The sequence below is a fragment of the Pelodiscus sinensis genome, chromosome 4 (assembly GCF_052426305.1).
Source record: "Pelodiscus sinensis isolate ZL-2025 chromosome 4, ASM5242630v1, whole genome shotgun sequence".
Lineage (NCBI taxonomy): Eukaryota > Metazoa > Chordata > Testudines > Trionychidae > Pelodiscus > Pelodiscus sinensis.
In genome coordinates, this window is record NC_143055.1 from 12,881,484 (window position 1) to 12,953,572 (window position 72,089).

Consider the following 72,089-nt stretch of genomic DNA (forward strand, 5'->3'; position numbering starts at 1 on the left):
CTTCTCCCGCCCTTCCCTGGGTCCTTCTGCAAACAGCCCTCCCATGCTGGGATGTAGTTTCTCTGTGCAGGCGGGAGCATTTCATTACCGGCACATACTAAATGAGACTCTATCACTCCATAGAAGCACAAAGCAACCAATGACAGTGTTTTATATCAACACCGCATTGTCCAGACAAACCTTCCCATGCCCCTTAATGATAACCTCTGAGGCAGATATTACACAGCTGGCAGTGGCAATACGCCAATTTACACCAGCTAGGGATCTGGCCCTTTATTGTGCAATCATAAGGGACCACAAAGGCCACTATGCATCCAACTCGCTTCACCAACTCCACACACTGAGCCTCTGCTTTAGGAGTCTAAACTCGATGCTTTGATCTCACTGGCCTCTCCCTGCTACTTTGAGCAGCCATCCCCGATTCCGTTTCCAGACTAAGGCGATTTTGTTGAAGGGTTTGTTTCCACATGGAGCAGGCCAGATGCTGGAACTGGTAAATAGGAATCAGTGCAGCTGCACCTGGTGTAGACGAGGATGGGCAGCAATGGAAAAGGTACAGCTAATTGGATTCACCCCTGCTCATTCAGGATCATCTCTGCTTGAAGATCCCCTCATCCGCCAGTATAGTTGCTCTGTCAAAGAGAGCTCGAACCATTTGTATTGCTGTAATGAGATCTCCAATGTAACAGTGATACTAGCCAGTATCACAGCATTGAAACACTGAGAAATTGTATTCCCAGTCATCCTGGACAACAGTCACTTTACATGCAGGTTGGCGTCTGCACGGCTGCCTAGCTGCACTTGCTTAACCCACGAGTCTGTAAACTAGGCACAGTGTGTCCTATCTGAGCCCAATTTGCATATGTCACACCCAAGCAACTATCCTCTGCATCTCTGAGCAGTTATAAATGTTCCATCACACAGCATCAGACCAGTCAGACGTAGAAAGATGAACTCCCAGGCTCAGCTCATTTGGCTGCTCGTGCTCTGGATCCAAGGTAAGAATCAATTTAAGGTTTGAGTTGGATCACTTAACTTACAATGAGCCATGGAAAAAGATGAGCTCATCATTGGCATAGAAAGACACATGGAAATATTTAAACACACAATATAGTGTGTATTTTGGTTCGCTCTAGTATAAATTATCAATATTTATACTATATGTATTTGAGAGAGAGATTATACCTGAATCTATTAATTTAATGTTCTGTTTGTTAATTCAGGCTCCAGAGGGCAGATTGTGCTGACTCAGACTCCAGAATCCCTGGCAGTGTCTCCTGGAGACACAGTCACTATCCGCTGCAAAGCCAGTTCCAGCCTCACCACTGGTGCCGATAACCGCCTAGCCTGGTACCAACAGAAATCAGGACAAGCGCCAAAGCGCCTTATCTATCTTGCTTCTACCCTGCAATCCAGGGTCCCAGCCCGGTTCCGTGGCAGTGGCTCTGGCACCGATTACACACTCACCATCAGCAGGATTGAATCTGAAGATGCTGGAGATTATTACTGTCAGCAGTATCACAACTCGCCTCTCACAGTGATACAGACCCATACGAAAACTTCCCCATTCTGTTCCTTTCAGTGTAGCAGCTGCTGCCTATACACAGTGGAACTGCTACGCTGGATTTCAGACAATTTCGATCATACATTCAACATTAGGCAGAGTCCCCTGCTCTCACTTCTGACCTTTCCATAAGACTGTTGTGTTGCCTCTGTCAAAACCAGAGTCCCACTGCCAAGCAGCAGCAGATATCCAGGCTGTGTCAAATCACTGCAACTGAGCTCTCCCCGATCTGCTCTGGGCTGTGTCCCCAACTCTGCGCATTCCTTGGGGAATCCAGAGCTTCTGGCCCAGTAGCACAACGTGGTGGGTTGCCCCAGAGAGCAGGTAGATGGGGTCATTGATATGATCAGCCCATCAAGACAGGGAACCCCTCACAGTGATTTTTTTGGCCAACATAACTAAATGCAGTTCCTAACTGTCAGGGTGGTTAAACACTGAAATAAATTGCCCAGGGTGGTTGTGGAATCTCCATCTCTGGAGATACTTAAGAGTAGGTTAGATAAATGTCTATCAGGGATGGTCTAGACAGTACTGGGTCCTGCCATGAGGGCAGGGGACTGGACTCAATGACCTGTCAAGGTCCCTTCCAGTCCTAGTATTCTATGATTACAGATCCCATTTCCACTAACATTGCAATACAAGTCCAACATAGCAGCTGACAAATGGCAACTGCTGTAGAAAGCCTCTAGAAATAACTCGTAGAAATAGAACCAGCTGACTGGCTGCCTCCCTCCTCACACAAGTGTCAAGACAGTGGGACCCCTTTTAGCACAATATGGTGGATATCCTTAAACCTGTTCCCAGAAGAGAGACAGAGAAAGATTCACAGCACTGCTTTTCCGGAATCACTGCAGACATGTTTGTTTCTACATATGAGTAACCTACAGATCCTGGTTCACATTTCAGATAATCTCAAATAAGAGAGGAAAAGAGCTGCCCCCAATTTTTAGCTAGGAGCCCTATGGCACCTTCTTTTCCATTCACTCAGCCATGGGCAGCAGCACATCTCCTGTGCTGTGCACTGGGTTGTCAAAACATCCATATTAGAAGGGACGTCCCTTGTTACTTCAATTCTGTACAGTTTAAGTTCAGAGTTATGAAGGGGGAGGGGAGACAACAACTATTCATCTCTCTCTCTCACTGATAAGAGGACCAGACATCTTATGAGCTTGTTCTGTATAAAACTGTCATGCAGCGCAAGAGGGATTAATCGAGGTTTCTAGTCCCACTGGGGCTGTGATGCTGGGTGCTGGGCCAAGTCCCTGTAAATGGGCCCTCCTAGGGCTGAGCTGCTCTCAGTGTCTGTGTTGCTCTGCTGTGGGCTGTGACCCACAACTCTGGACGCTGCTGAGAGAAACCAGAGCATCTGGTAGCACAAGATGGTTGGGAAGCACAGAAGACAGATGGATGGGCTCAGTGATATGATCAGCACATCCACACCCACTCACAGCTGGATCTCTGTGACTGAACCTGTCACGGTGATTTTTTCACCAATAGAACTAGATGCAATGACGCAGCCATGAAATTGCTTCTGCCACCTGAGAATGTGTCTCTCTGGGAACTGGTGTAAACTGGGCTGGCAAAAACACTTCAATACGGCAGCTGCACTAGGATCGTTTGCTGGTCCAGTCAATTGTTATAACTCTGCCAGCAAAACTTCTCACATTGACAAGGCCCAACACACTGTGGAGAAGAGACTATGCACACACACAGGTGTCTGATGTACAATGTTATTATAGACGTTGGTAAGCAGAGCTGTATGCTAGGGAAGGCTGGGGATGACAACCAAAAAGAACATCTGCCTCTACAATGACCAGAGTTGGGGTCACGGCCCACAGCAGAACAACAGACCTGCGAACCTCAGTCAGCTGGCACAGTCCAGCCGCAGTTGCTGTGTAGTCACAATCTGAGAGACAGCAGGGTCACAGCACAGATACCAGAGCTAGCCTGGTTGGTGAGGCAAGCACTGATGGGCTCTTGTAAGATGATGGTTTCCTTCTGGCAGCAGGATGTAGGGCTATTGAAAGTTACCTTTATAGTAACATATTGTTTAACCTGGTTAAACAGAAGTCTGGGGGTATTTCAAACCCAGCCGTCCTGAACAGATCTGCACCATCCTTGAAACAGAGTCAGGAAAGTGATTAGGCCCAGTCGGGATTCACAGGCAAGCATCCAGAGAGGAAGATCGGGGGTAGAATGGCTGTCCTGGCAACTCAGACAACAGTGCTGAATACGGATGTATGTGACTAGTCGACTAGGGACTCGACTAGTTGCTTTCTCCCCAAATTGCTGCCTCTATTACAGAGAGGGAGCAGGGGGGGGGGGGGCAGGAGCCAGTGTTGAGTGGACATGCTTAAAAGCCGGTTCCCCCCTGTATCGACTCCTTGGCGGGGGCAGGGTGGTGACGGGTACAGTGGGGAACTGGTGGTGCTTCCGCCTTTGAAATGTAGCAGAGCAGAAGTGTCAGGGGAGCAGTGTGCAAGGGGGGGAAGGGACTCAAGTATCCCCCCATTGGCTCTACGCTCCCAGCTTTAAATATTTCAAAAGCAGGAACGTGCTCCTCACAAACGCATTGCCCAGAAGGGGCTCTTGTACATCTCAAAAGCTGGGAGCATGGGGCCAGTAAGAGACTGCTTGAGTCCCCCACTTGCCCATTGCTCCCCACAGCACATCCGCCTTCGAAACACAGCAAGAGTGGACGGCCTTCAGTTTCTGTTCCTCATTCTAACAGCTGTTTTCCTGCAGCCAGTCAAAGTTTCACACCAACTGCTCTGGTCTCAGACTGATGGAGTGTCTGTCAATTTCAGGCACCTCATCCCATTGTCCTCTCCTTTTGGTTATGTCTTATGCACCCTTGCTGAAGACACGCCAGAGGGGACTGGAACTTGTGGTACCAGCAGGGACTGGCCCACAAACCATTGACACCAATGGAAAGATTCCTACTGATGTCAGTGAAGTTTAGATCAAGATGCAAGAATTCTTCCTTGCAGCCCCCTCTGAGCATTCCTGAGTTAAAACAGCAATAGTCCTACCAGGGCTTTATTGGCAGCACTGCCTTTTGCAGGGACTGGACCTGAACTCCAGAGCAGTACTGGGTTTACAATGGAATCATGGGGCCCGGCTCAGATTCTGCATGAGGCTTGACCCAACCTGCTGCACTGGTTCTGCATCTCGAGGTCCCACTAGTCTGCTGTCTGCCTCTAGTCCCTCCCCATCCTTTGCTCCCTCCCTTCTATCATCTCACAGGCCTGCTGATGACTCTTCTCTGCCCCCCTGGACCTGTCCATTGGCTCCTCTCTATCCTCTGGCTAGACCTCACTACTGTTCCAGATCTGAGTGGTCTCTGATTCCCATCATCTGTTGGAGGCCCTTCCTCCAACCCTCGAGCTGAGCCTCTGGAACTAGTCTCCATCCATGTCAAGGGCAGGAGGATGCAGCAATTGGCGGCTAACAGGTACAAAGCTAGCAGAGTCTAGAAGGTTTAAAGGGGCATCAAACTCACCGTTGAAATGAAGGAAGAGCTCATGTTACTCTCCAGCAACCCACAATGGTGGACACGTGAAATAACCCAGATGGGTGCTATTGGCCGTGTCCAGCCTCCCTCTGGCAGGGGAAAAGTCACAGCGACTCGGGACCTCAGAGGAGGCAATGGGGCAGGTGTCAGGTTCACAAGTGGACTCTGAAGGCAAAAAACACCCCCCCACACACATTTCCTCCATTCTGTGAGGGCTTTTGATATGTTGAGGGATGGGGCAGAGGTTGGGGGTTAAGGATTTAGTTTGCTTTGAGCCAAACGGGTATGGCCTATTGGAGGTGCTGTTTGGCTGGAATTCCTTCCATTGAGCTCCACCCCATTACAATGTGCCCAGTTAAGGATGGTTCCCCACTTATGTTCAGAACTTAAGAATTGAACCTTCGGGAGCATCACCATGCATCTGACTGTGCAGTGCTGATCAACTAACCACAAAGAGTCCAACACTACACTTATGAGACATTCAGAGCAACAGGTTGGCCACTTAAATGTATGCAAAGCATTTTCTCTGAAGTTCTTAGCTATACACTCAGCCTGTAGAAACACAGGGACATATACTACCATGACAAAAATAACAAGCATTTCAAAGACTCAGGAACTAGTTCAAACCATGATTCAGTTCTTTGAAGTCAGTGGAGAGAAGCACAAGAAAGATTAGAATCCGGCCAATGTAACCTGTGGAAGAGAGCTGTGAATATCATATTGATTAATTGTATTATTTTAGAATATGTGCCGTGATTTTTATTGTTCTAACAACTTTACATGAATGAGGGACCCATAATTTCAGAGGCCCAATGTATAGGCAAGGTGCTGCCATCTGGTGGCCATTTTATCAAGGTTTATTTTCATTTGCTGAATGACCAGATACAAAAGCTGTGGGGAGAAAATGGAGGAGGTGAGGAGACAGTCCCCAGTGTTGGGTGTCTCTGTCCCCATAACTGGGAGGTGGCTGACCACAGGAACAAACTGGATTCCTCATGCAGGCCAGCTGCTCTTGTACAGGCCCACTGGTGTAAAGCAGCACTGAGCACCTGAAACAAAACCCAGTGAAGCCGAAGGAAAGACTCCTGACTTCAAGCCTTAATCTGTTCCAAGTTCACCCATGTACTGAGTGCTGGCCAGACTTGCGCACAGCTACACACACTTCTCCTCCACTCCATGCACACAGGGAACACACTGTCCCATTGTTGCGAGGAGGTTTCTAGCACAAGAGGGCTACTCGCTGCAACCTCAACAAAAATCATGATCTGCAAACACGTATTCCCAGGCAACCTGACATGTGTCATTTCAATCCCTACTGAGGGAGCTGTACACCAGGGTCCCCCTTCTCTTTTTGTGCATGTCCTTAAGTCTCTTCCTAGAAGGGACCAAAAGAAAGATTCGCTGCACTGCTTTTCCTGAATCACTGTAGACAAGTTTGTTTCTACATTCCAGATTCTAATTCACATTTGCAGAGGAAAACCAATTCTTAGCTGGCAGCACAATTGCACCTTATTTTGTATTCACTCAGCCTTGTGCGGCAGCACTTCTCCTGTCCTGTGCATTGTTTTGCCAAAACATCCTTATTAGAGGGGACATCCCTTGTTACTCCGTTTCTTTACAAGTTGAACCTCTCTAGTTTGGCACCCTCGCAAGCTGACCTGTGCTAAGCCATAAACTTTGCTGGACCATGGGAGGTCAATATTGTCTAACAGCATTACCAGCACTGCCACTGTTCATAGAGCTCTTAGAACACATCTCATGGTAAATTAGAGCTAAACAACAGAGAACACTGATAGCCAGGACTGGTGGCTGTAAACAACCTTTTTGGGACTGTGGGAAACTTGGCTATGCCCATTCTAAGTGGACTTCTAGCTTACTATAGTCATGCTGGGCCATGGAAGTTGCTGGTTCAGAGAGTGCCGGATTAGAGAGGTTCAACTTGTACAAGAATATCAGTAATAGCTGAGTGCTGCAAAAAGCAGCAAGAAATACTCCTGCTGAACATAGGTGGGTTCTGCTTATTTTTATTGATGATAACAATGATCTCAGGAGGAGGAGGAAGAGTGGGGTACAGGGGTACTAAAAATACTCCCTTATTTTTACAGTGTTGCTAACTCAGGATGTTACTGTTCGGTGCAGGTCTTTAATTGTCAAGTCAGTTTCTTCATAAAAATGACTGCAGCCTCCATTGCCCATGTGTATCCCCACTGAAGGCACAAGAGAGAGGACTGGAACTTGTTCTAAAAGCGAATCATCACACTTCTCCCACCCTTTCCTGGGTCCTTTTGCAAACAGCCCTCACATGCTGGGACATAGATTCCCTGTGCAGGTGGGAGCATTTCATTACCTGCTCTTGTTAAGTTTCACTGTATCACTCCACAGTGAAAGCAACCAATGACAGTGTTTTATTTAGACGCAGCACTGCTCAGACAAACCTTCCCAGGGCCCTTCCTGGTTTTGGGCTAGCATCCCATTCTATAGGAACAACTGGGGGAAAGGAAGAAACTCCTGTCTTGATCAATGCCTCATGGGAATCAGTGGAACAGGTTGGATAAGAATTCTGACCTCCAGCTGTCCAACCTTGTGCCTATGCTTCAACATCCACCATGCGGGGCTAGACTCTCCCAGGGATTTGAATCTCAGGGTACATCTACACTAGCTTGCTCATTCGAGCTAGGTAGGATAATGAGGGCAAGCGGAATTGCAAATGAAGCCCGAGATTTATATATCCCAGGGTTCATTTGCATGTTCCCGGGCGCCGCCATTTTTAATCCCCCTTAGTCTGAACTCCGGTGCCGCGTGTAGCCGCAGGCACGAATAGGTAGTTCGAATTAAAGATCCTAATTCGAACTACCATTACTCCTCGTGGAATGAGGAGTAACGGTAGTTCGAATTAGGATCTTTAATTCGAATAACCTATTCCATGCTGCGTGTAGCTCCGGGCACGGAGTTCAGACTACGGGAGATTTAAAAATGACGGCGCCCGGGAACATGCAAATGAAGCCCGGGATATTTAAAAGCCTTTCATTTACACCAATTTATAGATGTAAGTAACCAACTACTGTACAAGCCACAACAATGGGCCATGAAAGGCACTGGTAAGCTGTGGAGACAATGGTGGGGGGTGGGGGATGTCCCTACTAAGGATATTTATAGTGACTGAAGGAAAAAAAACTGAAAAATCCTTTAAAAACTGGCAGGGTTTGAAGTGAAAGGCAACAGTAACTAGCAAACAGTTCTCAAAGTGTGGTCAGTGGCCCACTACTGGGCCGTGGCTGCCTGGCAGATGGGCCATGGCTTGAGTCCTAGCCCTGCCATCCCCTGCAGCAGGGAGTCCATGTAGGTGCTCCAGCCCCACGGCCACCCCTACCAGGTTGCCAGCTTCCCACTGGGTGGGGACCCAAGTCTTGCAAACTGGATCTGACCGACAAGGGCAGCAAGTTCCTGCAGACTGCCAGCGATGACACAGGTACAGCTAATCGGATTCACCCCTGCTCATTCAGGATCATCTCTGCTTGAAGATCCCCTCATCCGCCAGTATAGTTCTGTCAGAGAGCTCCAACCATTTATATCTCTGCAATAAGGTCTCCAGTGAAACAGTAACACTAACCAGCACCAGAGCAATAATGCACACATCGACAGTAACTTCACAAACAGGCTACACTGACTAACATTTTCTTGCCTAGAATTTTTACATCAGCTAAACAACGTGATTTCCCTACTACTTTAAATTATTGCACTCCCTCCTTCAGCCTCCCAACATCACTCTTACTGGCGCCTCAGATTGCGTCTGCGTACTTCAAGATGGACTCATTTGTCAGTGGCAGAGCTGCCATGTTGGAGGAGCAGCGCTGGTATCCTGAGGGCTGGGCAGGCTGGAGAGGGAACAGGGCTGAACCCTGGAGGGAAGGACTCACTTCACTCTACAGCAGCGCTCAGGCTGGTGCACACGGCATGACAACAGTGGCAGGCTGCATGAGAAGTTGTGTCCTTCCTGCTAGTGGGGAGTTAGCAACTACATGGGGCATTAAGTTGAGGGCTACAGCAGACTGCAGAGAGTTACAAAGTGGGGGAGACCAGCTGTTCATCCCCCTCTTTCATTGATAAAAGGAGTAAATCACTTACGCGCTTCCTGTTTATTAATCTTTTATGCAGAATAAAATGGATTAATCTGGAGTTTTGGATGCACTGAGGCTGTGAACCTGGGTGCTGTGTCAAGTCCCTGTGACTGGCCTTCCCAGGTGTGTGGTCGACTGCTCAGTTCATGACTCCGGTGTTTGTAACTCTGAGGTTCTACTGTACCACTGATACCCACAGAAGACTCACAAAGTACAATATAATTCAAAGGAAGCTTCTCAGATTCTGGCTCAGAGTAACCAGTGATGCAGACATCCACACTGGTCATTGCATTAAAGCCTGTATTGATAACAGGAGCCATATCTAGCTCCATGCAGACAATACCCAGTTCCATCCATAGGAGCTGTATTCTCAGACCAAAGTCTATATGCGGCCCTTTCTCTGTACTCTCAGCAAGGGGGCACAGCAAATGCACATTTACATGGAGAAGCTGCTTTGCATATTTCTGCCTAAGCATCATTTCCTTGCAATGCACAGCAGCTATAAAGTTTATTTCTTCGACGCTATACCTTAGATTCTCAGTGTCTGTCAGACTAGAGAGACAATTATGATTTCACAGAATCATCTGATCTGGCTCCTTGTTCTCTGCATTCAGGGTAAGATCATCATCAGAGGAGATTAACACGATCTCTCACTCATGATTTAATCATCATAAATTTCTGCAAATCCACATTACTTCTTCCTTCCATAAACTCACAGCGAGATAACGTTCCATTTGGAACAGGCCTGAATGTAACTAGGTTGTCTCCACGAAGTTTAGTTACTAGAGATTTGCAGATTCCATTTTGTTGTCCTTGTTAATTGTTGTTAATTTGAAATTCCTCTTATCCAGATGCCAAAGGACAGGTTGTGATGACTCAGACTCCAGAATTCCTGGCAGTGTCTCCTGGAGACACAGTCACTATCCGCTGCAAAGCCAGTTCCAGTGTTGGCAGCTGGATGGCCTGGTACCAACAGAAACCAGGACAAGCTCCTAAACTCCTCATCCACAGCGCCTCCACCCGTCCCTCTGGGATCCCAGACCGGTTCAGCGGCAGTGGATCTGGCACTGACTTCACATTCACCATCAGCCGGGTAGAACCTGATGATGCTGCCAATTATTATTGCCAACAAGGCAATAACTTACCTCTCACAGTGATACAGACCAGTACAAAAACCTCCCTGATGCCTTCTGTTTCTGTTCCTCTTAGTAACAGCTGTTTTCCTGCAGCCAGGCAAAGTATCACACCAACAGCTGTAGTCTCAGAGTGGTGAAGTGTCTCTCACTTTCAGGCGCCTCACCCCATTGTCTTCTACTCCTTGTGGTCATTTCTACAGGTCCCTCAAAATAGCAACAACCAGCCAGAATTTACAAGGTGCTCTATTAACACATGCTCAACAGCTTCCTTTAAAATACAGAATTGTATTTGCTCTTACAGTCTGGTTCCAATCTCCCACTAACATTGCAATACAAGTCCAACACAGCAGCTGAGAAATGGCAACTGCCATAGAAAGTCTCTAGAAATTACTCGTGGAAGCAGAACCAGCAGACTGCCTTCTCCCTCCCACCCTCCTCCATACAAGCATCAAAGCAGTGAGATCCCTTTCCACACTATGTGGTGCATGTCCTTAAGCCTGTTCCCAGAAGCAATTTGCCCCCCACGAGAATGTCTGAAGTCTGAGGTCTGAGAATTTTTTTTATGGAAGGGGCCCCTGAAATTAATTTGTCTCAGGCACCCTGAATCCTCTGGGCAGCACTGGCTCTTAGAAGACATTAAGGGATAAATTAGAGTTAAACAGCATCATAGAACACAGAGTCAGGCCTGGTGGCTGAAACACACTTTATGGGACCATGGGAAAGTTGGCTATGCCCATTCTAAGTGGACTTCCAGTTAACTACAATCATGCCGGGCCACAGGTGTTACTGGACCAGAGAGTGCCAGATTAGAGCGTTTCAACCTGTACAACAAGATCAAGTTGCAGGGTGCTGCAGAAAGCAGCAAGAAATACTCCTGGTGAACATAGGTGGGTTCTGCTTTATCATTAATAATGATTACAACAATAAGAGGAGGAGTGGGGCAGAAGGGTGCTAAAAATGGTCCCTTACATTTCCCGTGTTGCCAACTCAGCCGGCTACTGTTCTGTGTGGGTGTTTAACTACTGCAGCCTCCATTGCCCTTACGCATATCCGCTGAAAGCACAGCCGAGAGGACTGGACCTTGTGGTTAGAGCAAATCATCACACTTCTCCTGCCCTTCCCTGGGTCCTTCTGCAAACACCCCCCACATGCTGGGACATAGATTCCCTGTGCAGGTGGGAGCATTTCATTACGCGCTCATGCTAAATTGGATGGTATCACTCCATAGAAGCACAAAGCAACCAATGACAATGTTTTACATAATACCTCACTGTCCAGACAAACCTTCCCCTGCCCTTTAATGTTGACTTATGAGGCGGATATTACGCAGCTGGCAGTAGCAATACGACAATTTACACCAGCTAGGGATCTGGCCCTTTATTGTGAACTCGTAAGGGGCCACAAAGGCCACTAGGCATCCAACTCGCTTCTCCAACTCCATGTACTAAGCCTCTGCTTTAGGAGTCCAAACTCGATGCTTTGATCTCACGGGCCTCTCCTTGCTACTTTGAGCAGCCACCCCCGATTCCGTTTCCAGACTAAGGCATTTGTGTGAAGGGTTTGTTTCCACACGGAGAAGGCCAGATTCAGGAACTGGCGAACAGGAATCAGTGCAGCTGCACCACTGTTGCTGTCCTGGTGTAGACCAGCAAGTGCAGCGATGGCACAAATACAGCTAATCAGGACTTACCCCTTCTCATTCAAGATCTCTGCCTGAAGATCCCCTCACCCGCCAGTATGGTTGCTCTGTCAGAGAGAGCGCCGACCGTTCGTATTGCTGTAAGGAGATCCCCAGTGTAACTGTGATACTAGCCAGTATCACAGCATTGAAACACTGAGAAATTTTATTCCCAGTCATCCTGGACAACAGGCTGTTGTCTGCAAAGCTGTCTTGATGCACTTGCTCAACTCACAGCCCCATTTCTTCTCTCTAAGCGCAAGTCTGTAAACCAGGCAATTTGCATATTTCACACCCAAGCAACTATCCTCTGCGGCTCTGAGCCGTTATAAATATTCCATCACACGCGTTGCAGGTTGTTGATCAGCATCAGACCAGTCAGACGTAGCAAGATGACCTCCCAGGCTCAGCTCATTTGGCTGCTCGTGCTCTGGATCCAGGGTAAGAATCAATTTGTTTGAATTGGATCACTTAAGTTACAATGAGCCATGGAAAAAGATGAGTTATATCACTGGCATAGAAAGACACAGGAATATTTAAACACACAAAATAGTGTGCATTTTGGTTAACTGTATTATCAATTATCAATATTTATACTACATGTATTTGAGAGAGAGAGATTATACCTGAATCTACTAATTTAATGTTCTGTTTGTTAATTCAGGCTCCAGAGGGCAGATTGTGCTGACTCAGACTCCAGAATCCCTGGCAGTGTCTCCTGGAGACACAGTCACTATCCGCTGTAAAGCCAGTTCCAGCCTCACCACTGGTGCCGATAACCGCCTAGCCTGGTACCAACAGAAATCAGGACAAACGCCTTATATATCTTGCTTCTACCCTGCAATCCAGGGTCCCAGCCCTGTTCAGTGGCAGTGGCTCTGGCACTGATTACACCCTCACCATCAGCAGGATTGAATCTGAAGATGCTGGAGATTATTACTGTCAGCAGTATCACAACTCGCCTCTCGCAGTGATACAGACCCGTACGAAAACTTCCCCACTCAGTTCCTTTCAGGGTAGCAGCTGCTCCCTATACACAGTGGAACTGCTACCCTAGATTTCAAACAGCATTTTGATCCTACATTCAACATCAGGCAGAGTCTCCTGTTCCCACTTCTGTCTTTTTCATAAGACTGTTGTGTTTTCTCTATCAAAACCAGTGTCCCACTGCCAAGCAGCAGCAGATATCCAGGAATGATAGGAAAACATCTCAGTACAGGAGAAATCAGTGATGCAGAGTCTAAGAATACTACAAATAACTGGTTTTCTTTACAGATCGACACCAGTCCTGAAACAGGTGACCACAAACAGGAGGCAAGCAAACCCCGTTCAGCATTCTCATCTTAATACCAATGCCCTTATCCTAGGAAGCAAGTCTGCCTGGAGAATTTACCCTAATGAGAGGCCAACACAAAGAACAAACTTTCTGCTATTCTCACAGTTTCTTTTCCTCAAAAGTTACCTCAGGGTGCATCACTCCATGTCTTCCCAAATCTGAACAGCTGTGCAACAGCACTACCCCGTGCCATCACTACAGTGAAGTACGCTGTCCTCTCTGAAAGTTTGCTGCTAGAGACAGTTTATTCAACAGACTTCCTCTCCATCCCGTTCCACCCCTCTTCTCCCCACCCTCTTCCAGCAGCGGCAGATTTGGGGGTGTTTCTTCCTGAATAAATAATTGTGCTCCGCAATTCTCCAAAATTATTCCTATTTGTCCCAACTCTGAGTCTTTCAGGATTCAAGTGGGTACAGTCCTCCCAGCGCTTTGTTGGAGAGGCTGGACCACATTCTAGAATTCTAGAGCTAGCAGAGCCTAGACTAGTGGAAGGGGCATTAAGCTCACCTTTGGGAACAAAGGAACAACTTGTGCTACTCTCTTGTGCCCCCCCAGTCTGCTAGAGACATGGAACAACACAGACGGGGGCCACTGGCTGTGTCTAGTTTTCCTCAGACAGCGGGACAGTTGCAGCAACATGGAGCCTTTGAGGGAGCAACTGGACAGTCACCAGGTTTACAAGTGGGCACAGATGGGAAAATGCAAACACACATTTTCTCCTTTGTCTCAGGGCAGATGGGAGCAGAGCCTGAGAGCAGTGGATTCATTTGCTTTTACCCAAGCTCATGGTGACTATTGGAGGCCCTGGTTGCTTGGCTGGGGTCTCTTTCCACTGAGCTCCGCACAACTGTGCTGTCAGCATCCACATCCCTGTAGAGAGCAGTCAAGCACTGAGATCTTACAAGCTAAAGGTACAGCCTAAGGAAGCAGGAACAAAGACAAAGCTTATAAGACAGCAATAAAGAGGATGCTAAGGGCTAGAATTCCTTTGGGTTTGCACAGCCTGTTTCCCCTAAAGAGCTGGATTAACCCATAGACTAACAAGGCTACAAGGGACACAGCCAAGGCCAGGTGAAGGGGAGCGAGTTTACTCACACCGTCCGACTGGAGCATTCTTGCTTGCATTTTTCTCTATAAATGGGGGGAAACATTCAGCAATGTGGAGTCTTAGGAGACTAAACAATGTCTTTTATTCGCATGTAAATCCCACAGCTGGAACAGAGATGACCAAAGAGAGCATGCAGTCTAATCCTTCTTTCAGGAATCTCATCCCAAGAAAAATACCCGTATCCCAGAAAGCAAACCCACCTTAAGAATTTACTCAAATCAGATGAGACAAAGCACATTCTTCTACTGCTCTCAGGACCTTTCCTCAGAACTCTACATCACCAAAGCAGTCATACAGCAGATCTTCCTAAAACTGAATATTTGCTCTCACGAAGGAAAAAACAAAAAACACTTGAAAGATTCTATGTAACAATGCCACCTAGTAACACCTGCCCTGACAATACAAATACAGAAGCTTCGGGGGGAAGCCAAATCCCCGATGGATCGTATGGTGTGTTCTGGATAGTAGTGGGAGGCATGTAGGTAACTGTATGAGTCAGTGGGTTTTCTGTAGAGAGTGGTATCTAATTTACCATTGGTGATTTGTACTGTGGTGTCCAGGAAATGGATCTCTTGTATAGAATGGTCCAGGCTGAGATTGATGGTGAGGTGTAGGTTGTTAAAGTCTCTGTGGAATGTCTCCAGTGTTTCTTGGCCATGGGTCCAGATCATAAAGATGATACACTGACTCATACAGTTACCTACATACCTCCAGCTCCCATCCAGAATGTACCATACAATCCATTGTCTATAGCCAAGCCCTTTGATACAACCGCATCTGCTCTAATCCCACTGACAGAGACCAGAAACTTCAGCATCTCTACCAAGCATTTATAAACCTTAATTACCCACCCAGAGAAATAAAAAAACAAATTCAAAGAGCCAGACGAATACCCAGAAACCATCTACTTCAAGACAGACCCAAGAAAACCAACAATAAAACACCACTTGTCATCACCTATAGCCCAACTTAAAACCCTCCAACACATTATCAATAAACTACAACCTATACTGGAACAGGATACTACTCTCCAAGAGGCTCTGGGAGACAGACCCATAGTCTCCTATAGACAACCACCTAACCTCAGGATGATTCTTACCAACAACCAGAAGACATACCACACTAATACCAACCCTCGAAGTCTCGCTTGCAACAAACCCCGTTGCCAGCTTTGTCCACATATTCACTCTGCTGACGCCATCATTGGACCTAACCATTTCAGTTATAAGATCAAGAACACATATTTCTGCTCATCCAGAAATATAATTTATGCCAACATGTGCCAACAGAGTCCATCTGCTACGTATATTGCACAAACGTCAGACACTTCGCCAAAGAATCAATTCACATAAAACAGACATCAGACAGTTTCACAAAGAAAAAACAGTTTCTTGCCATTTCAACCAGACTGGGCATTGTCTCAAAGACCTAACTACCTGCATGCTGCTTCAAAGAGACATTAATACAAGACTTCAGAGAGAAGCCTCTGAACTGTCATTTATGCTAAAATTTGACACTTTTCGAATGGGTCTTAACAAAGATGCTCCCAAGCCCCAGAAGATGGAGAACCACGGGGCTATTTTGACAGAAGGGGTCCTTCTAGCCACTCACCTAGCAAGGTGTAAATGCTATTTTTCCAGCTTGGGATTCGGGGAACAGTCTGATGTTTTCCTTAAACTCCCTCCCATCTGTCAAAGGGCACTTACTGCTGCATCCTTCTCTCTGGCAAGAGGAGTGAATAGTTAGCTCCTTGTACAGGCTGTAACTCCCTAAACCAGGGCTCTCTGGTCCAGCAAGATCTGAAGTACAGCAGGACCATGGATATTCCAGGACCAGAGAGCCCAGGGGCAGGCAGCCCAGTAGTGACTTGAGAGGCTTGGGATGGAGGAGGGGGGCTGGTTAGGTGGCATAGGAAGCCCCACGGCAGGGGCTCAGGCTGTGTGAGGAACTCTGTGGCAGAGCACAGGTAGCACAGGGAGACCAACAGCGGGGCCAGGAGCCTAGTGGCAACGGTCTAGCCAGCTTGGGCAAGGGGGTCTAGCAGCACAGCCGGCTAAAGGTAGAGAAGGTGGACAGGGGTCGGAAGCAGAGATGGTGGGTGCCTAGGACATCTGTGGCAGGAGACCTCCCTAGTCTGGCAAATTCCCTCCTTTCAGGACTGGTCGGGTCCCCAGGGTGCTGGACTACAGAGGTGCATCTTGTGCAGCTTGACCTCTTCATGACACTAGTCCACCACAGTAGGCCACTACTTTCTTTTCTAGGAGCTGAACTCAGCCAGTACGGCTCTTCTAGGTCCTGGCGGCAACTGCAGAACTCAGGCCTAGGACTGACTGACAAAAGAGGCTTTGTTTCTGTGAAACATTTAGAAAATGAAAAGAGTCTGATTTTTCTTCTCCCAAAGACCTAATTTATTTTAGACATGTTCAGTGCTGTTGCAGAGAACAGTTATCCACATTTCTCTAGAGCCACAAAGGGTAGGACAAGAATATAATGGGTTTAATCTACAGCAAGAGAGAGTAAGAAGAAAACCTAATAAGGAGACACAAGCAACAGAGCAGCTTTTGAAGAACAGGTTCGCCAAATGCCTTTCAGAATGTTCTAGATTTAACCTACCGACCGCTATACTTACCTGCATGCCTCCAGTTTCCATCCCGGACACACCACACGATCCATTGTTTACAGCCAAGCACTGAGGTACAACCGCATATGCTCCAACCCCTCAGACAGAGACCTACACCTACAAGACCTTCAACAAGCATTCTGTAAACTGCGATACCCACACGAGGAAGTGAGGAGACAGATTGACAGAGCCAGACGTGTACCCAGAAGCCTCCTGCTACGGGACAAGCCCAAGAAAGAAACCAACAGAACACCACTGGCCATCACCTATAGTCCCCAGCTAAAACCTCTCCAACGCATCATTAGTGATCTTAAGCCCATCCTGGACAATGATCCCTCGCTCTCACAGGCCTTGGGAGGTAGGCCGGTCCTTGCCCACAGACAACCCGCCAACCTGAAGCATATTCTCACCAGCAACTACACACCGCACCATAATAACTCGAACTCAGGAACCAATCCTTGCAACAAACCTCGGTGCCAACTCTGCCCACATATATACACCAGCAACACCATCACAGGACCTAACCAGATCAGCCATACTGTCACTGGTACATTCTCCTGCACATCCACCAACGTAATATATGCCATCATGTGCCAACAATGCCCCACTGCTATATACATCGGCCAAACAGGACAGTCCCTACGTAAAAGAATCAATGGACACAAATCTGATATTAGGAATGGCAACATACAAAAACCTGTAGGGGAACACTTCAATCTTCCTGGACACACAATTGCAGATCTAAAAGTAGCCATCCTGCAGCAAAAAAACTTCAGGACCAGACTTCAAAGAGAAACTGCTGAGCTACAGTTCATCTTTAAGTTTGACACAATCAACTCTGGATTAAACAAAGACTGTGAATGGCTTGCTAACTACAAAAGCAGCTTCTATTCTCTTGGAATTCACACCTCCAGATCAGCTGCTAGAAGTGGGCCTCATCCTCCTTGATTGGATCCACCTGGTCATCTCCAGCCTGATCCTGGCCTGCATATTTATTCCTGCTTCTGGAAATTTCCACTACATGCATCTGACGAAGTGGGTCTTTGCCCACGAAAGCTTATGCTCCTACACTTCAGTTAGTCTATAAGGTGCCACAGGACTCCTCGTCGCTTTTGCTAGATTTACTGGGACCTTGGGCCTGTCTCAGCACAGACGGCTGCAGTAGGTGGCCTTTCGAGATCCCTTCGTGCCCTATGAACATTCAGAGAAAGAATTCTGTGGAGGAAAATAGAGCAAAATAAAAAAGGGACATGAAAATGTTGGCTTGGTTGAAAGAGACACTGCTCATTAAAAATGGAGAAGCTTTGAATCAGTCCTTAGTTCTTCTTCCTCACGTGGTCATGCTGCCTATACATTCCCAGGACGTTTTAGTTCTGAAATGCTCACTCTCCCAAGCTTCATTTAGCACAGGCAGTATCATTGGAAAGAACTGTTTGTATCCTCCTCTCCCTACTTTCAATTTGGGGTTTCTGTCCTTTTTGCTCCACTCATCTGAAGACATGGGCTTTGCCCACAAGAGCTCACGATGCTATGTATTTATTGTTTTAGCCTCTAAGGTGCCACAGGAATACTCCTTTTGTTTCTTTTAGGTGACCTACTAATATGGCTACCCCTTAGACTGTCTCCGGAGGATGAGGGGGGCTGTTTGGGGAAATCCCTTGCTTTGTACCTGAGGACAAAGCTGTAGCTGCAGGAAGGCCGATCAAACCTCACATTAGCCATTCCAGTGAGATGGTGACTGGAGAGGAAGCAGCCGTGACACTGAACTGCACAGCACAGGGAGGTTTTTGTACTGGTCTGTATCACTGTGAGAGGAGAGCTTTTGCCTTGTTGACAATAATAATTTCCAGCATCATTTGCTTCCACCCTGCTGATAGTGAGGGCATAATCGCTTCCTGATCTGCTGCCACTGAACCGGGCTGGGACCCCAGAGGGCAGGGTAGTGGCATAATTACTAAGGAGTTTAGGAGCTTGTCCTGATTTCTGCTGATACCAGGAGACACTGCCAGGGATTCTGATATCTGGTAGGTCACATGAGACTGGATTGTGTGTTTTCCTTAGTGAGGCCTGGCTATTGTGCGAATGGTCAGCTTTAGGCAGGTGTATCAAAGACCCTTCCACCTCAGTTCGTTTGTTCTCTCTTTCTCTCTTTCTCTCAGTGGACCCTCACAGTGGACCTGTTGGTTTAATCCTTACCCAGGACCCAGAGCTCCAAGAGCCAGATGAGCTGAATCTGAGAGATCATCTTGACACGTCTGACTGGCCAGACACTGGTCAACAAGGTGTAACGAGTCACAGACAACTTTTAAACAGCCTCAGAGCGGCGGGGGGTGGGGAGGAAGAGGTGCGGGGGTGGGAGTAACTTAGATGTGAAATATGCAGATGTAGTCTAGGTATGAAAATCCCTATCCCATCCAAAATCTTCATCAACAGGGATGAGGCACTAACGTAATACACGAGGGCAACTTGTGGCAACTCCCTCACTTTTATGTTGAAATGGGACTCACCACTGTTATCGCTGACTGCTTCTATAGCCGTTGAGTCCACATTGCTAAGTGACAGTCAGATTCCTCCCTGTCATGGCAGATGTTGTACACAACTGGTTCAGGCTCCTGATGTTTACCTTGTGTTGAAATTGGATTGTTTAGGGTGGGAGGAGTATTAATGATCTCAACATCCACCTACCAGCAAGGGATGGGAGTCCCCACCCTGACTTCAATAGCAACCAGACACCTTCTCTGGTTCCCTCCCTCCCTGTGCGCACGCACACACATACAGAGCCAATTCAGTATCTTACAATTTCTCATATGGAAAGTAATCACAGCAGCTACAGGTTGTACAACCCTGATCCAGCACCCTCAGGACCTGACTGGTCCCACCAAACTGATTGGGCAACAAAACAGCAAGTGAAATTTAATATTGATAAATATAAAGTAATGCACACTGGAAAAATAATCCCAACTATACATACAATATGATGGGAACTAATTTAGCTACAACTACGAGAGAGAGAGAGAGAGAGAGAGAGAGAGAGAGAGAGATCTTGGAGTCATTGTGGATAGTTCTCTGAAAACATCCACTCAATGTACAGCAGCAGTCAAAAAAGCCAACAGAATGTTAAGAATCATTAACAAAGGGACAGAGGTTAAGACAGAGACTATCTTCTTGCCTAATTAAACCATGGGACACCCACATCTTGAATATTGCATACAAATGTGGTCGCCTCATCTCAAAAGAGACATTGACTCTGGAAAAGGTTCAGAAAAGGGCAACCAAAATTATTAGGAGTTTGAGAACAGGTGCCATATGAAAAGAGATTAAAAACTGGGACTTTTCATCTTAGAACAGAGGAGAATAAGGAGAGATATGATAGAGGTCTTATAAAATCATGACTGGTGTGGAATAAGCGAAAGTTATTTACTTGTTCCCATAACATAAGAACTAGGGTTCACCAAATGGAATTAATAGCGAACACTTGTAAAAACAAACAAAAGGAAGTATTTCTTCATTCAGTGCAGAGTCAACCTCTGGATCTCCTCTCCAAAGGAGATGGCGAAGACCACGACTTTAACAGTCTTCAAGAAAGACCTAGATACATTCCTGGAGAGTAGGTCCATCAGTGGCTATTAGCCAGGATGGGTAGGAACGGTGTCCTTAGACTATGTTCGTGAGAGGCTAGAAACGGATGACAGGAGAGGGATCACTTGATGATTACCTGTTGTGTTCACTCCCTCTGGAACACATGGGCATGTCATCCTTTGGCACGCCATTGGCCTCACGTGTCAGTTTGCACAGAACAGGTGCGTTGCATTTGCTATCCCCGCCGCATGGGATTTCTCTGCTCTATTTCAACCCCCAGACTCCGCTCAGCAGTCAGACAGTGAAAGGAGCAGTAGGATGAGCACACGGGCCCTTCTCACCTTGCTGGCTGCACTCTGCATCGCAGGTAAGCCTAACGAAAGAGAAATAATCCAAAATGAAGCCAAGAGGACGGATAAGGAGGATTAAAACTGCAGCTGGTCTGAATCAATGTCAGTGGCACTTGGCCAGTCTCCCCTACCAGGGATGTGGCTCGTTATGCTTTGCTTCCTCAGATCATTTGCACTCCTCTGGCGTTACCTAGACACAGGGGATTGTCATGGGCTGGTTCTTTTTACTGAAATTAAATGAACACATGGTAAGATCAGGTCACTATTTATAAGGGCCAGCACAGCTGAGATTCTTTGCGTACAAATATGTTAATGATTTTGTGGATCTGTCTCAGTCTGTTTCTCCAAGAACATCTCCTAAATGGTAAAATCGAAGGCCACCAAATTTCGTGCGTGGCTGCCTCCTAGCCTAACGTAGAGCCGAGTCTGGGTTTGGGCGTGCCAGGAAAATGGGATGTGCTTGGAATGGATTGTTTTTCCTAATGTGGAAAGGGAGGGGGCTGGTCGGAGAAATGCTTTACAGCAGGATGACCACAGAGCCCAGCCATGTTATACTGCAGAGAGACATCAGCAGGTGACTGGCCAGCCGCAGATGGGGCTACACGTGGCTGGTCACTAGCCCCCCTAGGCCGAACAGTGCCAGACAGGCAGGGAGCCCTCACTCCACAGTTGCCCTGGACCCCAGGACCAACCTTGGGGGTTGGAAAGAATACCCTAGTGCCCCCCGGAGTCTCACCTCCCCTGGACCAGTTGAAGGCCGGATTGGGGGGATGCTGGAGACTTCACCCCACCCTAAGAGCAGCTGCAGGCTGGAATGGGACTGCTGGAGTCCTTCCTCCCAACCACTCTGCCCTCCTAACCAGATGCAGGGGAAGATCCTGAAGGCCTTGCCCTTGTTCCAGACCGGGAGCAAGCCAGGGGCACAGCTGGAGGCCTCACCATCCCCCCTGCACTAGCTGCACTCTGAGACAGGGCCACCATGTCGAGGGAGGGGGAAGAAAGGGAAGAAGGGGAGTTGCAGCCACAACTTACCCCAGTCACTGAAGGTTTTTTCTTTTTGACAACTAGGGAGTGAGGCAAAGTTCACAGCCTGCTCTGGCTGCCAGCTGCCACCGGGAGGGTGGGCACAGGCTGTGATCTCTCCCTCGCTTCCTCCTCAGCAAGCAGAAAAATGCAGCTGTAGCCCCTCTCTTACACCTGAAATGTCATCGCCGACCCACCCCGTCGCCTGCCCTGAGCCTCCTCCTCATATACTCCCACCTTGACTTTTACATCCCCAGAACTCCTGCACCCACCCCCTGCCTGAGCATCTCCAATATCCCAACCTTGACTCTTGCATTCCTGTCCCCAGCCCTAACTCCTGCACCCTCCGCACATCCTCACTCTCTGCCCTTAGACTCCATGCACCTCCCCACGCTTAAGTTTCTCACAGCTACTTCTGTACGGCCAACTCCCCTTCCCTAGCCCCCCACGGGCCTGGGCTGTAACTTAGAGGGTCAAACGAAGAATACTGAGGAGATTCGCTTTGATTTGTGCCCCATTATTTCCTCTGACTGACGCCATGTTCTTTGTGTTTCTCTTGTCCCACCCACGCAGGCAGCAGGGGGCAGACTGTGATGATTCAGACGCCAGAATACTTGGCAGTGTCTCCTGGGGACAGTGTCACCATCATCTGCACAGCTGGCTTCAGTGCAGACGGACGGATCGCCTGGTACCAACAGAAACCAGGGGAAGCACCGAAACTCCTGATCTATGCGTCTCACACCCGCGTCTCTGGGGTCCCAGACCGGTTCAGTGGCAGGAAGTTGGGCATTAACTACACACTCAGTATCTCCAATACCCGAGGCGAAGATGAGGCAAGCTATTACTGTCAAGAGTATAAGATTTACCCCTTCATTTTCGGCGGAGGAACGCTCCTAAAAATCATACCTAAGTACCTTTTCTCAATGTTCTTCAGTATTTCTGTGTCACCTTTGTCCATTTTCATGGAATTTTTGTGTTGGGGTAATTGATGTTATGATTATCTCATAGTGATAAAAAATGCTGCTAGCCAGATCTCCGGCTGATGTATATCAAAATAGCATTGCCCTTCTCAAAGACTGTGACTCCTCTAGAGTTATGCTGATACACACTAGCAAAGGGTCTGGATCATATCTCAAATACATAAAATGTCGCTGATGCAGTTAATGGCCTCAATTGGGAGGAACTGAAGTTCTTGTAGAGGGAACAGGTAGCAAAGAAGCCCTCTGTGATACAGACCCAGACAAAAACTTCCCCACTCTGTTCCTTTCAGTGGAACAGCTGCTGCCTATACACAGTGGAACTGCTACCTTCGATTTCAGGCAGTATTTTGATCATACAGTCAACATGAGGCAGAGTCCCCTGCTCCCACTTCTGACTTTTTTATAAGCCTGTTGTGTTGTCTCTGTCAAAACCAGTGTCCCACTGCCAAGCAGCAGCAGATATCCAGGAATGATAGGAAAACTTCTCAGTACAGGAGAAATCAGTGATGCAGAGTCTCAGAATACTACAAATAACTTGTTTTCTTTACAGATCGACGCCAGTCCTGAAACAGGTGACCTCAAACAGGAGGCAAGCAAACCCCCTTTCAGCATTCTCATTTTAATACTAATGCCCTTATCCTAGGAAGCAAGTTTGCCTGGAGAATTTATTCTAATGAGAGGCCAAGAGAAAGAACAAACCATTCTGCTATTCTCACAGCTTCTTGTCCTCACAGGTTACCCCAGGAAGCATCGCTCCATGTCTTCCCAAAACTGAACAGTTGCTTGAAGAGCTATGCAACAGCACCACCCGGTGCCATCACTACAGTGAAGTATGCTGTCCTGCCAGAAAGTTTGCTCCTAGAGACAGTTTGTCCAACAGACATCTCCCCGTCCCCACCGCAGTAGCTGATTTGGGGGCATGTTTGCCTGAATAAATAATTGTGCTCTGCAATGCTCCAAAATTATTCGTATGTGTCCCAACTCTGAGCCATTCAGGATCCAAGCTGGCACAGTCCTCCCAGCGCTTTGTGGGCAGGGCTGCCCAGCGGAGAGGCTGGACCAAATTCTAGAATTCTAGAGCTAGCAGAGCCTGGACTAGTGGAAGGGGCATTAAGCTCACCTTTGGGAACGAAGGAACAACTCGTGCTACTCTCTAGTGTCCCATTCTACTAGATACGTGGAGCAGCACAGATGGGGGCCATTGGCTGCATCCAGTCTTACTCACACAGAGGGACGGTTGCAGCAACATGGAGCCTTTGAGGGAGCAACCCTTTTCTTAGGGCATATGACATTTCCAGTGGTGGGAGCAGAGGCCGGGAGGGGATGATTTATTTGCTTTTACCCAAGCTCATAGTGACTAGTGGAGGCGCTGGTTGCTTGGCTGAGGTTTCTTTCAATTGATCTCCACCCAACTGCGCTGTCAGCATCCACATCCCTGTAGAGAGCAGTCAAGAACTGAGATCTTCCAAGCTAAAGTAAGGCCTAAGGAAGCAGTAACAAAGACAAAGCTTATATGACAGCAATAAAGGGGATGCTAAGGGCTAGAATTCCTTTGGGTTTGCACAGGCGGATTCCCCTAAAGTTTGCTGCTATAGACATTTAAGTAGAGGTTTATATTGGTAGCATCTGAATTGGGGGGCTTTTGCAGAAAAAGATATTGCTCCCAATTCACCAAAATAATTTTTACTCTTGCCCTGTCCAAGCATTTCAAATGTGAGACAGAGCCTCTTGGTGCATTATGGGCAATGCTAGTGTGTGGACAAGCTGGACCTATGTCCAGAACTGAAGAGCTAGCAGACCTGAAGAGGAACCAAGTCACCTCCTGGAACTACTCCGGCTTCCATGCTAGCAGCTACTTGGAATGACAAACTGGAGCTACGAGCTGGTAGAAAGAAAATTGCAACCACATGGGATCTTGGAGGGGAAAATACAAGTTTCAGGTCCACAAGGATAATTGCCATTTTTAAGGGCTGAGGCAGAGGTTCAAGCTTAAGAATGTATTTAGATTTATAAAAATATTTAGGCTATATCTACATTGCGCTGGTTTTGCACAAGAAATATGCAAATGAGGCTAAGTGTGGAATATTGCCGTGCCTCATTTGCATACCTGATGAGCCGCCATTTTTGTGAAGAGGCTTGTGCACAAGAAGGAGCTGACTACACTGCTCCTTCTTGCACAAAAAGACCCTCTTGCGCAAAGCCGTTCTGCCGTTTATTTTCAGGAAGAACAGCTTTGCACAAGAGGGGTTTTCTGCACAAGAAGGAGCAGTGTAGACAGCTCCTTCTTACGCAAAAACCACTTCCGCAAAACGGAGGCTCATTGGGTATGCAAATGACCCATGGCAATATTCCACACTTAGCCTCATTTGCATATATTGTGCGCAAAACCTGCGCAATGTAGACATAGCCTTAGTTAAGTGTAGGGGTGCTAGTTTCTTGGTTGGGGTTTCCTTCCATTCAACTCCACCCAATTGCACTGTCAGCATCCAGATCCCTACAGGGAGGACTCAGGAGCTGAGCTCTTACAGGACCAAGGTCCAGCCTGGGTAGAAAGCAGGCAGCAGTGGACTCAGAAGGAGATCCTAAGGGATGGGGCTGCTCCAGGTTTGCCAAGGATTATTCCCTGGCAGAAGCAACTCCATCAGGACCCCAGTGACAGCAACACCAACCCTAACCTCCCCTGCAAAGGGGGGCATCCAAAAGGAACCTCCGTACCCCAGAGAGTGGCCTGGTGCTAGTCCAGGACAGGCTAGTCAAAACAGACCCTTTCAGCAGAGTCCCCATGTAACCCTCCAAGCATTTTAAAGCTACCCACTCTAGGCAGGAACACTGAAGTAGGGTTCCAGCAGAGAGCCCCTGTTCTATTCCAAGTGAATCCCCCTGAGGTAACAAGCAGTGTCACCAGCACGGCGAGAGAGAATTTGTATCTTTTGCCATCAGCCTCACTGGATCTGTCCTAAAAGGGTTTAGCAGGTTTTTAAAGGTCTGCTCATGTCACTGGTTAAAACGCTTCCACCTTTCACTGACACCAATTCTACACCCTCCTTGGCTGCGTCTAGAGTGGCAATGATTTTGCGCAAATACTTTTAGCAGAAAAGTTTTTCTGCTAAAAGTATTTGCGCAAAAGAGCAACTAGATTGGCACGGATGCTTTATCGCAAAAAGGGATTTTGCGCAAAAGCATCCGTGCCAGTGTAGATGCTCTCTTGCGCAAGAAAGCTCCAATGGCCATTCTAGCCATCGGGCTTTCTTGCGCAAGAAATTAACATGCCTGTCTACACTGGCCCTCTTGTGCAAGAATACTTGTTCAAGAGGGCTTATCCCTGAGCGGGAGCATCAGAGTATTTGCGCAAGAAGCACTGATTTCTTACATTAGAATGTCAGTGCTCTTGCGCAAATACTCACGGCCAGTGTAGACAGGCGACAAGATTTTGCGCAAGTTTAATGAGACAGATCCCCCATCACCCAGTACTGAGGAAAACACCCAACAGCTCCTCCCAGCCTGTTTCTGAACAGACAGTGGGTTCTAGCCTCGGGGGTGTATAGTTACCCGAAGGTCTGTTCTGAACGTTTTGATTGGGGTGCTTTGCATATTTCCACCTGGCTTGATAGTCCCCTGCACACCTTGGCAACAATGTCAATGTTGGTGCATGGGTCTGAACTCAGTGTCTGTCACTCGAGAGACAGCAAGATGATCTCACAGATTTGGCTTCTCTGGCTCCTGCTGTGGATTCATGGTGAAAACACCAAGAGAAAGAGAGAGAGAGAGAGAGAGACGGGCTTAAAAGAACGCCACAAAATTCTTTATCAAAATGACAATACAGCTTAACCCCATTCCTAGCATACGGAACCCTGAGTGCACTTTAGGAGTTTAAATGGAGGTCTCAGACCACAGAGTGAACGTTTCCGTTTGCTGAACAGTACTGCTTTTGATTGCTGTTATGTACTGCAGATTTTAATTATATCTTCCACATGCAAATTCTAGTGGGCAGATTGTGACGAAACAGATTTGAGTATCCCTGGCAGCATCTCCCACAGACAGAGTCACTATCAACTGCAAAGTCAGGTCCTGTGTTAGTGCAACACCAACAGGCAGTACCAAACCTAGGACCTCTGGAGCTTAGTACATCAGTCGCTACAGCTTGAGCTGAAAGCCAGCTGGCTCTCAGCTAATGCTGTAGAGCTCACTCATTCCTCTCTCTGTGTAAGCTGTCTAAGTGCCACTACAGGAGACAGTGCACCACAGCCACTAGGTATGTGGGTTACATTAGCAGCAGCCAGATGGCCCGGTACCAACAGAAATCAGGACAAGCTCCTAAGCTCCTTATCCACAGCGCTTCCACCCGTCCCTCTGGGATCCCAGACCGGTTCGGCGTCAGTGGGCCTGACACGGACTTCACATTCACCATCCGCAGGGTGGAAGCTGAGGCTACTGGAGATTATTAGTCGGCAATGCTGGAATTCAGTTGATACAGAGATTGTTGAGGTAAATGCATCTTTCAAATGATAAGATTAGGCACAGCCACCTAGTACAGTAAGGCACAGCCAGACTGTGCTGATGAAATAAGAACATATATTCCGGTGGCCATTGGTTAGGATGCATTTCAACACAGAGTCAGGGAGCTGCCCAGGCTAAATTGGGCTTAACTAGTCTGTTTCAACCACAGCCCATTTTCTTCCCATTTTGGGCATGTTTTTAGATCAGAGGTGAATTCCCCTCTCGGAACAAATTCTGTACATTTCACTCCCAGGTAACATTTCCCTGTTTTCCTAAGGGGTTATGAATGTCCCATTTAAAGTCACTGCAACCAGCATTTTGATCAGCAACCAGGCCAATCAGACATATCAAGATGATCTCAAAGGCTCAGTCCATCTGGCTGTTAGTGCTCTGGGTAAAGGATAAACCAAGGGAAAACGGATTAAGGTTACAATGTTCCACTGAAAAAAAAAATCTACACATGTTCTATATTGAACCTCAAGTATGTGGAGCATGACACAGACTTCTGAAAATATTTGTCTTATTTCAAAAATGCAACTTTTAAAAAAAAAGGTTTGAGAAAGTTATGGTCAATTGACAAAGCGGTGTAGAATATGGAACTTAATGTTAGCATTACAGCCCAGCAACAAGTTTTAATCAGTACGGAAAGAGGTATATGGAAATCCTTAGAAACACTGAAGATTTTTTAGTCTAACTTACAATGTATTCCATTACAGCACATGTAGACTATGTTTTTCTTACAAAAGATATGCAAATTCAGCCCAACTTTGCATATTTTCTGCCGATTGCTTTTTCGAAAAAGCAAGCAGTCTAAACACAGGTCTTTCAAAGGAACGCTGTAAACCTCATTTTTGAGGAAGAAGGGTTCTTTTGAAAAGGGGTTGGTTTTTTTTTTTTTCAAAAGAACTTCATCTAGACTGCTTGCTTTTTTGAAAAAAAGCTCTTTTGAAAAAGTGATCAAAAGAAGATATGCAAATTCATGCCAAAGCTGCATATCTTCTTTTGAAAGAAAAACGTCTTCTAGACATGCCTTTAGGGTAGGTCTACACAGCAGGGCAAAAGCTGAATTAAGATACGCAGCTTCTACATCAGTTTGTTCATACACTCTCTCTCTCTCTCTGTGGAACTCTCAGAGCGATATTAAGGGTTTGACAAACAAGATCCCCAGAACTTTTCGTTTCTCTTCAAAGGAGGATTTCACTTCTAAGCAAGCCAGTTTCCTCTTGGTTTAATCCTTACCCTGATACATTCCTGGAGGTTAGGTCCATCAATAGCTATTAGCCAGGATGGGTAGGAATGGTGTCCTTACACTGTGTTTGTTAGAGGCTAGAAACGGATGACAGGAGAGGGATCACTTGATGATTGCCTGTTGTGTTCACTCTCTCTGGAGCACATGGCATTGGCCATTGTCAGAATGCAGGATACTAGGCTAGATGGACCTTTGGTCTGACCCAGTCTTATGGCCCAGATGAGAGATTTTGCCAGACCTGGGAAAGCCATTTCCAGCCCCCTGTAACCAGCCTCCTAGACCTGGCCTGGTTACTGGCCTCTCGGGCGGCTCCCCCCTTACCACTGGTCCCTGATGCTCTGCCGGGCAACCTGCCACCTCCCTACACCTGGTTCTCACTGCCCTGCCAGCCCACAGGGCTCCCAGATATCACCCCTTCACGGGCACTCTTTGCTTCTGGAACATCGTTGGTCCTACCAGACTATGAATGTTGCCTGATCAGAGAGTCCCTATTTAGAGAGTTTCAACCACAGTGGGTAATTTAGTTAAGTGATTCCAGATCATTCCCAGCCAGCAGACTATTCCCAGCTGTTTATTTCAAGCAAGATATTAGGAAACCTGTCTATCCTACCTTTTGAAATGCTTGGTTCACAAAGTGAGGGGTGTTTTCAATGCCACAATGCTGTGTCTCAGACGCTGCATTCTCTCCTGCACTCCTCCTCCAGGTCAGAATCCTCTCCTGCACCCATACCCCCTCCCAGTTCCTACACCCCAGTCTCCAGCCCCAGATCACAACCTGATCCTTCACCTGCACTCCCTTCCAAATCCCACACCTCCTTCTGCACCCGAATTCCTTACCCCAAGCTCCCTTCTGCACCCAACCTCCATCACACACCCCACACCCTCTCCAGTAATATTGTGGAAGAATGCAGCCTTTGACCACTTCTCAACTTCTTGTGTGTGACACTCCTCCCCCCATCAAAAATCATTTTCCACCCTCGTTCTAGCCCCTCAAAACACAACATCTCTGCCAGGTGTCACTCAGAGAGGAGACAAATGTCGAAGCTCTATTATTTCTCCAAATGTCAAACCAACCCTTACATCTATGCCCCCTATCTCTCCACTGCATCCAAACATCAAACCTAGAAAAGGGTTGGAAAATGCAGACCAGAGAGGCATTAACACCTCCCAGCACTCTGCGCCCCCAACACTCTCAGGTCACAGGGCTTGTCATGGCTACAAAATACAAGTGCATTAGATGAACATCACCTTTGAGCATCAAGTCAGATGATATGGCTGTAACCAACACTTTGAATTCAAAGTATGGGTGGAACCTACCTGCAGAGTTGTCTTGAGATATGTTAATTGACATCTATAAAATTGACCCTATTTAGCCCTTGGTGTAGACAGAAATAAACCTCTTACAATCAGGTTAGCTGGTTCTGGCGAAGCCTTGGTTTATAATTACAGCTTATCAAAAATATTTTGAACAATTAGCCATCAGAAAATGCAGTTTCACCAAAATGTTTCACGGGAACTTGTTGATTTTGGTTAAATTTTCAATGGAAAAAATGTAGGAAGTACTTTATTTCCTTTCCACTTCCTTGTTTTGTTCTGACTCTCAGTTTGACAAGTAAGTATTTTGCTTTAACATTACCAAAATATTTCCATTCTGATGTTTTCAAATCAAAGCATTTCTGATTCACAACAAAAACAAAAGAAGAAATGTCAGAGAGAGTCCCACAGGGTGGACATTCTGGCTTCCAACCAGCTTTATATGGCACAGGAGGTCATGGAATTGATGAAAATGAACTTCCACACTATGGCCCAAAGATGACAGCACTGAACCATCGCATTCATACTTAGATAACCACTGTGCACATTCTGAAATAGTACAGATTCAGTGGTCTCCTATGTTGCTTATTGGGAATGCTTATCAGGCCTAATCAAAATGTTAGCCAATAAACAAATCTAATGTATTAAGCCTATTGCATCAATGTTGTTTCCTCTCTCAGCCAAACTTAGTAACTAGAGATAAATAGTTTGACTAGATCCATTTTCCCCATACCCATATTGATAGGCATTTTGTAGTTTCCTTTAATTCTTCCTTTATTCTGGATAAAGGGATCATCTTATCTGGAAACCCTAACACACTGAAGTGAAGTGGATCCATCAGTGGATTGTGTGAGCTTTGAGTCAGGCCCAAAATGAGTCACTGAAAAATGGTTTAGAATGGGAGATCCACCTGAAGTTGAAAGTCAGCATCAGAGCCAGCTGAAGCCCAGAAAAGATGTATATGGGAATATTTGTAAAGATACGGCACCATTTCATTGGACTGACATTATCTATTTTCTGCTACAATTTATGTCACTTGCATATTCAGACTCCAGTGACCAGAGTATTCTGACTCACACTCCAGGCTTGGTCTACACTAGGGAGTTATTTGGAAATCATTTCTCTTATTTTGAAACAAGTGGAGCATCCACATTACCAAGCCTGTTATTTTGAAATAACTCCTGCTTCCCATGAGGAACAACACTTATTTAAAAATAAATTTCCTACTGTAGACATGCCCTAGGTAGGCGATGAGTCACCATCAACTGCAAAGCCAGTTCAAGCCTCCCCTTTCCTGACTATCGCTGCTCAGCCTGGTATCAGCAGAAAACTGGACAAGTGCCTAAGCTCCTTCTCCGTGGTGCAATCTACCCAGCAATCGGGGGTCCCAGCCTGGTTCAGTGGTAGGGGGACTTTTCAGTTTCACCTTCCATCAGCAGGGCTGAAGTTGCTGGGGGTTACTACTGTCAGCAAAGCTCTGATACCCCTTTCTCAGTGACACAGACCAATACAAAACCCTAACTGTGTTGTTCAGTTCAGTGGCACAGCTGCTTCCTAAATGATCACTTTACCTGTGCCACTGCCACACTTCGCTTGGTGGGCCCCAGATACTGCTGGTCCCCTGCTGCTCCCAGTGTGCAGCACAGACAAGAATTACAGGGCCCAGATTTTCATTCCAGAGGTCAGGGACTTTTAGCTCCCTTGAATTTGGTTCCTGTTTTTCCCCAGGTACATTAGTCTGCTCCCAAAACCAAACAAGAACTCACATCTAATACCTGTATGAGTATTTCATGGCTAGCTGAAACGAGGCTCAATGCATGTGGGAAATGTTGACATTTCAAAACTCTTTTTCATGCCAGTTCAGAACAAAGAAAGCATCTCAACAGTTCTCCAAATTTTGGTTTCAGAAAAGTCTCCGTTTGAAGGCCCATTATTTCATGACTCATTGGTAGTAGTAGTGCATATGACATGCTACCATAATAAATAATCATCTTCTATATGTAGAGCAGTGTTTCTTAAACTTAAGACTGAGGAACACAAACAATTTTTTTTTTATGAGGAACACCAAGGATTTTTTTTGTTGAGGAAAAAAAGGAGGCTTGTCCCTTTAAAGGTGGCCATTTTGAATTGTTCTCTCCACAGCACACGGGTGTGCCACAGAACACACTTTAAGAAACACTGATGATGGGGCAGCCCTACAAAGGAGTGTCCCTTTAGGGGTGGCCATTTAAAAAAAAATCCCTTCTTCCCCCACAGCTTCGCAAGGAATTTAAATTAAATGCCTCAGCCACTCCCAGTGAATTTCCTTTCTGCTTCTAAACTTGCTCTCTCATGCCCCATGAATGCAGGCTTGTGCTGATTTCTGCTGGTTCCAGGCTATATAGGGTATATGTGACTGAATAGATGGACTCTCCTGGAAAGCACTCAGATACTACTGGGGTCAGTGCAGCATAAGTTCTACAGGATAGGCTTTTCTAAGCACAGTCTGTAAATACTGTACATGAGCATTCAAGATCCACAACCATGCAGATGTCGGCCTGCCCACATTTTAATGCAGGCGATTAAAAGCCAGCACCAAAACAATGACAACGAGCTGAAATCTAAATGAGAAGCAGGCACGACACGTTGTACAGTGCTTAGCTCAATGGAGCTTTTCCTTAACCATGGGGTCCCAGCCTGGTTCAGTGGCACAGCAGAAATAATGACCGATAAAAGTGAATCATATTTCAGCACAAAGGAAGGGAGGGACCTTCCTAGCCTGACCAGGCCTATTCATGCATAGCTCCTTCCTCTTCCCTTTTCATGCATGTGGTTGCCTCAGACACTAATTTTCATCCCTGAACCACAATTTGTATATTTCACACCCAAGTGACTCCCCCTCTCACTCAGAGCTCTTTAAATATTCCATAACACTGATTACAGTTTGTTGATCAGCATCAGGCCAGTCTGACATACTAAGATGATCTCTCAGGCTCAGCTCATCTGGCTGTTGGTGCTCTGGGTCCCGGGTAAGGATCAAACCAAGAGGCAACTGGATGAATTTCAAGTAAATCATCCTAAATGAAACACAGAGTGCTGTAGGATTTTTATTTATCGAACCCTAAACATTCCTAAGCATAGCAGTAATATGGAGAGTCTGCCACATTTCATGGCACTTACAGAGAGACAGGACATATCTAAAAATAAGGGGAAATCCACTGAAATTGATGGGAATCTTTCCATTCACATAAATTGCCTTTGGATCATTGAGCAACTGTAACAGGGAGCTAGAATGAAAGAGCACGTTGCTGGCAGCAACCAACTGTAACAACTATGGCAAGATACATAGCTATGCCGGCACATCATTCTTTCGCCTATGAACTCCGTGTGTGCGTGTTTGTGTATTAACTGATATTTTACTTTTAAATTCATTCAGACTCCCAGGGGCAGATTGTGCTGACTCAGACTCCAGAATCCCTGTCGGTGGTTCCAGGAGAGACGGTTACCATCAACTGCAAAGCCAGTTCCAGCCTCACTGATGATGATTTAAATGCTGACTTCTTAGCCTGGTACCAACAGAGGCCAGGACAAGCTCCTAAGCTTCTAATTTATGAGGCATCCACTCTGGAAGATGGGATCCCAGACCGGTTCAGTGGCAGTGGGTCTGGGACCGATTTCACTCTCACCATCAGCAGAGTTGAAGCGGATGATGCTGGAGACTATTACTGTCAGCAAAGCAATGAAACCCCTCTCACACAGTGATACAGAGCAGCACAAAAACCTCCCTGTGCTGTGCAGTTTCAGACAGCTGTGTGAACAGGATCTTCTTCTCAGTGCTCCTGCACTCAGGCAGGAGGAAAATGTCATGGAGGACTGTTTTAGTTGCTGCGTTTTGAACGGGCTACAGAGGGCAATGTGAGTATTGGGAAGGCTGAAGGAGGAAGAAGATGACTAATTCTGAACAAAGAGTTTCAGGGATGAGGCAAGCATTTCCCACCCCGCCCCCATCTAGACAGGGAGAAAGATTTGGGGGAAGCAGAATATAACCACCAGGGGTTTGGGGGAGAGGGCAGGGGGGTGTATAGTGAGGGGATGACAGTCCTGTCAAGAGGGAAAAAAAGCAAACAGGGAATAGGGAGGGGACTTTGGAAGAAAAATAAGGAACTTGGTTCTATTCATGTAACGCTCAAGCGGACAGACACCAACACATTAGTGTGACAAGCTGCACCATTGCACTGGGCTGAGGGAGACAGTCCAGGTGAGAATAAGATTTGAGAGTCCTTCAGAATAAAATAGGCAAATCTCTTTAAGCAGATGAGGGTGCCCAGCTATGGAAGTATGCAAGGAGAAGAGCAAGGCACCCAGGACAGAACTCATGGGAACACGACAGAGTGTGTGTCTAGACCACAGGGGTATTTTCCAAATAAGTGGCCTTTTTTGAAAAAAGATTTGCCCTGCGCCTAGACTGCCCTCACGTTCTTTCAAAATTAAATCGAAAGAACACGGCAGGATTTTTGACCGTGGTAAACTTCATTTTCTGAGGAAGAACACCTTTTTTCGAAAGTGCTCTTTTGAAAAAGCCCTGTTTGCATTCAAGAACACCTTTTTCAAAAGAGCATCCAGACTGCCTGGGTGCTCTCTTTCAAAAAAGCGGCTTGCTTTTTCAAAATAAGTGGTTGCAGTCTAGATGCTCATTTCCAAAAGAGGGCTGTAGTCTAGACATAGCCAGAGAGAAGTAGTCACAACCAAAGGGGATTATGAGGGACAGATCAGAGTCTCAAAGTCAGGTGAGAACAGGAAAGGCCAAGGAGAAGGGAATGATAAGGACTGAAAGCTGCAGAACATTCATGGAGCATGAGGCTGGAGTTCCATACATACAATCAGTTCCATACATACAAGATGGGAAGCGACTGTCTAGGAAGGAGCATGGCGGAAAGGGATCTAGGGGTCATAGTGGACCACAAGTTGAATATGAGTCAACAGTGTGATGCTGTTGCAAAAAAAGCAAATATGATTCTAGGTTGTATCAACAGGTGTGTTGTAAGCAAAACTCGTGAAGTCATTCTGCCGCTCTACTCTGCACTAGTTAGGCCTCAGCTGGAGTACTGTGTCCAGTTCTGGGCGCCACATTTCAAGAAAGATGTGGAGAAATTGGAAAGGGTACAGAGAAGAGCGACAAGAATGATTAAAGGTTTAGAGAACATGACCTATGAAGCCAGGCTTCGTGAACTGGGCTTGTTTAGTTTGGAAAAAAGAAGATTAAGGGGGGACATGATAGCGGTTTTCAAATATCTAAAAGGGTGTCACAAGGAGGAAGGCGAAAATTTGTTCCTCTTGGTTTCTGAGGACAGGACAAGGAGTAATGGGCTTAAAGTGCAGCAGGGGAGGTTTAGATTGGACATTAGGAAAAAATTCCTAACTGTCAGGGTGGTCAAATATTTGAATAAATTGCCAAGGGAAGTGGTGGAATCTCCCTCTCTGGAGATATTTAAGAACAGGTTGGATAGACATCTGTCAGGGATGGTGTAGACGGAGCTTGGTCCTGCCTTGAGGGCGGGGGGCTGGACTCGATGACCTCTCGAGGTCCCTTCCAGTCCTATTATTCTATGATTCTATGATTCTAATACCTCCCCCCACTGACTCTGGCAGCAGAAACTGGAGCAGCCCAGCAGCCTGCTCCACTCTATCCCGCTGCCCTGTCCTGTCCTGCTGTGTACAGCTTCTCCCCGGCAGCAGGACAGAGAGTTCCCCAGCTGCAGAGAGCTTCGCTTCCCACTGCCCCATAGAGGTGGGATACAATGGGCTGTGAAGTGGTGCAAGGCAGAGTGGGGGGGAGGGCAACCCCTGAGCCATTCAGCCCCCAATAACCCAGCCTCCCATGGGGCTTGCTTCATGCCAGGTAGGAAGCAAGGGGCTTGGAGGAAGGGATGTAGCAGGGGCAGAGCAGACAGGGTAGCTGCCATAAGGCCCAAGACTGGGGGGGCTTGCCCCAGGCCCAGTGAACCCCCTAGGGATGGCTTTACGCAGCCTTGTGTCTCATCTCCAACAGAAACGTTGCAGTAGCAGAGAAGGGATATACCAGTCCCAAGGACAGATCCCTCCTAACCCCTATTGATTAGTAATTAGTTGATTCCCTGGTCCCAAAGACTGAACACTGACAAAAACCCCAATCTTACTATCACTCTTCAGCATTTACCATTATAATTCTGGACAGGCTTGTAATCCACAGACACCGCCTATTATTTTTTGAATCCGCCTAAGCCTTTGCTGTCGAGAGGGGACAGATCTGCCCTGATCTTTCAGTGCAACTCACTTTTGGAGCGGTGTTCCCAAACCCCTTCTCCCTGTACTGAGACAAAGGAAAAGGCCACGTGCACAGACCAGCTGCTTTGCATATTTCCACCCCAGTGAGGTTCCCCTGCACACAGGAGCTGGTATAAATGTCACAGTTCACCTACAGTTCTTCTGAGTGCTGTGACTGTCATGCTAGAATTGACAAGGTGATTTGGCAGACTCAGCTTCTCTGGCTGCTGGCGCTCTGGCTCAGGGTGAGAATGGGGGTCTGAAATCACCACATGTAGCTCAGTCCCACTGTGAGCGCCCATGGGTTTGGGCTTTGATTTGTGCCGCATTATTTCCTCTGACTGACGCCATGTTCTTTTTGTTGCTCTTGTCCCACCCATGAAGGCTCCAGGGAGCAGATTGTGCTGACTCAGATGCCAGAATCCCTGGCAGCGTCTCCTGGGGACAGAATCACCATCAACTGTAAAGCCAGTTCCAGTGCAAGTAGATGGGTCGCCTGGTACCAACAGAAATCAGGACAAGCACTGAAGCTCCTTATCTATAATGCTGCCACCCGCTCCTCTGGGGTCCCAGACCGGTTCAGCGGCAGCGGGTTGGGCACTGACTACCCATTCACCATCAGCCGGGTCGAAGCAGAAGATGCTGGAGATTATTACTGTCATCAGTATAACAGTGCCCCGCACACAGTGAAACAGACCAGCACAAAATCCTCCCTGCTCTGTTGAGTGTCTGTCGCTCACTGTGACAGCTGCTTCCTGTGCCACGTGGTAGAGTCAGGGCTGTTTACACCCCTCTCCAGAAGAAGTGGGGTGTGTCAGGCCCTTGGCTCCTCAGGCAACAAGCCAGCTAGTTCTCTGACCCTGCCCCAATTTCCCACCGCCCAGTGCTGTGGGGTACGGGATCCCCATGGGACATTCATTTCTTTATGCTCCACAGGTTAGCCTCCTAAGCACCAAGTCCCTCCCTCATAGCTGGTCAGGAAAATTTAACCAAATAAATACTTCAGTGAAAAAGGCAAAAACTCGAGAATGGGGAAAGCGAGTGAATTTTGCCCATTTTGTGACCTGAACACTCTTGGGTCACCCTTTACCCCAACGTTCTCCTACGTCAGCTCCCTGCATCACACACCCCGCTGTCCATCTCTCCAAAGCACAGCAGATAAAGCCATCTTCCTCCCACTGCTCCGACCTCTCCCCCATCCCCTGAAGCCTTTCACCAGGCTCCGTCCCTTTTCTGTATTTCGATTAAGGTCTTTTTAACTTCCACATTACACCCCTAATACACACCTCTCTGCTCCCCGCTGGCCCCAGCAATCCTCTCTGCTGTGCTCATCTCTCCCTGCTGTGCCCTGTGTTCACACCTGCCTCTGTTCACAGAGGTCCCTCCGCACCTTCCAATCCCTTCTTCACACCCACTTCTGACCTTCCCTTTGCAGCGTGGGGGGTGGGCCTGGAAGCCCAATGCTCTGAGATTTGCCAGAGTTGAGGGGAAGCTTCAAGCACGTTAAAACATCAGGGACCCTCTGCCCGAGGACGGAAGGGGAATCTCTTGCTCCCTGACTGATATCAGTTCTGCCATATGCACCAGTGCTAACCGGGGTCACCACTGGACAGCCAGGCCAGCACTGAGGGTGGGCTCATGTCTGCACAGAGAGTAGGGGTGGGAGGAGTAACGTGCTTGTCCATCTACACAGCACAAAGGGGAGGAGAAAAGGGAGACAAGTCTGCTGTGGCCTGAGCTAGTAGCTTAGCATGGTGATCTGGAAGCCAGCCAGTCAGTCCTGTTCTGAAGATAAGCTCCTAGGTTCTGCTCACTCCCACCACTGCTGCATTGGGACCCTCAGGACCAGACTCCTCTCCTCCCAGCAGGCCCCTGGCTGATTGCTTATCTGTAACAGTGTGCACAGGTGGGCTCCCACAACAACACTCCCCTTCCGAAGGGTCTGATGTGATATGTCATTCATCCACTTTCCAGGGAGTCTGCAGAACAGGCTAGGAAGCAGGCACTCTGCACTTGTGCAGCGGTTCTGGAACAGGGCTGACCTGCACCTTCCCTGACTCCTGTCCGCCCCACTCCATCTAGTGTGGGGACTGGTAGCTGAAAACAGGGCAGCAGTGGGGCAGCCAGGACCCCAAGTGGCAGGGGCACAAGACCAAGAAGTTGAAAACCTGGGGGTGCTGTAGCATTCCCGGACTCCTATTTCCCAAGCCTATGCACGTGTATGGAGAGATTCCCTGCACACAGTAGCCTCCGCAGTACTGAAGGAGGAATGGTGGTGAATTTCCACACATTGCCACCAGAGGGCGACACACACACAAATGGAAGACTAGTACAGTGGTTCTCAGACACCGGCATGCAGGGGCCTTCCAGGGGAACAGCCACTCCTCTAGCTGTTTGATTAGTTTTACAACAGGCCACCATAAAAATCATGAGTGAAGTCAAAACAAGCTAAAATTTCATGCACACAAGGACTTGTTTAAACACCACTGAAATGTATACACTGAAATGTACAGCGAGAAATGGAGACACTAGACACAGAATATAAATATTGTATGTGCATTTCTGAGTGGTTTCTTTTATAATCTTATGGTGAAACAGGGAAAGTCAGCCTATTATCAGTAACCGTGAGCTGTGATGTGTTTGCTTCACCTCACTTAGCAGTCAGAGAAAACAATACAAACCTAAGATCTCCTGAAATGGACCCAGTGGTCTGGGAAAGTTGAAAACCACTGGTCTATCCAACACTCAATTTGGAGCAGGCTGCCCGCTGCACGCTCAGTGCATACCCAGCAGGCCCTCAACTGAGGAGACAGACACTCCCCACATCCCTCTTGCACACCAGAGCCTAAGGGGGCCCAGCCTAGTAGACTGCGTGTGCTCCAGCCGTGTGGGGGTGCGGCAGAGGCTGAAATGCGAGTGAAGGTCTGGGGGGAGCCCTCTGAGCTTTGGAGGCTGGATTCAGGCAAGCTGGGGGTCGGCAACCAGCCCCCAGGCCTGAGGTTCCCCATGCCTACATTGCAGTCTCCCCTACCTGCCTCTGACAAGTCTGCAGGCATGTAAAGTATTCCAAAAGGATCCCCAGATCTCCCTGCATGCTCCTTCTTCCCATGCACAGACCACAAAACGCTGCTACACAAGCATGTGGGTCACATTTGTGTAGAACCCAGTGCATTCTGGGTGCCACTGGAAACAAATAATAATGTTAGATGCTATTAGCAGGTCCCTTTGCACACGCTCTCTCTCACACTCCCACACACACACCTGCTCCCACCACCAAGTCAAACGTTGTTGTTATACTGTTGTAGGGGCGCTATCCAGTCGTAACCCCAACTTGTTTGATAGGATTGTATAGAAAAACCTGTTAAACCTGGCTGCTGCAAGCACAATTTTTAAGTAGCCTATGCACTAAACAGGCTGCCTGTCTGCTGCTTCTCTCTTATACTCCCACTAGTACCTGCAGCAGGTGGGAGAATGTCTAACCACACCATGAACACGCCCTCCCTAGATCTCCTTTGATTCCAAAATCAGTCAGGGGCATTCAGTAGCAAAGAGGGGGTCAGAATGGCTTTCCCTGGCCCAGGGAAACTTTTCTTTGAAAAATGAATAAATAAATGAAATGGCATCTGATCTTTCATGTGCTTTAAATGTGATGACTGAAATAAAGTGAACTCAGATGGGTTAAATAAATGGAGTGCTATGTCTGTCATTTAATGTGAGCCATGGGAAGGAGGGATGAGTCCTTAAAACAAGGTCCTAGCTTCCCCGCAGGGACACTAATATCCCGTCACACTTTTCGCATACAAATCAGGGTATCCATGGTCTGTATTTCCCCCTCCCATTCCTGCATGCAGTGTGCTGTGTGTCATTGCCCTACCACTGCAGAAGTGCCGTACGTAATTAGTGTATCTGCCTTTCAACTTTCACCTATTGACTGCAGTGAAACGACTCACATGAGTGAGAGCTGCAGAACTGGTGAACTTATTTGGACTCCCGCAGGATACAAGAAGTACACAGTCACACGTCTATGGTCCACGTGACACCAGATCTATCAGCATACTCTGTGCTACTTATAAAAATCCCAATTCAGACCCCTCTCACATCAGTATAAAACAGGAACAAATCCACTCAAGTTAATGGGAATTGGGAAAGTCTCCGCCACTCTGAAAATCAGGTCTCTTTACACAAAGGCTTCGAGATGGATTTGAGAGCCTACGATTCAGCCCATAGGGCTAAGCATTATGTCCTCCGTTTCTAGAACAAAACCCATTTAACCCAAGTGCAAAGAAAAAAAAATATCACGGTTATTGTGATCAATCCCTGTTGGTGAGAATAGCACTTAAACTATCCTTGCTCACATTTATTAATTCATCAGAAGCCTCACACGCCTCCATATTCTCTGCAGCAACTCACACGGGGTGAGATTCAACTGAGGGCTTCCACGATTACAACTTACTCAGGGCTGGTTCCTGTTTCCGGTGAAGGCTGCGTGGTAGGATCAGGCTGTCATTCCCTGTGGCGGGGTCCCCCGCCCCGTCCTCTCCTCCACGAGAGTAAAGCAGGCCTGGAGTTCTGCCCAATCGCCGGCCCTGAGGCCTAGTCCCACACAATTCGCAGGCCCTGAGGCTTAGTCTGCGCCCTGAGGGGTTGGGGTAGGGGGGTCCGGGCCCTCCCTCTCCACCGGACCCCAACCCAGGGCCCTAGTAGTAGTGGGTGGTTCCCACCACCGGCTCGATGGGGAGTTCTCCCCGAAACGCGCCGAGCCCACTGGGGGGTTCCCGGCCCCTTGCCCTTGGTTGCTTCCTACCCCCGCCCTGTTGTCGACGGAGACCCCACCTGGCGAAGCTGGGCTGGCAGCGGCGGCAATGTCAGTAGGTCCCATGTCTGGGGCAGCAGCGAAGGGGTTGTCCACTGCGGCGGGGCGGGCAGCCCCCCGGAGTTGGCGTTGGGGGTGTGCTCGACCCGGGGACGGTAGCAGCAACGGCAGCGGTCCCCACGGCTCTGGTTCTGGCAGCAGGTCCGGCTGTGGCTCTGCGGCTTGGGCCGGAGCTCCTTCCTTCCCGGAGGTCTGCCCGGACTGAGCAGCCTGGCAGCCTTTTATATGGAGGCTACACTGTGAGCATGCCCAGCAGGGCTGTGGGGCAGGAGCGTATTCTACCCAATAGACGGGCTCTCCTCCCTCCTGTTCAGTGCGGGGTAGGCTAGCCCCGTCACACTCCCCATTCACAATAAGAACAATCCATTCTAGCCATCGCATAGCACAACAAGGAGGGATTTCACCCCTCCTCCTTCCCAAACCTAAGGCTATGTCTAGACTGCAAGCCTCTTTCGAAAGAGCCTCTTTCGAAAGAGCCTCTTTCGAAAGAGAGTGTCTAGACTGCACGTTGAACTTTCGAAAAAGCGGCTTGCTTTTTCGAAAGAAAGCATCTAGTGAGTCTGGATGCTCTCTTTCGAAGAAGCCCTATTTACATTCAAGAACGCCTTCTTTCGAAAGAGGAACTTTCGAAAGAAGGCGTTCTTCCTCGTAAATTGAGGTTTAGCACCGTCGAAAGAAAAGCCGCGTTCTTTCGATTTAATTTCGAAAGAACGCGGCTTGAGTCTGGATGCAGGTGAAGTTTTTTCGAAAAAAGGCTACTTTTTTCGAAAAAACCCCTGAGTCTGGACACAGCCTAAGTGATCCATTATTATGTGGTTGGCTGGCAGGAGAAGGAAATAAAAGCCACCTCCAAATCCCTAATGTACAAGCAGGATGCCACACCACTCTTGCTAGCTGCTATTATGGCTGATCCACTGAAATCCCATCTCCTGTATGCTGGGGGGGCGTGTTTTTTTAGGGGGGAGTTGTTTGTTTTTGTTTTTATGGATACTGAAGCCATGTAATCATGAATTGCATGTCCCCTGTCCCGCCCACCAAATTCAGGGCCAGCACTGAACCTCCTTTAACTTTGTGGCTTTCAGAGACACTTCTGCATGGCCACATCATCCACACGTTCCCAGCTGCAGTATTAACCCAGTGTGAAGAGACACGTCGTGGGTGAACCTCCCCCATAAGAGTAGCACAGAGAGGTGCCTGAGAGACTAAAAACAGGAAAACCAGAGGTGCTGTTGAATGGAGCGGGTGTACTGATTCGTATGCTCGCAGTCCTGTTGTTATACTTAGATGTGACGGTTGAAATCCCACCTCCTGGACCACAGTGGGAGTTTTACCATTAACTTCAGAGGGGCCGGGATTTCACCCCTTTCATTGTCATGATCCTGCGGGGTGAATGACAGGGCACAGATATCACATTAACGGGTTCTTCCAAGACAATCGCCACAGGGCTGGTCTGCTTGTAACTAACACTCTTAGGACATGACGGGCAGGCTGACTCTGGGACTCTGTGGTCCAGCTGCAGCACAGTTTTTGCTAGACCAGACTGGCTGGGTTAGGGACTGGGCTGGTGGTGGGGAGCGCAACCCTGGCAATAGCAGGGTTGGCGTGGTGGGGAAAAAAGCCTCTATTGGGGCTGTAAGTGGAGAGTATAGACCCAGCCAGGCCTGCGGAGTGTGGAACGCAGGGCCTGAATGGAGCCACAGTGAAGTAATGCAGTTCACCCTTGGTGCCACCAGAGGGTGCCATAAGCCATATGTTAAATATCTTCTAGATATTTTGCAGGCACACATACATTCATTTTTTCTGCAAAAATTTAGACAAATCTATTCTTCAGTTTTAAATATTAGAATATTAAGGGGGTGGAGCACGTGAGCGATGAGAAGAGGCTGAGGGATTTGGGCTTATTTAGCCCACAGAAGAGAAGAGTGAGGGAGGATTTGATAGCAGCCTTTAACTGCCTGAAGGGAGGTTCCAAAGATGATGAAGAGATGCTGGTCTCAGTAATAACAGATGACAGAACAAGGAGCCATGGTCTCAAGTTGCAGTGGGGGAGGTCTAGGTTGGATATTAGGAAAAACTATTTCAAGAGGAGGGTGGTGAAGCAGTGGAATGGGTTACGTAGGGAAGTTGTGGAATCTCCATCCCTAGAGGTTTTTAAGTCCCAGCATGACAAAGCCCTGGCTGGGATGATTTAGTTGGGATTGGTCCTGCTTTGGGCAGGGGGCTTAACTCAATGACCTCCTAAGGTCTCTTCTAACCCTGGGATTCTATTATTCTATAACCAGAGCACCCACCGTCAGCCTTGCAACGACAGACCTAAGTGATGCATGTCACTTCTTCACCACTCATCATTGCTCTCTTTCACTATTTTATACATGGAGTTTGTTGATCAACAGTGGCCAACTCAGATTAACTGAGTCATTTTGCTGGATCTCATCTGGCTCTGATTACTAAGGCCCCAGGGTAAGTAAAACAAATTAGACAATTTAGAAATTAAAATTGCAATTGTGGTTTAATCCCATAGGTGTAACGTCATATATTATTCTAATGTCTTCATATGACTAAAGAAATTAAGGAAATGGTGTACAAAAATGTACTGGAGACATACATGACCACACTCTCCATTAGTATAAATCAGTGTAGCTCCATTGAAGTCAATGTCATTTACACCAGCTGTGGATTTAGCCCATACAGTGTAACACTGTTGAAATAGTTGGCTCATGTAATGGATTAAAATATATAGTATGGATTTTGTTTTGTTCTGTTTTTCAGATAATATATAGAACATTTATAACTGTTCAGAGTATGGATCATACTCTGATCCATATGGATCACTTGAGTATAGAGATGAAAAGTGTTTAAAAAAGCACAATATATTGGCTGCTTTATGTCATAACATGCACAGTTGGCATTGTTTTATTACTAGCTACAGTCATCACAATACTGTGTATATTACAGTATAGAGTACTGAGACTTAAGTCTCCCTCTAGTGGTCCTCAGAATTCACTGCAGAGCTTCTGGCATTGAAATATGGTGAAGGCTTGAAACACTGGACATTAATAGCATTGTACAGGAAAAATATATTTATTTGAATGAATAAAAAATTCTGATCAGAAAGCATGCTAAATGAATTTACAGCTTCAAAGCAGACCTATGAAATGTACTAATCAAATCAATGCCATTTTAAAAAAACCTACACTTTCTCATTTATCACCAGTTCTCCAAACAGAAACCTCAGATATTCCTTCAAGAAAAAGCCTATATATATCAAAGAATCACAGGACTTGTTGTGGTGAGGAAACTTGAGGGAATTTTGTGTGTGGGAGGGTGTGTGTGTAAAATGATGGCATGTAAGAGAGTGTTTTCACTAACTCATCTTGTAAAGCTTTTTTGTGGTGCCTTCATGATTCTGTACATTCATTTAGAATATTTTCTGATCCACACATTTTAAAAAATCAGACTAAAAAGATTCCTATAGTGCTTGCTAATATGTGTCCAACCTTCTAGATAGCCCCAGAAATGGAGCATTGCACAGCATCCTGATTACCACTAGAGGGAGACCTAATAAGCCTTATGATAAATTAATTGCAGCTGAGTATGTTCTGAGATGGTATCAGATAAACTACTGCAGAGCATCCTAATTGCCCCCAGAGGGAGGCATAACACAGGGTATTGTACGTACTGTGACTGTTACCTTAGTCGTAACTATATCCTGATGTATCCTTTTGATTCACTCTTCAATGGATGTTTGCTCTGAGGATGTGGGTTGTGCCCACAAAAGCTCATGATAGCATCTACAATTTTTGTTAGTCTCTACGGTGCTGCAAGACTATTTGCTTTTTTTTAAGTTTGCTCAGGGAGAGTCCATTTTTTGGCAAATCATTTCCAGCTTGAGGAACAGAAGCTTTGTTCATCTCACAGACCACTGCTGTGATCTGCTTCGCATTGCCTCCCTGTAAGCTAGTTCAATAAACTCACGGGAGTCAACATTAATATTTTTATTGACATCAGTTGCCTCCCGGGCTTGTCTATTGTGCCCACCGCTAGAGGTAGGCTTCTGATTGTTTGGGCTTGTTGCTGTTTGTTGGATCTGCAGTTGGTAGTGAGCATTAATATTTACTCTGCTGTTCTGTCACCCCATGATTTAAATATGCGGATGTTTGCATCCCACTGAGAGTCGATCAGAGCCACAGCTGACAGATAAAACCTTTGCGCATGATTTTTTAAAGCAGCTTAAGGTCCTAGAACAATGTGAAGACCAAAGATGCTCCCTTTGCACCTGCCAAGAGCTGAGATCAGGGCTGTGCATTCCCCCTGCAAAGACTTGAGGACATTACAACCAGTCAGAGGTGGGGGCTGTATTCCCAGGGCTAGATTAATTCCTGGGTTCCTCCAAGAGCTGCCAGGCAGAAGGTGAGTCTACCTAGAGTAGGAGCTCAGTGGCACAAACTGCCTGCAGCCCTTCTCTGTTAGTGGGCCTAACCAGTGTAGCCTGACCATGGATGGATAGGAATGGGTAGTGGCCAGCGTACCCAGAAGATGCACAGAGGCTATGAAGCTGCAGTTACAGACCTTGGCAGAACCTTTGAGGGGGAGGAAAGCATTAGTACCTCCTGCCCTTCATTAAGGAGCCCTCACCAGCACCGAAACCAGGAGGATCAGGGGGCCGTGTTCTGCACATGCACTTTTTAATAAAAGAAACATAAGCATGGAACTCGTGTTCCCCGGGGAATTTTTTTTCCCCCACAAAAAAATAAGCACTGCAGTTGCACCTTTTGCCCTCCAGGGACTGCTGTGGCACCAGAAGAGAGGGCCACCAGCTCACTGCCAGAGCAGCCAGCCATGAAGAGAGAGAGGGTACTTTGGTCTCCCCCCACCCCAACCCACACCCCCAAGTCTCCAAAGGTTTCAGTGCCCTTGCCTGCAGGAGCTGTGGCATACTCTCAGTGCCCACTCTATTAACTGCTGTGGAAGTCAAAGGGACATCTCGCAAGCAGAACCCCTCCATGGCAGAGCCCGAGCCTGGTTATCACCCCACATGATTAACTATCCCGGGGAAAGGGGAAGACACCCAGCCTCTGCTTCAATAAGAGAAGACAGGCAGTGTCATGCTGTTGCTGACCCTCGCTGGACAGCTGGTGTCCTGTGTTGGAACCAACATGGGCACAGTGGAGTGAAAAGCCGGGTGCTGAAAATGCTCCGGCAACCAAGAGCTGTAGGGAAATGACTCACCTTGAAATTGTTGGTTCTGTGGCTTTGTGGGCGCACAGCACACCCACGCTGTGGGGAACGGGCACCATATACATGGCTGGTAGGAGTCCCGTAGCCTTGAGTCTGCAACAGGGCAGGGCTGGCTTGCTCCTGCCAGGGACCTTCAGGGCCCCAGTGCATCCAAGTGTTGTTTCCTTTCTAGTAACAAACTGTGTGGAGAGGAGGGGACCTATGGGAGTGGCTGCCATGGGAGGAGGGGGCTGCCTGGCATGAAGGGCTGACTGTACAAGGATGACAGCTTGTTTCAGAGGGTTCTGTCTCTGTGTAAGAGGGCACTGTCCCTATGTCTGTGTGTGTGAAGGGATGACTGTAGGTGAGGTGATAGAAATGTAGCCGTGTTAGTCTGGGGTAGCTGAAGCAAAATGCAGGACAGTGTAGCTCTTTAAAGACTAACAAGATGGTTTATTAGATGATGAGCTTTCGTGGGCCAGACCCACTTCCTCAGATCAAATAGTGGAAGAAAATAGTCACAACCATGTATACCAAAGGATACAATTTAAAAAAAATGAACACATATGAAAAGGACAAATCACATTTCAGAACAGGAGGAGGATGCGGGGGGGGGGGGAAGGAAGGAAGGTAAGTGTCTGTGAATTGATGATATTAGAGGTGGGGAGAGTGGGATGTCTGTGAGCTAATGGTATTAGAGGTGATAATTGGGGAAGCTATCTTGGTAATGGGTAAGACAGGTGAGGTGGCACTGATGACTGTATTATGGAGGATTGTCCCTGTAGGCACAAGGGGCTAACTGTATATAAGCTAGAAATGCCTGTGTGTGGGCAGCTCATTGCGTCTGGGGAAGGAATACCTGTGTGAGAGGGAATGACTGTATCTGAGGAGACCCTGTCTGCGAGGGGCTGACTCTTCAAGAGGTGACACTGCTTGTGTGTAGGGGGGATAGTCTGTGTGCAAAGGAGTTGACTGTGTGTGTGTGTGTGTGTGTGTGTGTGTGTGTGTGTGTGTGTGTGGCAGGGGGGTTGTAGAGAAGGCAAACACGTGAGAAATCAGAGACTGGGAGTGGATGTGACTTTTGTGGCAAGTCAGGAGATCATGAGCAATTTTGCAAGGGAGACAGGAAAGTGTTTCTGTGTGGTATTCTCTAAGCCATGAGGAGCCTGTGTGTATGTGTGATTGTGGGTGGGAGGCAGGAAAGTCTATGGGACGGGGCAGAGTGTGCAGAGGGTGCCTCCATATTATTAAATGTAGTGGCCACTTTTCAGTGTCACTACAGACTTTCTGGCTACGTCTAGACTACATCCCTTTTTCGTAAAAGGGATGTAAATTAGACGTATCGCAATTGCTAATGAAGCGGGGATTTAAATCTCCCCCGCTTCATTAGCATAAAAATGGCTGCTGCTTTTTTCCGCACAGAGCTTTGTCGGAAAAAAGCGCCAGTCTAGACACTGACCTTGCAGAAAATAAAGCCTTTTCCGAAAGATCCCTTATTTCAAAAAAGTGGCAGCCATTTTTATGCTAATGAAGCAGGGAAGATTTAAATCCCCACTTCATTAGCAATTGCGATACGTCTAATTTACATCCCTTTTACGAAAAAGGGATGTAGTCTAGATGTAGCCTCTGGGATTAGCAATGGTGCAAACACTAGTGGCAGCCAAGCTCAGGCATTTCAGAGGAGGGCTCTAGGACAAAGCGCTGACAATGTCTGAGTGCTGATTATACTTCCACTTGAGCTGGTGTAAGTAACAGGGCAATGTCACTCTCTATTTGCTAGTGCAGACATGGCCAAAAAGTGAGAAAACAGAGGAAGGATTAGTAAAAGAAGCAAGAGACTGGAAATGTGGGTGGAGAACACAGGAAGAGCTGAGAAGAAGGTGGCAAGGGAAGAGGGAACAGTTTGACTAGTTACAAAAATAATAATGACAAAATATAGACTGATAAAGATGGAGGCAAAGAAAATGGAGGTTGTTGGGATTTTGCGGTTCCCAGAGACTCAGGTGCTGGGCAGAATCAAGGGTCTTCAATTCAATTCAATTCAATTCAATTCGATTCAATTCAATTCAATTCAATACTTTATTCAATGTGCACAAAGGGAGAGCCCCTGGTACTAAAATCAGCCAGAGCCCCTAGAGCAAGGAGCCCCTCCCCTTGCTGTTTTATAGCACATGGTTACAGGTTACATAACACAAACTTCTAAACCAATCAGATTCAACCTTTCCATATATGGCTTTGTTTGTCACATGCCTGCACCTCTCCAGTCCACATGCCGAGCTCACCCCCCTCCCCTTGGCCTCCCCCAGGCTGTTGCTAGGGTGGTGAGCCACAGCATGCCTCTCCATGCATACCCTTCAAGGTGAAAAGAAAGAAGCAGAGTGGCAATGAAAAGAGAGAACTGAAAAGACACCCAAGAAGGAAATATTCAGAAAACATTATCTTAGGGTCTGACTCCTATCACTTTAGACTCCTCCAAGAGAGCTTAAAATGAAACGTGCGCCAAAAGCAAGGGCTTGATCCAAAGACCACTGGAGTAAATAGGACAACTTCCATTGACTTAAATAGGTTTTGGATCAGCCCAAATCCTTCACATTCTCTGGCCTGAGGGAGACATTTCCCTGTGGTCAGCCCCAGCCAGACTCCCTCAGCTTGCCAGTTTTAACTGTCTTTTTTACATTGATCAAAAGTCTCCCTCCTCATCTTGCCCTCTCTTCACGGCTTTTAAGGCAGGAGGTTTCAAAAGAGCTTAAAGGAGTTAGAGACCCCAATTCAATGGGATTTGCGCAATTAAACCTCTTAGTCTCTTCTGAAAATCCCCCCTAAATGCAGTTGCTCTTCTGTCACACGAGGCAGTCGAGAAGAACTCTCCTCCCTCCCTCCTCCAGTTCCTCATTTGCATTTTCCGACTTAATTTCTGAAACATTTTCAAGTTTGGAGTCCGTTTCTTTGCTAGCCTGGTTCCTGTTTCCATCACCTTCCCCAATGACATGGGTAACAAATGTCTTCCTGAGTACATACAGGGCCACTGCCCATTTCAGCTCTGTGTCTGTTGTCCAATCAATACAGCATCTCTCTCCAGTTACCTAAACCAGGTACATGGCAACTTTCAGCAACATCTGGTCTCTGCTTCTTTCTTCCCAGTTCTCTATGCTTAGACACTCGGGTCCAGACTCAGCTAGCTACTTAAGCACATGCTTAATTAAGTATGTGGATAGGCAGTGATGCCAATAAGTTATTCAGACACATAAGGGCTTTTCTGAACTGTGGCCACATTGTGTTACAGACCAGAGTCTTTCTTAGCCTACGTCTGTGCAGCATCTGAGGTTTAATTCCCAGCTCAAACAGACATACATGCAGTAGCTCTGCTGGTGTTAGCAAGCTAAAACCAGCGGTGTGGCCACTGCAGCATAGGCAGTGACTCAGGCTAGCTCCCCCAAGACCACCCAAGACTCTAGGTGCATACTCAGGCAGCTAGCTTGAGCCACCACCACTGCAGCCACACTGTTACTTTTAACACTAGTTCAAGCCGAGTGAACATGGGGACATCTAACTGGTAACACCTGCCACCTGCAGGGCAATGATACCTTGCTGACCCTGGTTCTCTCTTTCGTGATAGAAACACATCATAAACCTGGCACCAGCCCACGTCTATGACGTCTGTGAACAGCTTCGTAAATTCCCCAGCTTTCAGGAGACTCTGAAAACCAAACACTTTTCTTCCCAAGCTCTCGGTCTTGCCAAGGGGGTCTGGTAGTTTCTGATGCAAACGTGAAGCATTGAGGTTAATATATTCTACAACCTACTGCATCCCAGAATCTAGACACACAGATTGGGGCAGAGCAAGCTGAGACTTGACAGTTTTATCAAAGGCCACCCTGATCTGCAGTTTCTCACCATGAGGGTGGGAGATGTAACAGAGGCTAGCTGTCCACTTTGGAGACACATGGGATAGTTTCAGTGTTTGGCTCAGTTCCTTCACCATGTGTCCTGTGTTCGAAGTACAGTCAGTGCTGACCTTCCTGGAAAGTCCGTGTTGGTTTTCAGCCTAGCTGGGAAGGTCTCAGGTGCCCTGGTTATAAACAGGGAGTAATTTGGCATCTTTTGGGTAGGAATTTGGCAGCCTTTGTCTATTTGGCTTTAGAAATTAGAAGGGCTTCTACAGAACCCTACATCTCATCAGACTCTTCTAAGAAATAAGAGTTATTCTCACCAAATAACCCCATCACCCTAGATGTCGAATTCAGACTGCAGAACAGACCCGGCCGGTGGATGTTTCCATAGCATGGAAGCAGGTGCAAACTCAGGCTGCACAGAAATTGCCACAGATGGCACCAGTGATAATGATGTGACTACTGGTACTGTGAATGAGAGGAAGGAACTGATAACTGGCAAGCAGCCAGGTCCTCCTAAACACAATCTCATCTCAACATCCTAAACTGTATGTAAACGCAACCTAACTTGGTATCATCTGAGCACCAGCTGAGTTCACACTCAATATTATTCAGCTTAAAACATGCTAGCTCAGCATTCTATGCACCATGGCAACATTCCGTCATCCCTTAGGAAGTTCCCAGCTGTAAAGCTTTGCTCCAACACACTGCATATGTCCCTTTCTATGCAAGAATTTCTGGGCCTTCCATCCTTCCTTGGCATGGCACAGAAAATACCCAACAAATTCCATGCTTACGCTGGAATAACTCCATTGAGCTCAGTGAAGGAACTCCTAAATAATTTACACCGAAATAAGGGAGAACAGAATCAAGTTCGTTGCCCTTTTGTCTGGGCAAATAGTTTGCTAATTTATGGTTTGCTGTATGTGAAATAAGCTCGGCAGCTTGCGCAAAATCTGGATGATGTGCTCAGTGCTATATCTACATTATCAGGAGTTGGACATGAACCAAAGTCCTAACTCTGAACATCTTGAAATTTGGAAAAGTTTGAATCTGGATCCAAACTTTACACTCAGACCTATGTCTAATAGTTTCAGTATTTCATGCTTTCGAGGTAATCGAGCTCGTGACTTGGGCTACAATATGTGTCAATGTAGATGCGGGAGCAGGGGAGAAGAGAAGATCAAATCAATGCATCCTAACTTCTATCTAACTTCTTAACTATTTGTAGACAATGAAAGCAAGGTCACTCGACCTAGCACTGAATTCTCAGTTTTGCACAATGGAAAAATAACATTTTTATAGGGGAAATGAGCTTCAGCAAGTGAACCAAATGTCCCTTCCCCTTCTGCTGTCAGATTTTTGTACGGCGAGGCTATAGGAACTGATCACTGTGGTGGACGTTCGGTAAAGGAACCAACGTAGAAATAAAACGTAAGTACCTTCCAATGATTCTGTTTTCACTGTCTATTGTCTTTTAAATTCATATTCATTAACTCTGTCACATTTTAAAGTCAATACCTGGTAATGTTGGAAATTGTATTGAAAGAGTGTTGCAAAGAGGTTTTCAGGGCAGATGTAATTCAACTGTAATAGAAAAAAGATTAATTGGAGAAAGTAGGACTTTGTTTCTCATTCCAGACCCACGAATGTTGGTCTGCTCCATGTCTGGTACTGATAAAAAATGTTGCTAGCCAGATCTCCGGCTGATGTATATCAAAGTAGCATTCCCCAGTCTCAAACATTGTGACTCCTATAGAGTTATGCTGATTTACACTAGCAAAGGGTCTGGATCATATCTCAAAAACATAAAATGTCACTGATGTAGTTAATGGCCTCAGTTAGGAGGAACTGAGGTTCTTGTAGAGGGAACAGGTAGCAAAGAAGCACTGTGGTACACTTTCGGAGGAGGGACGCAGGTAGAAATCAAACGTAAGTACCTTTTTCTCAATGTCCTTCAGTTTTTCTGTCACATTTGTCCATTTTCATGGTTTTTTTGTGTTGGGGTAATTGATGATATGAGAATGCTAACAGATTTAGCAGAAGATGGGACTGGTAAAGTGTATAAAATAAATGTTTCCATGAGAAGAAAAATCAACTCTACTGCCTTAGCTGGAATTGTGGAGCTAAGTTGTTACATATTACATGAATTAGCCTATCTACTGTGGGCTCACTTAGCCACACAGTAGATAGGTTTCTGTAGAAGAGGAACTTGATAGGCAATCATTGTGGTTCACTTTCGGGAAGGGGACCACGGTGGAGATAAAACGTAAGTGCATTTTTTTACTCTCTTCAAATTCTTTTTGTCCAGTTTGCCCATTTTGACAATTTTAGGTGCAGTGGCTGCAATTTGTAGAATCTGAGTGCTGACAGAAATATTAGTATTGTAGAGTGTATGAAATTGACCATGCCTTTGAAGACCAAAAAAAATCTTCACTTCCAAAAACAAAATTTGGGCTAAATTATTGTATTTTACCTAACTCGAGTCACTTAAAATTGACAGTCCATTTAGTTGCATAGTAAAAAGGTTTGTGTAGATGGGGAAGTTCACGGTCATTCACTGTGGTTCACTTTCGGGAAGGGGACCACGGTGGAGATAAAACGTAAGTGCAATTTTGAACTCTCTTTACATTTTCTATATGCAGTTTATCCGTATTCATAATTTTTGTGTGTAATTCACGAAATGTGAGCATGGACAGAATTGCTGAGGCTATAGATATGTGTAAAATATACCAGCCCTCAAGAGTGGAAAATATTTCCACCTCCATAGATAGAATGTGGGTTAAATGGGTCTATTTACGTAAATTAACCTGCTTACAATTGAAGTACTCATTGAGTTGGGAAATAAAAAGATTTTGGTAAAAGAGGAAGGTTATAGACAATCACTGTGGGTCACTTTTGGCAAAGGGACCAAGCTGGAGATAAAACGTAAGTGCATTTTATTTGTGTTTAATCCGTACTTCCTTTGATTTTGCTCAATTTAATGCACAAATGTGGAAAAATGCTGTTTTTTCCTCTCTGTCCCTTTCTTTGCTGTCTCATCTCATTCTCAGTCATTAACGGACAAATCCTTACATGTAATTGCAAGGGTTAAAAATCAAGTGGGAATGTTTAAAGAAAAATCTAATATCATTCACAAACAAGAATATCATGGCTGAATTGTGGGCTAGGAACAGTGTAGGTCCTGGGTCTTTATCTGACGATAGCAGCACCGTTAGTAGAAATTCAGCTGTCCTTTTCTCTATCGATTTTGGGTGGAAAAATCCTGGACTTTCCTAACAAATTCCACAGATTAAGTCATATACAAGTGTTTTTGTTTTAATCTAGCATTTTGGCAGTGCAGCCCGTTAAGAGAAAGTGGAAATTAACAAGAAAAGTTGAGTTTTAGAAAAAATAATGCTTTAAGAAATGAAGAACAGAGAAATACTAAAAACCTAATTACAGAGCAGACAAACATTCCTGTTGAAATGATAAGTAATCTGCACAAAATAAGCTAATTGGAAGCTTCCAGCGCAAAGAAGTTGCATGGAAAAAAATGTAAAATATGTACTCAGGGTATGGTACAGTCTGACTAAATTATCCTCCCTTATTAATTGCTAGCTGTATTCTATAAGATGTAAGTTGGATGAGGTCTATTCATTGTTAGCTGTATATCAATCCAATCTCATAATTATTTTAAAGGATTTTATTTTAAGACCTATACAAATGTTGACCTCTGTCATATCAACTCTAGTAATATATCTATGAAAGCAGATGTAGCAGCCGTGCATGCTATATTTTTATTTTGCCCGTGGAAAAAATTGCTAACTCTTCTAAAAGTGTCTGATGACAGAAAAATGTAGTTGATTCGTATGTTTTAGGGTTTTGTTGTATTAATTACTCTGGGAAAGATTTTTTTCAGTAGTCTTGACATAATGCTCTACTTATACATATTTTGAATTTTAAAAATTATATATCAGGCAATTGTAGAGGACAGTCAAATGAAATTCTTTTCTTTTCTTTTACTATTAACATTTTTCATTAAGAAAGTCAATAGTAAAAGAAAAGAAAAGAATTTCATTTGACTGTCCTCTACAACTGCCTGATATATAATTTTTTTTCATAAAAAAGTCCAAAATTATTTATAGATCTAGATCTAGCTCTAGATATAGCCCCTAACAATTTTTATCATTTGTAGTTTAACACATACAAATGTGCTATTTCAAATGTATTAGAGAGGCTATCAAATTTGTGGTATAATCTAGCTGTCCATATGATATATAGGGCATAATTCTTCTCTCAGACTGGTGTAAATCAGGTGTGACTCCACTGATGGCAGAAGTGCTCACACTCTACCTCTAAAGACAGTAGAGTTACACCAGTTTAACACTGATTTAAATGAAAGGAGAATCAAGACTTTTACCTTATGCTGTGCATTTGCTAAGAGATGTGTAAAAACATAGATGTGAGTGTTTTTCTGGGATCCCAAGACTTTTTAAAAGTCTGGACCCTGTTTTGTTAGACTCAACACCTAGAAGTTATTGTTTTAGTTTGTACAGTAGCAATGCAGGAGCCTGGGAGGAACTGAATGATTTTGACTCCAATTGGCTTTCTGACTGAGCTTTCTATGGCTCAGTGGCCCCCCAACCCACAAAAGATCTATGTTCTGTTTTCTTCAGCGCTTTCCAACATTAGGACTTAATCCTGCAGTCTTTGCTCAGACAAAACTGCCACTGAAATCAGTGGGGATACAGCCTGGGGCAGAACTACAGGCAGGGGTGGCCCTAGACTAGCTGCCAGCAACTGGCTCCCTAAGCGAACCATGCAATCAGCACCCCCCCCCCCCAAACCCCTCAATGATATTGCGCCACCATTTGGCGCCCCATTTAACTTGGCGCCCTAGGCAACCGCCTACTTCACCTATATGGACGGGCTGCCCTTGAGGACTGGGTCCTTAGTTTTCCTCATGTTTTGATGTTCTGGGCTAGTTTTTACTCACTTACATACAATTTACATCTATATCACCAAGAGCAGAATCTGGCTTTCACTAGGGTTGCCAGGTGTCTAGATTTGAACTGGACAGTCCAGTATTTGAGTTTTCTGTTCAGGAAACAAACTGAGCAAATAGAAATGTCGGGTATTTTCTAAATTAGATGTAATGTAGCTTGTGATGTAATGTCAAGTGTGTCCGGTATTTTTGTTGAAACCATCTGGCAACCCTAGCTTTTACTGATTAGGGGGCAAAAGTGAGATATACGCATCCACTTAAAGTTGCTAAGTCAAATGTTGCCACAGTCTAACGTCATGTCTTTTGCTAGCTGCACACTTTTTTATATATAAAAGATTCTGAGCTTTTAGTCCTAGTCATGTATAATGGCTGCAGTAGGAAAATATTAATTATTTTGGGTCTAGAGCAGAGGTGGGGAATCTCAGGCACAGGGGCTAGATGCTGCCCCCAGCTTGCCTGGATCCGGGCCCCATTGGGGAGCCCACACTGGCACACTCCAGCTCCCTGCCAGCCCCCACAGGGCTGGCGTATACGGAATCTACGAGCCTGAGCCCCCGCTAGGCTTTGGCGTGTGAGGTGCATCTTTTTCCTTTTCAGTCAGGTGCTTCTCACTTGTGTGTGGCCCCTGACTGATCTTTCTATGGGTCAGTGGCCCCCCAACACACAAAAGGTTCCCCATCCCCAGTCTAGAGCATGATTCTCCTCTCATGTCCACCTGCATATATTGGGTCGACCCTACTGAAGCCATGCTGGGGACTGGTGTGAGAGGACAATCGGGTCTCTGTCTTTATTGAGCCCTCCTGGTATCTCTAATTGACTTTAAGTGGAGGGACAGGAGCATAGCTCCTGTGAAAAATAGCAGGGGACTGGCAACGAGAGGCATCTGGAGTAAAATCTTGACTCCACTCAATGACAAAATTAATATTTAAGATTTCACCCTGGAGCCTTTCCCTTGTAGGATGCAGAGGCTCACTGCAGCTTCCAGGGTAGAGGGGAGCTCATGCTGCCATGGATATGGCATCAGTGGGCATCCGGGTTGTCATTTGCAACAGAGAGGGCATGACAGCATGGCAACTCGGGAGGTGTAAGTCTTGCTTATCTACAGACGTTGCAGTAGCAGTGCAAGCAGAGAGGACATGGAAAGCACCTTTTCACCCTCAGACAAGCTTCCTCTAGCTTGGGGCTGAGGGCGATAGGCAAGTTGGTGGGAAGCTTGCACTGCTACTGCTACCTCTGCCGACAAACAAGACTTTACCTCCAAAGCTGTCATGCTGGCACCTTCCTCTGGTATCTCTTGGGGGAGGCCTCTTTCCAGGGCACTGCATGTCTCTTACACTCATGTCAAGGGCTCTCGTGTCACTCAGGGCCAGGTTGTACAGCCCTGACTCGCCTGGGGATGCACTTCCTTACACAAGCAGTGCCAAGGTGGCAAACTGGGTATGACAGGGCAGATTCTGAGCAGGTGTCAAGCTGAATAGCCCATTAGAGTACAGGGGGCTATGCTGTTTTACCCCCACAGAGGACCTGACCCTGTGTTTTCTTAAACCTGAACTGATATCCTATATGGTTTATGTGTATAGCTTCCTCTGTAATTTATTCTGATCTTCTGTGCCGCTTAACTGCTCCGTGCCTCAGTTTTCTCATCAAGAAAATGGGAATAATGTCTTACCTCTCTTCCTAGCATTTATGGGGGATAGGGTTGCCAGGTGTCTGGTTTTGAACCAGAGAGTCCAGTATTTGAGCTTTCTGTTCAGGAAACAAATTGAGAAAATATAAATGAGAAAATATAAATGTCTGGTATTTTCTAAATAAGATGTAATGTAGATTGTGATGTAATGTCAAGTGTGACTGGTATTTTTGTTGAAACCATCTAGCAACCCTAACGGGGGATGAATTAGTTCATGGGACACATGCAGCTTCCTTCAGTCACACACAGATGCACTACTTGTATAAATAAAGCAACAGTGATTTGGCCTGACAGTTGTGAATGCAGGTCAGTTGTCATTAACACCATATTCTATGCTCCCTTTTTTGCAGTTGGAAACCCTGTCAAACCAACCGTGTCCATCTTCCCGCCATCGGCTGACCAGCTGAAGGGGGGCTCCGCCACCGTGGTGTGCCTGGTGAATGGCTTCTACCCCAGTGGCTTAAATGTGGCCTGGAAAAAGGACACAACCGCCGCCACGACTGGTGTCCTCACCAGCACGAAGCAGCAAGATCCTTCTGATCACAAGTACAGTCTGAGCAGCACCCTGACGCTCACAAAAGCTGAGTACGATAAATATCAGACCTACACATGTGAGGTGACACACGAAACGGGCGCTATCGTCAAGAGTATCAAGAGATCAGAGTGTTCGCAGTAGGAGGCTCCCTAGGGACAGGTCCCTGCCTCCTCTTTGCAGCCTTTCTTATGCTTTGTTCATGTAACTATCAGTCTTACCAACTATTTCCTCCCAAAAATATTATGATGGAGATCTTTCAGATCTCACCCTCCTGCCTGACACCTTGCTAACAGCACTGGCTCCAGGCCCTGTCTGACTTTTCCCTGCCGCCTAATGAGGTTTCCTGCTTTTATCATGTTTCATCTTTGGAAAATGAATAAATAAATAAATGAAATGGCATCTGTACTCTCACGTGTCTTTAATGTGATGATTGAAATAAAGTGATCTCAGGTGGGGTAAATAAATGAAGTGCTATGTTGTTTACTGTGGGCCATGGGAGGGAGGGATGAGTCCTTAAAACAAGATCCTATCTTCCCTGCAGGGACACTAATATCCTATCACATTTTCACATATGAATTGGGATATCCATGGTCAGCATTTCCCCCTCCCCTTCTTGCATGCAGTGTGCTGTGTGTCACTGCTCCATCACCCCAGAAGTGCCATAGGTAATTAGTGTATCTGCCCTGCAAGTTTTACCTATTGACTTCAATGAAACTACTCACATGACTGCAGAACTGGTGAACTTATTTGGGGTCCCTCAGGATACAAGGAGTACACAGTCACACATCTATGGTCCATGTACCACCAGATCTATCAGCATACTCTGTGCTACATATAAAGTCCCATGATATACCTAGACTTTAGTAAAACACTTGATATGGTCTCGCACAACCTAGATGGGGCTACTAAAAGCTGGGTGCATAACTGGCTGGATAACCGTCCTCAGAGTAAATATTAATGGTTCAGAGTCATGCAGGAAGGGCATAAGAAGTGGAGCACCGCAGGGGTCAGTTTTGGGACCGGTTGTGTTCAGTATTTTCATCAATGATTTAGATATTGGCATGGAGAGTACACTTATTAAGTTTGCAGATGTTACAAAGCTAGGAGGAGTTGCAGATGCTTTGGAGAAAAGAGTCATAATTCAAAATGATCAGGCCAAACCAGAGAACTGGTCTGAGGTAAATAAGATGAAGTTTAATTAGGACAAATGCAAAGTACTCCACTTAGGAAGGAACAGTTTCACTTATACAAAATGGGAAGCAACTGTCTAGGAAGGAGTACTGCAGAAAGGGATCTAGGAGTCACAGTGGACCACAAGCTGAATATGAGTCAACAGTGTGATACTGTTGCAAAAATAGCAAATGTGATTCTGGGATGCATCAACAGGAGTGTTGTGAGCAAGACACAAGAAGTCATTCTTCTTCTCTACCCTGCGCTGATTAGGCCTCAGTAGCAGTATTGTGTCCAGTTCTGGGCACAACTTTTCAAGAAAGATGTGGAGAACTTGGAGAAGGTCCAGGGAAAAGTAACAAAAATTATTAAAGATCTAGAAAACTTGACCTATGAAGGAAGACTGAAAGAACTAGGTTTGTTTAGTCTGGAAAAGAGACAACTGAGAGGGGACATGATAGCAGTTTTCAAGTACCTAAAAGGGTGTTATAAGGACCAGGGAGAAAAATTGTTCATCTTGGCCTCTGAGGATAGAACAAGAAGCAATGGGCTTAAACTGCAGCAAAGGAGGTTTAGGTTGGACATGAGGAAAAACTTCCTAATTGTCAGGGTGGTTAAACACTGGAATAAATTGCCCAGGGCGGTTGTGGACTCTCCATCTCCAGAGATATTTAAAAGCAAGTTAGATAGACACCCGTCAGGGATGTTTTAGATGGTGCTTGGAGCCAATCATGAGCCAATTGACTACCATTGTAAAAGTCTCCACCACTTTGAAAATCAAGTCTCTTTACCCAAAGGCTGAGAGAGGGATTTGAGAGCCTATTGTTCAGCCTCCAGAGTTAAGCACTGTGACCTTGATTCTAAAATGAAATCCACTTGTCCCAAGAACAATGAAAAAATGTCACTTCAGTATTGTGAAGTGTGCCACATGATCAACCACTCTGGGTGAAAAGTGGCACTTAAAAATATCATTGCTCACAGTTAGTTACTAATTCATCATAAGCCTCACATGCCACCATACTCTGTGCAGCAACTCACACTGGGTGAAATTCACCCTAGGGGGTAAGCAGCCCATAGACCTTCTGCACAGGCATGAATTGCATCTATGGGGAGCACTGCTAGTTCCTGCTACAATTCCAGCTGTACAATCACCCACTTTGCTCACTGATGCTGTGCTATTTCCCCTATCTATTTAAAAATAGTAAGAACCCAACCCTACTTTTAAACTCCATTTTTCAAGACTTTCTATGGGTTGACTCCCCCAACAAGCCAATGTTCACAAAGGACAGGCTGATCTAGGTTGGGATTTTCAAAGGAATTTAAGGGCTGTAGGTGTCCAAATCCCCCTGAAATTCAATAGGCATCACCTTCTTTGCAAGTCCCAGCCCTACTTGCTGGAGTCCGGCATTAAGTAGCAGGACTCTTGGGTTCTACACCAAGCACAAGGACCTATTCCCTCTGTGGCCTTGCTCAAATGACAAAAGCAAAAACTGTGCAACCATTTCTGGGTGCCAAGCTTGAAAAGCCCAGGGTCTGATTTACCAAAAGTGCTGAGTAGTTCAGCTCTGACCTCCAAGGGATCTCAAGGTGCCTGGCGAGGAACAGCCCATCTCTAAGGCACTCAACATGCATGGGTTTTTCGCAAATGTTGCCTTTGTTCTGCCATGCCTTGGTTTCTCCATTTGCAGAATGGGAGTGATACTGTTCCCCAGTCTGACGGGGGTAGTTAATGGCAGATTCTGATCCACTCTCCCTCCCCTTACTCACTCCAGAGTAGCACCTCGCTCTACAGAGAGTGACACTGAAATCATTGGGCCGACTCCTGAGGTAAAGAGCTCTTCAATGTGAAGAAAGGCACCGTGGCCTTCATTTTGGTAGGGTGCTCTGAGAACCTCCCTAAAAGAGGCTAATGGGTTCAGTCCTCCAAGGAGCACACTTAGCACCCGGAGTAATCTGTGGGAGTTACTGCCATTGCTATGAAGTAATGTCCCTCTGCCCTGCACACTTATGTCCTTGGTGAACACAGTGGTGGGCTGGGGCCATGCCATTATTTGGTGATTCCCACAACCAAGACAGAGGCTTGGGCCTTTTGAGCCTAGTACTGAAAACATAGAATGCTCCTGTCCTCCATCACAGCACAGGTCCTCACCATGGCAACACTCACCAGAGGTGGAAAGGTCTTCTCCAGAAGTTACTGGAATCATTTCCACAGGCTTGCCAGACTAGGTTAAACAGCTAACAACCACACTTCATTATATAACATTACCCTCTCAAGGTCAACAGCTTTTAACACACTCCTTTGGTTCCCCTCTCCAAAAGAGCCATGCCAGTTTTGGCTGCAATCAGTGATGTTCAAATGCACAAGCTGTTGTGCATTTGAAGGAAGTACTGTCTAGTGGTAAGAAACTGCTTCCCTGTAGGACCTTGGAAAGTCACTCGACCTCCCTGTGTCATAGTTTATCATAATCATACATACTCAACCCTCATGATGATTATTTACATTACTATAGTATCCAGTAGCCCAAGTCACGGACCCAGATTTCTGGATGCCATGATAGAAAATAAAAAATCTTTTTTTTTTAATTTCGCAATGCTCTGAATTTTTTGTTGAAATGTCATTAAAAGTGTAAAATAGCAATTCTACCAAATAGCCGGCAATAGACTGTGCCAGACATGGTATTTCTCGTGACAATTTTCAAAGGAAATTAACATTTTATTTCAGTTTGTTTCAAAGAAATTTTCCAGTTTTTCAACAAAAACTGGTTTTGTTCATTCTTTTAATCAAAAATAGAATTTTTTGAAAGAAAATACAATTTTTCATTAACATTTTAATTTAGAATAAAGGCCATTTTTGACTGAAAATTTTCATCCAGCTCTAGTGGCCAGACATTGAAGATCACAGAAATAAAGGACTAATCTTCCCATTCTTCAGAAAATTTGAAATTAGGTAACATGAATCACAGAGGCAAAGAGGCACAGCAAATAACACTCAGTGAGTGTCCAAATTGCACGTTCATTACAGTAAAACTTGTTCATGGAAACTGATACTCTCAAAACAGAACCAAAACACACTCTTTCTGGAAAAGAACGACACTAGCACCTCAATCTCTCTGGCATTTTCTGTGCACCTTTCATGTATTAAACGTCACACCACCCCTGATAGGAAAGAAGCTAACTGTTATCTCCCTTTTGCTTATGGAGAGATCAAGGTACAGTAGTGTCAAGAGATTTCTCTTGTTCTCTAAGTCATTACATGGCTGACATTTGCCCTGGGCAAATCATCATATGTCATTTCTGAGAGGCTGCTAAGACATGCTGCAGAGAGCTTTTCAGGGAGTCTGGTGCTAGCGAGAGATGCTGGGCTGATCATCCTGGAAATGGAATTTCTCCAGTTAGCCCTTCAGAAGTCAAGAATAACAAAGAATGGCCCGCTGCATAAGGCACTCGATTAACAATCAGGGGACCCTGTTTCTGTCCTACTGTGTCACCTTAGGAAAGACACGGTGGCAAAGTAACAAAAATGGACACTACCTTGCCGAAGCATTTTTTGATCTGGGTTTGCAGATCAATGAGTCTCTCCATGGACATCAGTGGACTTTGGACATGGCCCTATAACAGTGAGGTGTTATGATCTTGAGAATTACCAGTATTCAGCCTTCTTAGTTCACTCTCTGTCTCTTCTTTTTATCAGCTTCATGATAGATAGATAGATGCTCAGCTTTCTTGTTGACTAAAATACAACAAAGAAAACTGGGTATTAGTCCATCTATTCCTCTCTCTGCTTTCCAGCAGCTGTATGAAGGTATATCCAAAGTCGTCTCCCAGTCTTGGACTAGCTGGAGATTTTTTGATCCCTTACAGTCCAAATCTTCAAACCTAGATGCCTCAAGATAGGCTTCTAAATCTGTTTTTAGGTATCTAAATAAAAGAAGCTTGATTTTCAGAGAAGCTGAGCACCTACAAATCCCATTAAAGTCAATATTTTTAAAAAGGTTCCAGAGGCAATCATGGCCATTACAGGCCAATCACCCTAATTGCAATACCAGGCAAACTGATAGAAACTACAGTAAAAGCAGAACTACCAAACATACAGATAAACGTGATATGTTAACAAACCAGGCTTTTATAAAGGGAAATCATGTCTCGCCAATCTCTGAGAATTCTTTAAGGGTGCAGCAGGCATATAGACAAGGGGGATACCGAGTATATTGTATACTTCAACTTTCAAAAAGCCTTTGACAAGATCCCTTACCAGAAGCTCTTAAGCAAAGGAAGAAGTCACAGGATAAGAGGAAAAGTGCTCACACTGATCAGCATTTGATTAAAAGATAGGAAACAAAGGGTAGGAACAAATGGTTGGTTTACATGGAGAGAGGTAAATAGTGGCGTCTCCAAGGATCTGTACTGGGACCAGTGCTGTTGGATATATTCATAAAGGATCTGGAAAAGAGAGTAAACAGTGAAATGACAAAATTTGCAAATGATACAAAACTTCTTAAAATAGTAAAGTCTAAAGCAGACTGTAAAGAATTACATAGGGAATCTCACAAAATTGTGTGACCGGGCAACAAAATGGCAGATTAAATCCAATGTTGATATGTGCCAAGTGATGCTTATGCATGCTTGATGCAATGAAATAAGTAGATGGAAGGTTTAAAACAAACATAAGGAAGAACTTCTTTATACAACATACAGTGGAACGTAATGCCAGAGGGAGTTGTAAAGGACAAAACTGGGTTAATAAAAAAAAAATTAGGTAAGCTCATGGAGGTAGGTCCATCAATGGCTATTAGCCAAGTTGGGCAGAAATACAACTCTGTGCTTTGGGTGTGCCTAAGACTCCAACTGCCAGAAGCAGGGACTGGTGACAGGGGATACATCTCTTTAAATTGCCCCGTTCTGAAGATAAGATACAGCTAGATGGACCATTTGTCTGACCCCATTTGGATTTATATTCTTCATGATGACTCTTTAGGTGCCTACATATAAACTTAGGAGTTGTACTTTAGATACTCAGTTTTAAAACTGATTGCATATCAAACTAACAGTGAGGCTATGTCGACACTGCCTCTTTTCTTTTGGAAGAGGCAATGCAAATGAAGCACTCATTAGCAACTTCTCATGCTTCATTTGTACAATCTCTTCTGATGCTTTTTGTGCAAGAGGTTTTTGCGCAAAAACCTCTTGCGCAAAAAGCCTCAGGCAGAGATTTATGCAAATGAAGCATGAGAAGTTGCTAATGAGCGCTTCATTAGCATTCTCTCTGCTGGCAAAAGAGGCAGTGTAGACGTAGCCTCATGAGTGATGACGGTCTTCCTAATATCCTCTTTAAGCCTCTCTTTTCCTAATTTGTGTTCATGAGCATAGGCTCTACTAATATCCTGTCACCCAGATGAGTTCCCATTTCATCTGGGGTCCCATGTGGATTCGTATTGCACTCTTAAGTTCAGGGGCAGCCCGTGACTATTGGCCAACTCGGCCGTCACCTAGGGCGCCGCCTTCAACGGGACGCCTGGGGCGCCCGATGGTGACATCACTCCATTGATGGGCATGCAGGTGGGAGCGCCGATCACATGTTCTGCCTGGGGAGCCAGCCGCCACAGCCCGCCTCAGGCTGCTACTGCTTAAGTTTCCTTACATCATTCCGCTAACTGGCTGTTAGGTTTAACTATAAGACCAACTATACCTTAGGAAATTAATGGGGGCAGGAGAAGGGGAGGAGAAGAGGCACATCCTATTAATCACAAGGAGACAACATCATAATGGGGTAATGCACTTTCCAGATGGGAATAACTAAAGAGTAGAAACTAAAGTGAATTTGTCTACTGAGATAGAAGGGGTTTTTTTTTCCTCGTTTTAGTCTTTTCTAGGAAAAATCTAAACTGGACAGAATGTCAAAGGAAACATCCTCCACATAAAAATATTAGATGGTGAAATTATCCCCTAGATAAATGATTGAGGCTCCATTGTTTGAATTATTTAAAACTAGATTGAACAAAAGCATTGGCAAATATCTTATAGTGACAGATGCATGGATGATATAACCAAATAACTCTTTTCCCTCTCTAACGTCTACGGGCTCAACTCTGACACTGTTGGTCATATTACACTGTGCATACAATGGGACACTCTTAAAGGTCTTGTGTAATGTAAAGGCATCAGAATCTGGCCCTGTGGCAGTAGCATGGGCAATACAATCCTAAGAAGCCAAGCCCAAGAACAGCTGTGCTAAAACACAAAAGCATTTTCAGAAATACAGTGAAAGCTTTGTTATCCGGCGCTCTATTAACCAGAAAACTTTGTTAACCAGCATTGCCCGCAGCCACAATACTGTCACAACTTCAGGCGCACAGGCCTGGATTGGTTTACCATGACTGGCTTAACAATTTTTTATTTAAGAAGTACTAATCATCTTTAACTCAAAATAGAAATATGAGACCAACTCCCTCACAGTACAAAACTACCAATATTAAAAACTTGAGTTTTACTATTATTGTCCATTGGTTTTTCCTAGGTTGATGGACCCTCAGATAACCAGAATTTTTAGATAACCGTAATGCCCTAATCCCTGAGCATGCCAGATAACACAGGTTTTACATGTTTAAATAAACCTACATATGTCTCCACATGTAACAGGGAAGCCTGGAGCCTTAAAAAAAAGTCCATCTGAAGTGCAAAAAGAGGCAGTGAGGTTTTTTTTACAGGAACTCAAAGTGAATTCCATTGTATGACACTGACGGTAAGGAACAGCTAGAATAGTAAGGCACAGAGACTGTATTTGATATGAGTTCAGTTAAACTACGTGGCAAAATGCTCCTGATGCCTCCCAGCTGCACTGTGCTGACGGTCCCCAGCAAACATCTGATACTGAGAGTAAAGAGTCTTTTTATTTTTTTAAACGGCGCTTGTCAAACTGACGGCATTTTCTGTTGTTGAACATGTCATGGTGACTTGTTTTCAAAGCTATAAAAAGCCACTAGGGCTGTAAAGGGAGAGCCCCAGCGACCAATTTAGATGTTGCCCAGGCAACAGTATCAGGCCATGTTACATTTTTGAGGAACTGAAAACACAACCTGCCCTGCATCTGCAGGTGTCTCAAGCATCAAACACGTCTGCTAACCTCCTACCCTGAACAGTTTCCATCTTAGGAGGGAGAGATTCTGCAGTTGAACTACTGAGATTCAGCTCCCCAGAACTGCCAGTCTAATCAACATGGCGAGATCAGCGCTGGAAACCAGTCCCCAGAGCTCAATAAACTGGTGGGAGGGGGGGACGAGGAATAAAGCTCAGTCTTTAAAATGTTTATTGTAATATTGTATACCCCAAGGAAATGGTAGGCTCTGGAGAATGGCCAATGAGTAGAAACTCACAGGGTGAACTTATGTTCGCACTGAAGTGAATGGCAAAACTCTCAGGCTATGTCTACACTGGCGGCTTCTTGCACAAGAACATCTTGCGCAGGGGTTCTTGTGCAAGAAGTCTTGTGCAAGAAAACGTCCACACTGCCATGTGCGAGCTGTGCTTTTGCGCAAGAGCGCCCATGGCAGTGTGGATGCTCTATTGCACAAGAAAGCTCTGATGGCCATTTTAGCCATAAGGCTTTCTTGCGCAAGAAATCCCTGCCCAGCGTCCACACTGCCCTCTTGCGCAAGAGCTCCTGCGCAAGAGGGCTTACACCTGATAAAAAAGAGCATAGTGTTTGCGCAAGAAGCCCTCTCTTACCATGCCGTACTGTAAATTTCCTTGCGCAAGAGTGGGTGGGCAATGTGGACGCTCTGCAGATTCTTGCACAAGAATGGCCGTACTTGTGCAAGAAGCCGCGAGTGTAGACATAGCCTCATTGTTTCCAATGTGGCCAGAATTTCTCGCCAGGCCACTTCCAGAGGGATTGAGTACCAGACAGATTGGAGAGAAGAATGAATCTAACAGCAATTGGTAACATAGAAAAGGGGAAGAATTGAGATGTGTGCATATGATTGGTGTGTTAATAGGAAACCCAAATGAATAAAAGAAAATGAATGGGGAAACACTTCATGATCACGACTGGTATTTGGCAAACAGAAGAGGCCCCTAAGATCAGATCCTCCTCCATACCGCATTTACAGCTATTAACTGAATTTTAAATAGGTATGTAGAGAACCACATTATGATCTTAATCAAAGCCACCTATTTATATTCAAGTTAAAAACACAAACTTGAGTTGGTAAATAACCAACTACCTAGCCATGTGAAAAGATTGTCTCCTCCAGATTCAGACAGATGCCCAGGGAGTAAGACTAAACTAAGGAAAGATTAACCAGCCTTACCAAAACACATTTAAAACCACAATTAATTTTTAAAACACCTTTTACACGGACACTATGGTTTGGTTTAACATTAGACACAAGCAATCTGAGCTAAATTCCACTCTCAGCTGTACTGGTGTCCATTAAATGGTATCTTTACAGGGCCATAACAAGGGCAGGGCAAGACGGGCGCCCACCCTGGACGGATCATAATCAGGGGTGCAAGGACACAATAAGTAAAAATAATAATCTGCAAAAGTAAAGAGCGAGATGCTAACCTAAGGAGTGCTAACCTAAGGAGAGGGGATATATAATTAATATTTTGCTCTGGGCGCAAAAATACCTAGTTACAGCTCTGTATGTCTAAAACTGAGTGGAGTCACTTTAGGTGGACACACACCATGTAACCTAGTTCAGACTGTGGCTCTCTACATACCTATTTCAAAATCAGTTACTCAACAGCAGTAAATGCAGTATGAAGGAAGTTCTGATTTTAGCCAAAGAGCAGTCATGATCATTAAGTGTTTCCTCATTCATTTTCTTTTGTTCATTGGGGTCCCGGATTACAAACCTGTCATACTCATATCTTTCAATGTTTCTGCAGCAAACATTTACTGGCATTCATAATTTAAAGCGTCTCCTGAACCAAATTGAGAAATCTGCCAACTCCCTACTGACATGATCAGTATCCAGTTCCAAGCACAGGACACAGAGACTGTGGTGCCTGCAACACCCAAACTCTGGGCAAACAACAGGAGCAAACTCTGACTTTGTCAGGTGCCTCAAAGACAGGGAAGTAAGATTCTCCACTCCCATGGACAGAATCCCAGAGACACAGCATTGGATTCAACTAAGTTACACTGGATGTATATAGATGGATGTTAGATCAAAATAGAATCATGGTCCCAACTGGACCCATTGTGTGGCTAAAAGATTATATGAATTAGTCTTTGTTCTGCACTGCAGAAGGAGCATCCTAGTCAAGGAATGTTTGGGGCTTTCATTGTGAATACTAGTAGTTGTACAACAAAAACAATGAGGAATCTTGTGGCACCTTAACTACTACCAAATTTATTTGGGCATAAGCTTTTGTGGGCACCATTGAAAGTTTACAACCAAATAAATGTGTTCATCTTTAAGATACCACAAGATACTCCTTGTTTTGCTGAAACTGTTCTGAAACTAGGAATTGTTCTGAAACTAGGAATTGTTGTGGATATTAACTCATGTTATTCCCAGTGTTTTAATCTCAGCAAGTGATTAAAATTATTCCAAACACCTGATGTCTATTAGAGATCAATGAGAATTGCATTATGGATTAGATTCCGAAACACTAACTCCAGCCCACACTAGAGAGAACAGATTTCACTAGTGTTTTTCTGGCCATTTTCCATTGTTTCAGAAACGTGTTGCAGTCTGTGGTTTTTTCAGCTGATAGAAAAGACGTGTTAAAAAGTTAGAGGAGAAAGGCCTCTCAATCACATCAGCTAGATCCCTGCTTATTCCCTGAGACAGCCACAGTTTGTACCTTGGTGTTGGGCCTGTCTCCCAAGAGGAAGACTTAAAACCATGCAGCCACAGTGTTCTACTCTTCTATTAGCAATCATGCATTTACTATACGACATTGCTAATACTTTCTCAAGAACCAAACTTGAAAATCTGCCGGGTCACTGCAAAAGTGACCAAAAGCCTGTCAGAGACACAGGACACAGAGACTGAAATGTCTGTAGTTCACATCAATTTCACCACAGCATTTGCCATGACTGCCCAACCATGAATTGGCATGGTGCTGAGAAATGGATTATGCTAGCTCCCAGCTTCTACTAGCAGTCAAATCAGATTCTTGGCACATGCTGTCAGACAAACAAATGCAGGGATCTGCACTGTGAGGTGAAGCCAGCCTTATGAAAATTTATTAAGAACATTAATCATAGTAATATTTATTGTCTAGCCAATCCCCACCATCTACCGACCATTTGAAACTCTGAAATTATAACAGGTGCCTCAAGCTAAAGGTGTTCTCATACTTGACCACACATAACATCTGCCTGGTAATCGAAGGCCTTGTTACAACAAAAATGAGAAATGTTACCAACAGGATGTAGAAAAATCCATGGGAGATGGAAACTCCTTGAGGTTTCCCTTGGGGAGTTCTCCCCAGGTCATTGCATGGGAGGCGGAGAGGGGCAATTTATTAGTAAATCTGGAGGATCCACAAGAGGCACAGGGCCATGTGCAATAAGATTTTGCAACACCCAGAGTGACACTGTGGCTGCCTGAACCACCTTCCAGCAGGTTAGTGGCACTGATCAAATAGAAATGCACCAGTAGAAACTCTGCTCCCCCAGATAGCACACAGCTGGGAATGGGGGATTAATGCAGCCAAAGGTGCAATAAGTTGATTGCTACATTCTACACAGGCATTGTATAAAGCGCTCACCATTAGTACATGGGACTATCAAGTCAAACCAGTCCCACCCATTGTAAGGTTCACAGTGGCCATTAGGTGATCAAATCCAGTCTGTGACAACATCAGAAGAACAAAGAATTTCCTCTTTGATTGTCCTCTTACCCTGAGGATCTCAAAGTTCTGTTCGACCCATTAATGAAGTCTCACAAGTAGAACTGTATCCATTTTGTTAGCCAGACTAAAATTTCAAACATAGGTGCCTAAAAATAGGCAGATAACTCCTCATTTTCAAAAGTGCTGAGCACTCAGCCATTCTCATCGGGTCTCCACTCAGCCCCCCCACCTCCCGGAAACCAACCCTTGTATTTAGTTGCTTTCAAACAGATCTAGGGGCTTCATCGTAACCACACAAGTGTTGGCCTATATGACTTGTTCAAGATCAGACGACCAGTCAGCCCAGAAGTCCTAGCTCCTCATTAGACAACTTCCCCACACCAGTGCACTGAGACCAGGATTGCTGCTTTCAGCCCATCCATCACTAGCTGCTCTGCTAAGACTCATGTCTAAGGTGTCTGATAATGCCGCTTGCAGCAGGGAGGTCTGTGATAAGACAACTTCCTTATCTGTAACCCTAAAAGCCAAGTTAATGCTTTAATACCAGAGACACGGAGTGCTTTAGAACATGGATTGGGAACCTATGGCCCAGGGGCCAGATCCAGCCCCCGAAGTTTGGGGTTGCCCCCTCCAGCATTGGGGAGTCCATACTGGTGCTTCAGCCCTACCCCACCCCCCGCTGCTTCCCCGTACAAAAACTACTAGCCTGGGGCCCAACTACTAGGCTCTGGTATGTGAGGGAAATAGGGGGAGCATCTTTCTCTTTCTCAGTCAGGGGCCATGTCAGTGATGGGGGGGTCGTGTTTGTTTGGCTTTTTTTTTTTTTTTTTTTTTTTTTGCTTCTCACACGTATATGGCCCCCGATTGATTTTTCTGTTGGTCAGCGGCCCTTAGCTCAAAAAAGGTTCCCAACCCCTGCTTTAGAAGCACATAGACAGAGCTCTGCATGCCAATAAACACACAGAATATGTAAAGAGTCTTAGCAAAAACATGCCGTGTAGAGGGTGAAAACCCGACAACAATAAATGTGTGTCTTGCTTGAGCTCTCAAGCAAGGAAAGAGAAAAGCTTTCTGGAAATTCCACGAGCCCACCATGTAGCTGATGCACATATATGACCACGGGAAAAGACTGCAGGTGACAATGGTCAAATGTAAATGGATCTTGTAGCAAAGAAAACAACATCAATCCCTTAGCATAACATAGAGTAAAGAATAGTTAACTCAAATGTGCCATAACTGATGATGGGAACCACATCTGCTAATGCCAAGGCACTGTGATGGGAACTGGCAGAATTAAGAAACAGGAAGCTAAACAAACCATGTGGATCACAAAGCATGTGCCATAGTTTTGAACCTAATTTTAAAAAGGAACACATTATCCATTTGTTGCAAGGGAATTGCTTTCAGTGCTGCTAGAAGATACACAACTAACAAGACTGGAGTCCTGTGTTTTTCCATATAACAAGCAAGCATGGAAATAGCCACAGTGCCAACTTCCCCACATTCGTGCCCTGCGACCAAGATCTCCATTTCAAGCACACCGGTCATTAGCTTCTCTGCTGGGGCTGATGTCCAAGCTGCCAGCAGTGAGTTTCGTGATGAGAAGACTTGCATACCTGAAACTACACTGAGCCTTGATGATTCATTCCATCCAACAGCCATGGAAAGTTTTGGTCACGATGACTGACCAAAATAGTTTCAACACTTGGCATTTCAGTGAGAGGTTAAAGCCACTGTTGCAACGCTGACGTGGAAAAATACCATTAAGATAACAGCACACTGCCAGAACAAGATACATTTGATATGTAGATGAGACCCTGCCATTTCACAAGGCTTAAAGTTTAATTGCATCACCCCACAAACATGTCAAACATTTGCTTTCTATGACATGAATCTTTTTTTTTCTTTCTGTGTTTGTACAGTGCCTTGCAGAATAGGGTCCTTGTCCATAACTGGGGCTCCTGGATACTGCAATAAAACCACTAAATGATATGTTTGAACCTTTATAGTATATCATAATATTAATAACGGAAATTACAGCATATCAAAGAAGTTAGGGACTGCCCCAAACCTAAGTAAAGTCAACAAGAATCTAACATTCCCTTAAAACCCAGCACTAACTGGAATGTATTTAGTATCAGAGGGGTAGCCGTGTTAGTCTGGATCTGCAAAAGTGACAAGGAGTCCTGTAGCACCTTATAGACTAACAGATGTATTAGAGCATAAGCTTTCGTGGGCAAAGACCCATTTCATCAGATGCATCATGCATCTGACGAAGTGGGTCTTTGCCCACGAAAGCTTATGCTCCAATACATCTGTTAGTCTATAAGGTACCACAGGATTCTTTGTCGCTTTTGGAATGTATTTGACAGTCTTAGTAATGAAAAAAAATATGAAAGGAGAAAAAAAATCAATAAAAAATGAAAGCCAAAGAGCTGCTTTGTCTCTGAGTGTTAGACTAAAAGCTGATCATACATTAATAGAATAGCATTAAAAGAAACAATGTGATTGCTGCCATGAATCAGCTAGTTTTAACTCCCTGACTTTCACTTCATGCGAACAAGTCTTTTCAA

The 72,089-nt window shown here is 45.7% G+C and overlaps 1 gene segment (V, D, J or C); it reads left to right on the forward strand.

The window, feature by feature from the left end:
* Positions 1-9,730: 9,730 nt before the first annotated feature.
* LOC102457694 (Ig kappa chain V region Mem5-like) lies at positions 9,731-57,942 on the forward strand. The segment is given in 4 exon segments: positions 9,731-9,811; positions 10,048-10,345; positions 51,728-51,762; positions 57,353-57,942. Coding segments are annotated over 4 exon segments (708 nt in total).
* Positions 57,943-72,089: the final 14,147 nt, after the last annotated feature.